At 34.1% G+C, this 72,089-nt stretch overlaps 2 protein-coding genes and 1 pseudogene across 2 annotated transcripts; 2 read left to right on the top strand and 1 right to left on the bottom strand.

Moving 5' to 3' along the window:
• Positions 1–20,436: 20,436 nt before the first annotated feature.
• On the top strand, positions 20,437–23,470 carry LOC141708043 (cytochrome P450 704C1-like). The gene is made up of 6 exons (XM_074511517.1): positions 20,437–20,867; positions 21,443–21,658; positions 21,751–22,035; positions 22,141–22,476; positions 22,853–23,053; positions 23,161–23,470. The coding sequence occupies exons 1-6, from the start codon at positions 20,553–20,555 to the stop codon at positions 23,341–23,343; spliced, it is 1,536 nt and encodes a 511-aa protein (XP_074367618.1). The 5' UTR covers positions 20,437–20,552; the 3' UTR covers positions 23,344–23,470.
• Positions 23,471–23,605: 135 nt separating this feature from the next.
• On the top strand, positions 23,606–26,489 carry LOC141708042 (putative pentatricopeptide repeat-containing protein At5g59200, chloroplastic; annotated as a pseudogene).
• Positions 25,731–36,285, bottom strand: LOC141708041 (pleiotropic drug resistance protein 3-like). Its single transcript, XM_074511515.1, has 24 exons — positions 34,912–36,285; positions 34,652–34,775; positions 34,160–34,245; positions 33,935–34,019; positions 33,566–33,725; positions 33,421–33,497; positions 33,288–33,341; positions 33,108–33,198; positions 32,712–33,013; positions 32,342–32,626; positions 31,924–32,237; positions 31,647–31,807; positions 31,460–31,563; positions 31,220–31,373; positions 30,923–31,063; positions 30,774–30,844; positions 30,370–30,702; positions 29,749–30,039; positions 29,091–29,174; positions 28,014–28,147; positions 27,487–27,714; positions 26,779–26,950; positions 26,395–26,649; positions 25,731–26,101 (listed from the first exon to the last, which is right to left on the bottom strand). The coding sequence occupies exons 1-24, from the start codon at positions 35,220–35,222 to the stop codon at positions 25,838–25,840; spliced, it is 4,281 nt and encodes a 1,426-aa protein (XP_074367616.1). The 5' UTR covers positions 35,223–36,285; the 3' UTR covers positions 25,731–25,837.
• Between the last annotated feature and the right edge of the window lie 35,804 nt (positions 36,286–72,089).

Here is a 72,089-nt window from a genome sequence, read left to right on the forward strand (position 1 = left end):
TTGAAAAATAAATATGCAGAGATTTCTGAAAGTATTTATAATTCATATTTAAGTTAATTTCTAATTTAAATCAAATAAAGATTAATTTATTAGAAATTAATCTGCTGCAAAACATTAGCTGAGTTCTTGCCTTAGGATGAAGAATTAAGCATTCCAATTTCACCTACAAGTCTAGTGAAAGTTGCTTCATCCAAAGGTTTAGTTAAAATGTCAGCTAATTATTTTTCTGTTGGAACAAAAATGAGCTCAATGGTACCATTTATAGCATGTTCTCTAATAAAATGGTACCTTACATCAATGTGCTTTGTTCTAGAATGATTCACTGGATTAGACACTATAGATATGACACTAGTATTGTCACACATGATAGGAATTTTGTGTAACACTAGGCCATAATCTATTAGCTGATTTCTAATCCAAAGCACTTGAGCACAACAACTTCCTACAGTTATGTATTCAGCCTCAGCTATAGAAGTTGATACATATTGTTTTTTCTTGCTATACCGGGATACAAATCTTTGTCCAAGAAATTGACAGCTTCCACTAGTACTTTTCCTTGTCAACCCTGCATCCAGCAAAATCTGCATCTGTGTAACCAACAGCTTCAAAACCAGTTTCCTTAGGATATCATAATTTCAAGTTAGGAGTTCCCTTCAAATATCTGAAAATCCTCTTTACAGCCATCAAATATGATTCTTTTGGATTGGCTTGAAATCTTGCACACAGACATGAAGCAAACATGACGTCTGGTCTACTAGCAGTTAAGTAAAGCAGTGAACCAATCATTCCTCTATAGCTTAAAATATCTACACTCTTGCCCTTTTTATCTTCATCCAACTTTGTTGCTGTAGACATAGGTGTAGATGCAGGTGAACAATCAACCATACCAAACTCTTTCAATAAATCCTTGACATACTCAGTTTGGCTGATGAAGATACTATCACTTTTTTGACTGACTTGAAGTCCAAGAAAGTAACTCAGTTCTCCCATCATACTCATTTCATATTCACTTTGCATAAGCTTAGAGAATCTTTGACAAAACTTCTCATTTATAGAACCAAAGATGATATCATCCACATAGATCTGAACTAGGATCATATCCTCACCATATTTCTTGTAGAAGAGAGTCTTGTCTATGGTACCTCTAGTAAAACCATGCTTCAGTAGGAATTCTGACAGTGTGTCATACCAAGCCTTAGATACCTATTTTAGTCCATATAGAGCCTTGAGTAACTTGTACATAAAATTCAGAAATTTTGGATCTTCAAAGCCAGGTGGCTATTGCACATAAACTTCTTCTTCTAGATCACCATTCAGGAAGGCACTCTTGACATCCATTTAATATACTTTAAAATTTGAGTGTGCAGCAAATGCTAGAAAAATCCTTATTGCTTCAAGTCTTGCAACTGGAGCAAAAGTTTCATCATAATCAATTGCTTCTTATTGTGAGTAGCCTTTTGCAACTAACTTTGCTTTGTTTCTGGTAACTATACCATTTTCATCCATCTTGTTCCTGAACACCCATTTTGTTCCAATAATGCTTCTATTCTTTAGTGCAGGAACCAATTCCCAAACTTTGTTTCTTTCAAACTGATTCAGCTCTTCATGCATGGCAGATTTCCAATCAGGATCCAGTAGAGCTTCATCAATTTTCTTAGTATCTACTTGAGACAGAAAACATGCATGTAGGTACTCATTAGCAGTTGCACTTCTAGTCCTCACACCAGCAGTAGGATCACCAATAATTGCTTCTCTAGTGTGACTTATATCCCACTTCCTTGTATGAGTTTGTTGACTTGTTCCTTCATCATTTTCTTCATTGTTAGTATGACTGCTAGATCTTTCTTCTCTTTCTCCCCCTGAGTTTGTGCTATCAAATTCAGGTGTTTGAGATGAGCTTCCATTTCCATGATTTTCCTGTTGAGTAGTCTCTTCATTTATCATCTGTTGTGCATCAACTTCAATCACTATCAATGTTGAGGTTTTCAAATGCAAGGGCTTCAGCTTCATTATCATCAAGGCATTCAAAGCCTGGACACTTGTCATCATCAAAAGTCACATCTGTGCTTTCCATAATCTTCTTTTGATCAACCACATAAACTTTGTAGGCTGTTTTTTCCAATAAATATCCCATATTTTTTGATCAACCACATAAACTTTTGAGTCAAATTTTCCCACATATTCAGAGTTGTCTTTCAAAATGTAACACTTGCTTCCAAACACATGAAGATGATTTACAGTAGGTTTTCTTTTAGACATGATTGAGTAAGGTGATTTTCCATGTGCCTTGTTAATGAGATATCTGTTCTGAGTGTAACATGCAGTGTTAATAGCCTCTTCCCAGAAACTTGCTGGCAACTTGGCATCTTGCAACATTGTTCTAGCAGATTCAACTAAGGTTATATTCTTTCTTTCAACTACTCCATTTTGTTAAGGTGTTCTAGCAGCTGAGAATTCTTGAACAATGCCTTTATTTTTGCAGAATTCACTCAATATTACATTTCTGAATTCTGTTACATTATCACTTCTCAATCTTTTTACACAATTGTAATCTTCGGCCTGTTTTTCTATCTTCTTGATGTTCTCAATTATGATGTGTGGAGTTTTATCTTTAGAGTGCATGAACTCTACCCAAGTATATCTTGAGAAATCATCCACCATCACAAGTGCATATTTGTTTCTTGAGACTGATAAGACATTTACTGGCCCAAACAAGTCCATGTGAATAAGTTGCAATGGCGTACTTATAGAATTCACAGATTTTGACTTGTGACTTGATCTCTAAATTTTTCCTTCCTGACAAGCTTCACAAACTTCAATTTGAGCAAATTCAAGTTTAGGCATGTCTCTTACTAACTCCTTTTAGACCAAGGTTTTAATTGCCTAGAAATTCAAGTGAGACAGCTTCTTATGCCATATGTTGCTTTGTTCTTCTGATGCCTTGGTGCAGAAGCAACAAATTCCATCCTTATTTTTTGAGTCTAAGTCTACAACAAACAAGTTTTCTTTCCTTGCTCCTTTCAGAGAAACTTCACCAGTTTTCTTGCTGATAAAAGTGAATTCTTCTTTGTTGAATAAAACTTCAAAGCCTTTGTCTGCAAATTGGCTAACACTGAGAAGATTCACTTCAAGACCAACTACAAGTGCTACATCATCAATGACAACATTTTCAGAAATAATCTTTCCATATCCCATTATAAATCATTTGCTGTTATTTCCAAAGGTCACCAAGGGGCCAGCTTTCTCCTCAAACTATGATAACAAGGCTTTACCACCTGTCATGTTCCTGGAACATCCACTATCTATGATCCGAATGACTTTCTTCACTTTGCCATACACACAATGAGTTTTAAGTGTGTTTAGCAACCCAAACAGTGTTGGGTACTTTCTTCTTGTAAACTAATTTAGCAGAAGTAGAATGATTAGTTTTAGATAAAATAGAGTTCATTGACTGTTGAGCATTTTCCCTTTCTGTTGTAGATACAATTCTTGTTTCTTTGAGGTCTACTATCATTTTATGGCAACTTTTCATCACTTTTAAGTTACAAGGAATGCAGTCAAACTTGTCACAGAAGGAGTAGGGATCATTTGTATTTGCTTCATTGTATTTGCAATCTCCTTCAGTTGGCTTGCTAACTGCCTTTTTACAAAGGTGAGTTAGGTGATTCACAGAGCCACATTTTTCATATTTCTATCTTGGAGCATCTGCAACATAAGCAAAATTGTTGCTTTTGTTTATCCCTACTTTCCCATTTCTATTTTTCTTTTTTCTTTCTTGCATCTTCTATTTTGGTTTCTTTAACAGGTGTCTTGGGACTTTGTTTATCCATGAGCTTCTCTTCAGTATTGGAGGTCTGAGTTCATTCTGCAGTCTTCTTTTCTTTGTCCTCATCAGCAATTTCTTGCTTGATAATTAATTCTTCTTCACTGAAGTTGACTTCACATGCCTTGAACATAGGTGATATAACCTTTTTCAGCATAGCTGGAACATTTTCAATAGATGTTGCTTTTCCTTTATCACCTATCTCTTTCTTCTTGTTGTTCAAGGCATCATAGTCAAGACCAATAGCAATATTTGCACATGGTTTGTTTCTCTCATGGTATTGTCCAACCAGCTCAGATGCATTTATGAAAGACTTCAACTTCACTTCATTCTGTTCCAGCTTCTCCCTTAGCACTGCTTCAATTTCATTTGCACATTTGAGATTGTTCTTGAGGTAAGCATTCTCTTGCTTTACAGCTTCAAGCTCCACCAACAACAATTCAGTTTCTTGCTTCTCACTTTCAAGCTTCTCATTTATCTTTGTTAATCTGCTGACTTCTTCATTAGCAGCAACCATGCTTGTGTAAATGTGAAATATTTCTGTGCTCATCTTCTCTACAATTTCCTTATATTGACTCAAATTTAAATCAATGGTGGTAAGAGTTGGTACCTGTGATTTAGATGAGGATGATTCTCCTTTATCCAAGGCCATGAGTGCATAATTTCCAAATTCTTCATCTTCATCATTTTCAGAGTCATCCCAACTTTTACCCTCTGCAATATAAGCTTTGCTTTGCTGTTTCTTCAAAATAGCTTCATACTTTGCTTCCAATTCAAGATAAGCTTTTTCCTTCTTTGCTTTCTTGGGTTTCCTGCATTCTGTAGTAAAATGGCCCAACTCATCACAGTTGTAGCACCTTATCTTGGATCTGTCAACAAATCCAGTTTTGTAACCATTCTTGCTATCATAAGTGTACTTCCCTTTTCTTTTCCAGCTGCTGTCTTTGTTGAAAGAATGTCCTTTACCCTTGAAAAATCTTGGCTTCTTTACTCAAATGTTAGAGAATTTTCTAGCCAAATAAACCATTGACTGATCTAGCTCATCCAGTTCATCAAGAGTGTAGAACTCATCTTCTTCCAATTCCAGAATGACTTGTTCCTGTGAATCATTTGTTCTTTGCTCACTATTTGAGGCCACTGGAGTTTGAGATCTTGGCTCATCAATAGGTGTTTGGCTTTCATTGACAATTAAGGCACTTGAGCCATCTACAACATGTCCTTGACCAGATCTCAATGATTTTCTTTGAATCATTTCTAATTCATATGTTTTGAGAATTCCATATAGAACTTCCGGTGTAATTCTGCTCAGATCTCTACCTTCCCTGATTGCTGAGATTTTCTGTTCCAAATGATCAGGGAGAGTAAGCAAGAACTTCAGGTTCACTTCTTCAACTTCATAGTATTTGCCATGGAGCTGCAAATCATTTATCAGCTTGTTAAACCTTTCAAACACTTCAGTTATACTTTTCTTTGGCTTGGCCATGAAACCCTCATACTGTGAAATCAATATCCTTCTCTGATTTGATCTAACTTCCTCAGTTCCCTCACAGAGTATCTCAATCTTTTCTCATATTTTCTTGGCAGTGTCACAATTGACAATGTTGTTGTACATCACATTGTCAAATGACTCAATCGATATCAATTTCAAGCCACTATCCAGGGAAACTTTCTCTTTTTCAGGCTCAGTATACTCAGAAGGGTCTTTTGGAGCATAATGAGCTGGAATGACCATATCACCATCTGTTGATTCTTCAACTCTAACCATAGGAGTGAAAAGCCCATTTTTGAGTATTTGAATATAGAGTGGATTGGCCATCCTGATAAACAACAACATTTTCTTTTACCAAAGAGTGTAGTTAGCTTTGTCAAAGGTAGGAATTTTGATGCTACTGATTTTTTGTCTATTCATTCTTCCAAGATCTTGAATCTGTTTACTTTCAGATTTTGCTCTGATACCACTTGTTAGGAAATGAATAACACACAGAGGGGGTGAATGTATTTTACTGTTTTTGAGCTTTCTTGAATCTTTTAAGGTTGCACAAAGTAAATTAAATCTTGTAGTAAAAATGTGTTCATGTTGAAATTAATCTTGCAGAAAATAAAGAACACAAATCTTCAAACCTCACTTAATTTTATATTAAAATTAAGAATGTTTTGCTATAAAATTTCTAGGCTCTTTGTTGATAAAGAGCTTAGCTTCTTCTTGAGAGTGTTACAAGATTTTCTATCTAAATTATTACGACTGACTAAAGGACCAGTGTTAACTTTATAATTTAGTTAACTGTTGGTTTACATAGTGTATAATAAGACATGCTATTAGCTTTTGTAAACAATCACTTGTCATTTCCATTTATAGAAAAGTATATCTTCTATTTCTGGCTTAGAATATCTTTAGCATCCTGTGATTATCTTGATCTTTCTTTGACAGTTAATCTTCACCATTGATCTTGCACATCCTTCAAGCTATTTTTTATAGACTTGTCAATCCAGCTGTTTGGATTGTTTGTTGATTGTTAATCTTGGATATTGAACTGGACTGCAATTTTGTACTTTGAGATTTTACCTCGAGATCTCCAGTTTGATCTATAGAGAACTTGACATCTCGATAAGTATATTGGCTTATCGAGATCTCTAGTACTCTATAGTTAATTTGGCTTGTAGAGGTCTCAATTTCTCAATAAGAAAAATTTGGCTTGTCGAGATCTCTAATCTTCATATCTTTACTTTGACTTATCGATAACTCTGAGTTCTCTAGTGACTTCTTGACTTGTCGATGTCTCATAGTTCTCTAATCAAATTTGACTTGTCGATATCTCAGAGTTCTCTAGTGAATTTTGACTTATCGATATCTCTGAGTTCTCTAGTGGAATTTGACTTATCGATAACTCTGAGTTCTCTAATGAATGTTGACTTGTCGATAACTCTGAGTTCTCTAGTGAAGAAATGACTTGTCGATATCTCCAATCTTTATGTCTTCAATTTGGCTTGTCGATATCTCTGAGTTCTCTATAAGCTTTCCTGAGTTCTCTATTAGTCATTCTAGAGTTCTCGAATGACTTCTCTATAACATTAAATCTGTGACTTGTAGAGATCTTGACTTAGAACATTTTTCCTAAAACAGATTTATTCAACTCGAAGCTTCTTCATAATTCCTCTGAGGCATGATCTTCTTGATCTTCTTCTGGATGGAATTCTTAGGCTTGACACTGTTTATAGAAAAAGACTTCAGTCTGCTCCTTTGACATTTTTACAGACTTTAATTGTTACAAGTACAAAATACAGATTAAGATAACAATACAACTTACTTAGGGTTGACAAATTGTCTTAGTCTTATTAAGGTACAGGCATGTCTTGTACAACATGGTTGTAATTTTAGTCGTATTTTATTTTAAGAATTGTAAGTTATGGATTGTTGGGAAGTTGTTGAACTTTTATCAGATTTTAGTGGACTTTTATTAATGAAGTTAAGATTTAATTTATTATTAGAGGCACCCATATTTGCTGGGTTGTTAAAGACAAACCATGGCAAGAGTTGGAATATATCACAACATTACTTAAGGTAATCAACTCTAGTACTGCCAGGTGGTCTGTTTATTTGAAAGACCCTGTATTCGGAAATTAGAGAGTGACTTACAAGTCAAAATACACTCCAAAATACATTGTTGATTCTGGAAACACTGTTGATATGCCTACTGGAGGAGTCAGAGTGACTACATCCCTTGGTATAAAAATTCTTACCTTCAATCCAAATGGAAAGAAGGTTGGTTTCATGAGCTGGATGATCTGTCACTTGGAAGATCAAATCTACATGACCTCAGAGCTGCTATCTATCAAATTGATGAATCTACAGAAGTGCTCAAGGATATCAAGCAGAGAATGGAGATGTAATTGAATGTTCTTGAAGAAAATGTACTCAAGAAGCTCTTTGATGATGCTGCTGGATTTTCCAAGGTTGAAGACTGAAGTTAAAGTCTGAAATATTGGCTGTAAGATTGTATATTTGTTAGTATTTTTTTATTTAGATAGTTTTGACATCATCAATAAGAAACTTGTATATATATATTCATAATGCACAAGTTGTGGGAGATTGTTAGAAGAAATGGATGATATTAGTGTTAGTGTTTGTGTCCTAGAGACAACACTGATGTTTTAGTTTAAGACATTAGGATTATTAATGTTTATGTTCTATCGATTATTCCCTTTATAATTTATTAATCCTTAATTTACTGCGATATAAATGTTAGATTAATAATGTCCTTGGAATATGATATGCAATTCTATATCTCTAAGTACGTGACTTAAAATGAGATTATGAGAATAATATCAATATTCCTAAAGGTCCCTAGTCGAGTATTATTATTAAGGGACAATAATAATACATTAAGACTGGTGTGTTTGTTGACTGATGATCACATCTCATTAATCATAGGTATAGTGATACTAAAGTAAAAAACACAGGCAGGTGTATATGTACATGGTGTTGGACATACCCAATGTGACATTCTACATGTATGTTGTGTCATAAGTAATTCTCACAGTGATAATGATGTAATGGTCCTTAGACCTGAAGTCATTATATTTCTATACGAGAATTAATATATATTGATTCCATTAAAAGTTATCCTTGACCGGGTAAGGATAAAAGTCGACATTAGGTATATTATGAATCATATGAGAAATATGAATGATCTAGATGGGATTTAACCCTCCTATTTTAGGAGTGATATTATTGCCCTCTTGTGTGAGCTAGACTATTAAATGCGTGGCCACGCTCAAATATTGATTTGATATGATAGTCTACTCATTGATCATGGAAACTTGGATTAAACTATGATGAGGATGCCACATTATATGCCTCTAGTTTAATCTACAATATTTGGTTAAAGGAATTATATTACATTGTACATTATTCACGAAAGGTTTAATCGATTACCGATTCAATTATTATTACTTGGGTAGCAAAGATGTATTACTAGATGCCGCTCATTGTTTACGATTTTAAATTAGATTTAAAATTCGTTGCCAACATAATAATAACCTATAGGGTCACACACTAAGAATGCTTGAAGAATTATTTAATTTAAATTGGATTTAGATTATATTAAAGTAATTCAAATTATTTATAATATTAATTAAGTATAACTTAATTAATTAGATAAATATTGAAATTCGAATTTACAAATATTAATTATGAAATTCAGTTGTTAAATAATTAAGTGTGACTTAATTATTATACAAATAGGAATTTCGAATTAATAATAACTCCTAATTAGTTAAGAGTTATAATTCTTTTTATAATCTCTATATAATATCTCTTGTGTGGCTGATTTTGGATGAAAGACTTTTACTAAAATCCTAGCCACCAAGGGAGAAGATGGAGAGAGCAAGAAGAAATGAGTTTGTGCTAGTACACATTCAATCTTTGCGTTCAAGCATTGGTGTGGATACCGATAGAGCGTAGATCGCGAGAGCGGGATGCGTGGTGATTGAACAAGCTTTGGATCTTTATTAGTCAACCAATTTGTAAAGCTTCTTAAGGTAAATAATCTGATCTACAAATTAAATATCTATTTTTCGCATGGATCGTGCGATGGGTTTCGAAAATTCTGATTTTTCACGATTTTAATTACTGTTTTTGTTGCGTTTATGTGCTCGAAACCCAACAATGGCATCAGAGCTACTTGCGAAAAGTGTTTAATTCGTTTATGTGTTTACTGGTTTTATGATGATAACATGTATACAATATTCCACAACTGTTATATATGCGATTTTGTATGTTTTACATGTTATTCTGTTTATATATGCGTATATATATATATTTTGAATATATGATATTCATGAGAGTTGTATAATCATATGATAATTATATAATCTGTATGTATACTGATATATACATGTTTTGTGTTTGTTCTTCTTACAAGAATCGTATTTGATACGATTCTGAATCGGATGCAGCGGATTTGCTGAAATCTGTGTCTGGTGTCCGATTTTGGCAAACGAATACGCTATTTCATATGGAATCGGGCGTCTGAACGTAACAGATAGCTAAAGCTATCATCGACTGATCTGTAAGGCTTTTGACGTCATTTAGGCCTTGTAATCTGCGATTTAATGTTATTAGATTTAATTTCGAATTTTATGATTTTTTCAATATTTGGTTTTAATGATTAGATCATGATGGGTATGATATGTTAAGATTGGATTATGTGTTTTAACATGTTATTTTGTTTTAATTGAGCATGGTGGATGGTTATGGCTTATGACCTTAGGTTAATGGTTTTGGTTTTTCAAATACGGCTTGCATGTCGTTTAATCTTGTAATTATTAAATCTCGAATGTAACTCGAGTTCTTCTTGTAAGTTCATTAGATTAGTTTTCATATTTCATTCTTGCAATGTACATGAAGACATGAAGATTTGAAGATCAAGGTAATCCCACACGGAGGCCATCCAAGGAAGTAATACAAGAAAGAAGATATGTAATAGTTAGCCTGTATTTATTTTTCACCTTAGATTGACCTAGATCTTTGTCATTAGCTTGATAAAGATCACATAGGATGAAGCCATAACCAACCACGTTTATTTATTTCACTTTACATATCTATGCGCATATGATGAATATATGTGTAAAGTAGTTTATAAAGATGCATGCTTAATTAGATTAAGGATGTATGTATTAGATACGACACCCATGACATGCTTGCTAAACAAGATAAAATCTTTAACGATTCAAGATTTTAAAATGAACAAACGATTATGAGATTCTCGTGTTTGTGAAACACGGAATAAATACAAATTTTCTTTGTTTTTAACATGAGGTGATTTTGTCAAAAGCGAGTTCATTGAACTTGTAAGGTTGTGGGTTTTAAGCGAGACCGTTGTGACTCCCTCACTACCTGGAAATCAAACCATTAATGAATATTGATTTGAAGTATTTTATTCAAGGAAAAATTGGGAATCTCTTTATGATGGGATCATGATCGTTTTAAAATTAACAAAACCCTAAAGTTAATATTAAGTTGATCAAATGTCTTCCAATGAGTCCAATGCGTTAACCCCTAGATCGACCAGGAGTGGGTTCGCCAAAGCGAAGTACTCCTATCTATCGTGGAAGATGTGTTGAAGTATATTGATACTTTTGACTATTGGGTTTGACTTAACTAAGTTATCACAATAGGATTGTGAACTTAGAGGCATAGAGTTTGGCGAGATTTATTAGATAAATATGAACAAATGTTGTTCCACCAAGCTATCCAATAGTTATATAGTTGATATAATTGACAAATGTTTTCTACCTAAATAATCATATTTTAGGAGAAAAGCCAAAGCTGACCTAACGCGTGGTGAAATATGGATCTTGGCTCACTAGAAAGGATATAAAAGATATTTTTTCCGAATTAATAGTTAGGGATATTGATTTGATAAAAATAGTGGGAGATATATATTGTGAATATATATATATGAATAATCACTTGAACATAATTTAATGATCATCTGTAGACTAAGTCATTTTATGCACTTTAATATTATAGATATCAAATGACAAATAACACAAATAACTTCTCTATGTAATAGTCCTTGAGAAGGACAAGCTGACATGAAATAATTTCCTTGATTGATTTGGGAACTTGAGGATTGTCCTCGGATTCAAGGATGTCACTCAAACCCCTCCCTTATTTCTTCTAGCTGAGAATGAAATATGTGCAGAACAAAATGCTTACCGGAAGTAAATTAATTATGCAACTGATGTTTCATGTCTCATGCTTGTAATTTTGAGTGATGAGCTTTAGAAGCAACAAGAGCACAATGATGCTTATGATATGATGAGCACCTTCAAAAGATGTTTGAAGGATAGGCTCGTCAGAAAGATTTGATAATAATAAGGCACCATACTTTTGCATTAATGGGAGAATCATATCCAGTTGGACCATATGTTCTAAGGTGATAGGCATATGTACCTTGATATTTTAGGTTTCAAGAATGGTCTAGAGACTCAGCTTGATTTGATCAAATGACCTTTGAACAACTTCTATTCTCAGTTTGTTAAGAACAAAAGGAATGAGATAGATAGAACACTCACTGAGTTGTTAAGCATGTTTAGAACTGTTGAAAATAACACGGTAAAGGCATGAATTACGTCTATATTGATGATGTACATATGGAATGCAAATGGGAAAGGAAAGTGGACAGACAAGGTGAAGATTTGATCTTATTCGGTGTCAAACCAAAGTCCAATCCCAAAGGGCTTTTGAAGCCTAATAGTGGTGTTGCTAAAGGAGATGATTGTCATTTATGTGGAAATAACTGGATGAATAAAAGTTAAATTGTCGAGCTTATTTGGAAGATCTAAAGAAGAAGACTAACAATGGTCAAGCTTCAGGTATATGGTTAGAATTAGAGCAAAAGTTGTTGCTCTAGTTGAAGGAACTCGATACCTAATTTTTCCCATAAGGCGAGATTGAGAACTTGATAAATTATTATTACGTGTCTGCCTTTAGCAGATACATTCAGTCAATTTCTTGTCAGGACAAGAAAGGTTTTCATTTTAATTAAATAAACAATAGTTGTTTATTCTATTTCAATGATAAGACTTATAATTTTGCACAATTAGTTAACAATTTATATGTTCTAAGTTGACTCAAATCAAACATTACCTCTAGCATTGTCGTTAAGCCATATTAATGAGAAATGCATTTCTGAGTTACATATAGATGAATACTTGGATAAGTTTGATTTTGAATCATACGGAAGATGCGAACTTTGTCTCATTGGAAAAATGACTAAAGTTTCTTTTACTTGATCAGGTGAAAGGGACACCGAATGATTATGACTTATACATAATGATGTATGTGGTCGAATGCGTATGATGGCAAGGGGGCTTATACTACTTCATAACATTTAATGATGATTTCATTAGATATGGATATGTGGTTCTTATGAAGAATAAATCTGATTTTTTTGAAATGTTCAAAGAATGTAAGGCCGAAGTAGAAAAGAAAATAAGGGAAAAGTATTAAAAGTTTTACGATCAGATCGTGGAGGAGAATACTTAAACTTCAATTTCAAGAGTTTCTTGAAGGAGTATGATAGTGTATCATAAATTACTCCTTCTGGAACACCTCAATGGAATAGAGATTCTGAGAGGAGAAATCGTACCTTGTTGGACATAGTGCGATCGATGATGAGTCAAGCGGATCTTCCATTCAGTTTCTAGGGTTATGCTCTAGAAACGGCTGCATATACACTTAACCAAGTTCCGACTAAAGCGGTTCAAAATACTCCGTATGAGATATAGAGTGATGAATGTCATAGTATGTCATTTATGAAAATTTGGGGACGTGAAGCATTTGTAAAACGTTTAGCCTCTGACAAGCTTGGACCAAAATTAGATAAATGCTATTTTGTGGGATATCCAAGTGAGACTAGGGTATAGTTTTATAATCCTTTCAAGAACAAAGTGTTTGTTGCTCGGGCCGCTGTATTTTTTGAGGGATAACTACTTTCTAAGAAAATCAGTGGGAGGATAATACATCTCGATGAAGATCGAGAACCACATGATAACATTGAACCAGAGTTGGAATAAGATCAGGATGTACATCAAAATGTTAAAAGTAATCATGTTTAGGAAACACAGGTTATTCGTAGATCTAGTAGGATTCACCATGAGTCCGGGAGAAATTATGGATTTTTTTTGACTCAAGATGGTGATGTGATGCTTATGGATAATGATAAGCCTCTCACCTACCAAGATGCTATGAACAGTCCAGACTCCGAGAGATGGCTGGAGGCCAAGAAATCCGCGATAAAATCCATGTATCAAAATAAAGTATTGACTTTAGTTGATCCACTCGAAGGGGTAAAACCTATAGGGTGCAAGTGGATTTTCAAGAAGAAAACTGACATGGATGGTAAAGTACAGACCTATAAGGTGCGACTAGTGGCAAAAGGTTTCAAAAAAATTCATGGTATAAACTATGATGAGACTTTTTCACCACTTACTATGGTCAAGTCCATCGGGATTTTGTTAGCAATAGTTGCTTACTTTTACTATGAGATTCGGCAAATGGATGTCAAAACCGCTTTCTTATATGGGAGCCTTGAAGAGGATGTATATATGATACAACCTGAGGGTTTTGTCGATTCAAAGTTTGATAAGATGGTTTATAAGTTGCTTCTATCTATTTATAGATTGAAGCAAGCCTCAAGGAGAATGAATATTCATTTTGATAAAACGGTCAAAGTGTTTGGCTTTATTCAAAACGAAGATGAACCATGTGTTTGCAAGAAGGTTAGTGGGAGCCATGTGATATTCCAAATATTATATGTAGATGACATATAATAGATATGAAATGACATACCTTCTCTACAGGCTGTTAAGACTTGGTTGAGAAATAGTTTCTCGATGAAAGACTTAGGCGATGCTACCTATATATTAGGGATCAAGATCTATAGAGATAGATTGAAGAGATTAATCGACCTAGTCGGAGTACATACATTGATAAAATATTGTATAATTTTAGGATGCAGGAGACAAAGAAAGGATATGTTTCGATGTCTCATGGGATAGTGATCTCAAAAGATAATTGCCCCCTAAATCATTAGATGATAAGGGTCGTTTGAGAAAGTTCCAGATGCGTCAGCAATTGGATCTATAATGTGTACAATGATATATATTTATCCTGATGTTTCGTATGCTTTGAGCATGACGATCAGATACCAGTCTAATCTAGGTGAGGGTCACTGGATAGTTTTCAAGAATATTCTTTAGTACTTAAAGAGGACTAAAGATTTATTTTTGGTGTATGGAGAAGATAGGGAACTGGTTGTAAAGGGTTACACTGATACTAGTTTCTGAACCTAATTTTGAGACAAACAAGGATGATTACGAGTTTATGTCTGTTTTGTGTTTTGTCTAAATATAATTGATATTAGCTTGAATAGTTCACAGCAAGAACTTTGATGATTTTATGGAAGCCGAATATATTGATATTTTTTTGAAACAACCATGGAGACTGTTTAGGCATGTCCTTAGGAAATATCGCCTTATTAATGAGATTAATTATTAAGGAGATATAAATGTAAAGTGCATAGTAATGATAGTGTTCCAGACCCACTGACTAAGGTTTTGTCGCAGCAGAAGTACGATGGTCATACTAGTTCCATGAGTATTAGATACATGGGTGATTGGCTCTAGTGCAAGTGGGAGATTGTTAGTGTTTGTGCCCTAGAGACAACACTATGATATTTTAGTTTAAGACATTAGGATTATTAATGTTTATGTTCTATCGATTATTCCCTTTATAATTTATTAATCCTTAATTTACAGTGATATAAATGTTAGATTAATAAATGTCCTTGGAATATGATATACAATTCTATATCTCTAAGTACATGACTTAGAAATGAGATTATGAGAATAGTATCAATATTCCTAAAGGTCCCTAGTCGAGTATTATTATTAAGGGACAATAATAATGTATTAAGACTGGTGTGTTTGTTGACTGATGATCACATCTCATTGATCATAGGTATAGTGATACTAAAGTAAAAAACACAGGCATATGTATATGTACATGGTGCTGGACAGACCTAATGTGAGATTTTACATGTCTGTTGTGTCATAAGTAATTCTCACAGTGATAATGATGTAATGGTCCTTAGACCTGAAGTCATTATATTTCTATACGAGAATTAATATATATTGATTCGATTAAAAGTTATCCTTAACCGGGTAATGATAAAAGTGGACATTGGGTATATAATGAATCATATGAGAAATATGAATGATCTAGATGTGATTTAACCCTCCTATTTTAGGAGTGATATTACTGGCCTCTTGTGTGAGCTAGACTATGAAATGCGTGGCCACGCTCAAATGATGATTTGATATGATAGTCTACTCATTGATCAAGGAAACTTGGATTAAACTATGATGAGGATGGCATATTACATGCCTCTAGTTTAATCTATAATATTTAGTTAAAGAGATTATATTACATTGTACATTATTCACGAAAGGTTTAATCGATCACCGATTCAATTATTATTACTTGGGTAGCAATGATGTATTACTAGATGCCGCTCATTGTTTACGATTTTAAATTAGATTTAAAATTCGTTGCCAACATAATAATAACCTATAGGGTCACACACTAAGAATTCTTGAAGAATTATTTAATTTAAATTGGATTTAAATTATATTAAAGTAATTCGAATTATTTATAATATTAATTAAGTATGACTTAATTAATTAGATAAATATTGATATTCGAATTTACTAATATTAATTATGAAATTCAGTTGTTAAATAATTAAGTGTGACTTAATTATTATAAAAAAAGGAATTTTGAATTAATAATAACTCCTAATTAGTTAAGAGTTATAATACTTATTATACTCTCTTTATAATATCTCTTGTGTGGCTGATTTTGGATGAAAGACTTTTACTAAAACCCTAGCCACCAAGGGAGAAGATGGAGAGAGTAAGAAGAAACGAGTTTGTGCTAGTACACATTCAATCTTTGCGTTCAAGCATTCGTGTGGATACCGATAAAGCGTAGATCGCGAGAGCGGGATGCGTGGTGATTGAACAAGCTTTGGATCTCCATTAGTCAACCAATTTGTAAAACTTCTTAAGGTAGACAATCTGATCTACGAATTAAATATCTATTTTTCGCATGGATCCTGCGGTGGGTTTTGAAAATTCTGATTTTTCACGTTTTTAATTACTATTTCCGTTGCGTTTATGTGCTCGAAACCCAACAATTAGTGTTTAGCTATCATAGTTTGCCGATCAGTATTTGATATCAGATTTTGACAAAGATGAAGTCATCAGCATTTACCATCAATATTTGACGATCTGTATTTTTCAACATCAGTATCTGTCAAGCTGTAAATCAGGAGATATCAAAGGAGGAAAGATTTGCAGAGATATGTCGGTGTAAGACTTTACTTATTTGTAGCAATTAATAGATAGGTATGTATTAGGATTCCTTATTTTATTGGAACACATATTCTAGATTGTTTGTGTAATTGTTCAGTATATAAGCACATGTTAGGTTTACACTTTATGTGTCGTGCATTGATATATCATTCATATAACCTAGCAGCTCTCAAGAATAATCTGTTAATCATGTAAGAGAGTATTGTAATCAGTTTTTATTTATTAATAAAAACTGTTCTTTCAGTTGAGTTTATTATTTCGATTTAATTGTTTAAGCTGTATTCACCCCTCTACAGTTGATTAAAGGCCAAAAAATAACCAACTTTTAATTTTATTTTTGGTGGAGTTGAAATTGATTTGGCGAAATAGATGAATGCATTGCAAGAATTAACTGTAAAACATGTATCTCCCTATAATTGTGATTAAAAATATTTTTCATAAAACATGTCCATGTAAATAAGTAGATTTAAATTGGATTGTTCAAATAATTGTACACCATGTTAAAAGTGGGAGTTATTAAAAGTATTTGACAAGTATGTCAAGTATGTCAAGTGGGAGATGTTGTATTTGACTTATTTGTCAAATATAAAATATTAAAAAATAATTATATTATTATTTGAATGTTACATTTTATATATAAATTACATAATTAATATATATTTATTGGGTCAGTTACTTTTGGAGATGGAGGCGTGTCAAAGAAACCCATATATAATGGATTGAGTCTATAAAAAAACACTTGAAGAGAAATTGTTTTTCCCCAAAAAACATTTTTGTTTTATTATGTATTTAGATTTACTAACTCAATCTTACAATATATATATATACCTCACTATATATTTATCGCACAAAGGCGGGGTCTTCACGAAAATAGACTCCATATTCTTCGGAGTAGGAGCATGAACTACGTATATCTTACCCCCTCAAATCCTGCTCTAAGCGGTATATACTCAGTATGGTTAATTATTGATTGATTGATTGACACAAGGTATTATATAGTAAAATAATTTTTTAAGTATAGAAAATCAAACCAATACATATTATAATAATTAGATATAAAATCTACTAATATAATTTTAGTTATTTTATAAATTATATTTTAAATAATATATATTAAGACTAAATTTTAAAAATTAAAAGAAATTAGTAAAGTAAATAAGATTTTTTTAGAATTTTAAACTTCAATATATAAAAGTATAATACAAATAATATAGATAAATTGATTATAATAAATAAATACTATAAATTTAGCATATTACCCCGTTAGTAGCTAAAAAGTTAAAAACGGCTATTATGGCAGCATAATAAAAATTACTTAATCACAAGGACTTGAGAAGTTAAAAATGGCCATAGTCAGGGCAGGGAGCGTGATTCAGATGGTGTTATAATTTACTTAACGACATTTTGAATCGTTAAGAATTTGAAATACGAGATTTTTAGTTTACGATCTGAACTCGAATAGTTCAAGGATGTATTAATTAATTCTCCCTTATTTTCTTAGGACTGCTTGAACACAATCACGTTTATCTGGGTTTGATTTGATTTGTGTTTGAACTCGTATATGAATCAATTTTAAATAAAAAAAAATTAATTTTGTTAAACAAATCGAGCCCAACTAAGTTTGACGCAAAATTAGAGAACCGACTCCACTCATGCTCGAACTTGATCTTCTTCTTCTTATCATTATTATTATTATTATTATTATTATTATTATTATTATTATTATTATTATTATTATTATTTATAATTTGAAAATTAAATATGTTTTCCATTTTTATTAAATTTTAAAATGACAGTATTGTGTATATATCGGATTCGTTTAAACTATATGACTCAGTTAATTGTGTATATATCGGATTCGTTTAAACTATATGACTCAGTCTTAACTGTTAATAAAAATTTTGAGTTTAAACTCGTCAATTAAACGAATTAAATTCAGTAATTAAATTGAGCTTGTTTAAATCAAATATTTGAACTCAAGCTCTTTCGAACATAATCGAATTCAAACTCGTTTTTAGCTGACAAGCCTATCCAAATGTTAACTCGGGTCAAAACATATATTGTTAGCTCGTGTAATTATATAGAAGTATAAAAACACATGCCGTAATATATAGTGAATGAGGTTTCCCGATAATTGTTTATTAAATTTTTAAATTTAAAAGAATTTTATTAATTTTTAATAATTATTGTTCATAAGTTTCCTAATATCTATATCAAAATCCTTATTCTTAATTATAAAATGAGAAATTTAAAGTTTACTTTGGAAAAATTTATTTATCTTTAATGAAGTTAAATCCTCAAAATAAAATTAAATTTATAATAAAATAAACAAAAAATTAAGTATTACCAAATGCTATTGGTCCAAGAAATGGATGGAGAAATTTTAGATTACGATTCATCTGAAAAATAGTGTGTTATAAAAATCGGTCAACTAGAATTAAGATTCATGTGAGTATTCGAAAATTAAAGGTGAACATATTCAGATTTAATCAGATATATATTCTGTCAAGTAATTGAGTACCCGAAAAATCGGTATCTATTCAAATTTTGAAAATATAACCAATTAGTAACGTGTAGAGAAAGACCACTTTCTTTTGGGACGGGCACGGATGGGGGGCACATCTGCCGTACACGACCAGTTGCAATACTGAATCAATAAAATTCCCAAATGTATAGGTTGTCTCTGGGGCTGTACGTGATTCGAATCAGATCGATTTTGGGATAAAAGTCGAACCAAATCGTAAAGAGCGTTTTTAGAAAATTGTCATCCGCAACCGCAAATATTGCGGTTAACCGCGTCAATTGCGGATCGATTTGCGGTTCAACCACTTATTTTTAAAATAATTAATAACTTGCAAAAAAATATATTCAGAATATTAATAAATTCAAGTTTAAGTTACGTGATAAATTTAGATTCAAAAATAAAATACAAACTAATGCTCCGTGTGGAGTAAGGATATTAAAAACATACAAAAATATGGAGACGAAAGAAAAGAAAAAATAATAGGATAAAAATTATTACATGTTGGTTACATTTTCCATTTGTTTGGTTATATATCTTATAATGATTGTGAATCTTATGAACGAAGTCTTAGCATTAACCTAAAATTTGTTAATAAATGTGTATACTTATTAATTTATATGATATCAACTATATTTTTGAAAATATATTTTATTATAAATATATGTTGTGAGTTGCGGTTGCGGTTGCGATTTTACGAATTTCTAAAATTTAAAACCGCATCCAAAACGTGAATGAGCGGTTTTTAAAATTTAAATCCACAACCAACCCGTGTTTCGCGATTATCCGCAAATGGTTGAGAGCGATTAAGCGGTTGGATGCGGTTGAACGGTTCGTCTGTACACCGCAGTATCGGGAAGTAAAACATTTTATAAAGTGTACAGTACAAAGCAAAGGTACTGTAGTATTATATAGTATTATAAGAGCATCTACAATAGATCGTGAAATTAATTGCCAACTTTGTCAAATCATTATGTATATTAATAATTATTTTCACTCAATTTTATATTAATTTGACAACATTTTACTCTGATAGTTAACAAACTGATCTCTTAAATTAAATTATAAATAAACTAAAAAAATTATTACTAATTTAAACTTTTTGATTTTATATATGTATTTTAACCATTTTAAATCTTGGTAGCCAAACTCTTAGCAACCATACAAAGATATTTGGTGACCCCTTATCAACCTTTATCGGAGATGCTCTGATAAGCGGAACTCTCAATAGTCTGTGGTGTTTGCATATTGTTCAATTTTGTTGGAATGGGGTTTTATGAATCAGCTATATCTTTGATTTTAGCTTCAGTTGGAGCTGTAATCTTGGGTGTTACAGGATTAGTTGGAGTTATATTTGCAAGTTATGTAATACAAGTTTACTCCAAGGATCATAGGCCACCTGTTGCTGGACCAATCTTTTACCAGTTACTCAACTTTAATAAATTGTTTGATTACCTCGCTTATCATGCCAACAACAATATTACTTTTCGTATGATTACTCCTACTCACTCTGAGATTTATACTGCTGATCCTGTCAATGTTGAGTACATTCTCAAGACCAATTTTTCCAACTATGGCAAGGTAATAATCACGCCCTTAATTAATTCTCCTGTGCTTTCTTATATTTATCTATATCTGCTATCATTCTTAAGCTGTTTACTATGTATAATTTTGATTTTTGTATATCATGGTTTGCGTTTATATGCTCGTTCACTCGAAAAAACCCATTTTTTAATTTCAAACTAGATCACTAGGTGTCAGTTCATATAGGTTCATTTAGTGTCCATAGTAGATTAGTTTTTTAAAATTTTGGGGGTACAAGTGTGTATCATGGTTATGTCTAATGTGAATAGCCTCATTCATTACTTCAAAATTATAAACTGGATTGCCAGGGGTTCAGCTTGGATTAATATTCAACCGTATTATCTGAATGAAATTTTGAGAATATTAGGGGTTCTCAGGATTCAATGATCCAGTTCTTCCGAATCGGTTCGCAGGAGTTGATCACTATGAGTTCATTTCCATCTATTATGTTTCAACATTTTTGTTTAATGAAAAAAGTTGGAATATTCGGGTAGAAGCATTGAAATTTAGGAAATTTCCTAAAGTTGTATAAAAACATGAAAACCATCGATGCAATCTGATTGTTGTTTCAGGGGTCGTACAATATCGGGATCTTATATGATCTTCTTGGGGAGGGGATTTTTGCAGTGGATGGAGATAAATGGCGCCACCAACGGAAACTTGCAAGTCATGAGTTTTCGACTAGAGTCTTGAGAGATTTTAGTACGACTGTCTTCCACAAAAATGCTGTGAAACTGGTTTCACACATTTCTAAAGCAGCCACTGCTAAGGAGGTGATAAACTTGCAGGTTTGTGCTCTCATTGTTAGGCACAGCCATATAAATAAACAAAAAATTACTTTTGTTATCTACTTATTATTGTATTTTTATGTTGTTTACAGGACTTGTTCATGAAGTCAACTTTAGATTCAATATTTAAGGTGGGGTTTGGGGTTGACCTGGATACGTTGTCTGGCTCAGATGAATCAAGTAATCGATTTATGAAAGCCTTTGATGATTCCAATAGCCTTGTGTTCTGGAGATATGCTGATTTATCATGGAGGATCAAAAGATATTTTAATATCGGTTTTGAAGCTTCTTTAAGGAAAAATATCATAGTCATTGACAACTTTGTTTATGACCTGATCCAGCGCAAGAGAGAGCAGATGAAAATTGGAAAGCTTGATGTGAGTATAATTAACAAACTAGAATCCGGGATTTAGATGGATAATTTATTTAATCTATTGTCCTAACTTTAAATATATATGACATATTTCTTTGTCCGCAAACAGGGCGGGAAAGAAGATATACTTTCGAGGTTTCTTATTGAGAGTAACACAGATCCAGAAAACATGACTGATAAATATTTGCGGGACATAACACTCAGTTTCGTCATTGCGGGAAAGGACACTTCTGCGGGCACACTTACTTGGTTCTTTTACATGTTGTGCAAACACCCACTGATTCAAGAAAAAGTGGCACAAGAAGTGAGGGCTGCAATTAAAACTGAGAGTAATTTGTGTACAGATGAATTTCATGACAGATTAACTGAAGCTGCACTTGATAAAATGCAATACCTTCATGCAGCTCTAACGGAGACACTCAGACTCTATCCTGCAGTTCCAGTGGTTAAGTTCTATACACCTTCATTCTTTCATCTGTGTTTATTTCAGTACAACATGGAAGTGATAGCATTATAGTTTCTAACTTGGTCTATTAAAAAGTAAAAATAAAAAATAAACTTGCTTGTTGGTCATTGCAAACCCAGATGTTTTTTTCTTCTTTTGATGAATCGTAAGTTTTTAACATGGATAGCCTCTGGCTGTAGCCATGGGTACAACATTTATATCAAGATAATTCCACAACTAAAACAAAACTAAAATATTAAATTTATGTCTGGATTAAGTGCAGAGTTTAATCCCTAATTTAAGTTGCAAAATATTTCTTTTTATGTAATTAAGATAGTTGAAAGAGTAATAAAAATGATTGTAACTGTGCTTGCAGGATGGAAAGTCTGCAGCTGAAGATGATATTTTACCAGATGGATTCGAGATAAAGAAAGGAGACGGTGTGAACTACATGGCTTATGCTATGGGAAGAATGGCGTCAATTTGGGGAGAGGATGCTGAGGAATTTCGACCAGAAAGATGGCTTGAAAATGGTGTATTTAAACCAGAAAGTCCATATATATTTACTGCTTTTCAGGTGGGAATTCTTTTTACCTATCATCCCATCAACTTCTCTTGTAAACGTAATCAAATGTTTTTTTTTCACTTTCATTTGTTGATGATATGTATACTTTGACTGTGCAGGCTGGGCCTCGGATATGTCTAGGCAAGGAATTTGCTTATAGACAAATGAAAATTTTAGCTGCTGCTATTCTCTACTTTTTCAAATTTAGACTGACAAATGAGGAGGAGGAGGCAACATATCGGGTCATGCTTACTCTTCACATGAGTAAAGGGCTACATCTATATGCAATACCCCGGCAATGATCGTCTACCTCTGAATGTGAAAGGGCTTGTAAGATTATACTGCAAATATTGCTTGTAGTGAAAATCGTTAATTTGTATTACAAATATTGGTATTCTGCAATGTTATAAATTTATGTGGCTTGTTGTATTCCATAATTTTCAACATCTTTCGGAACTTCTATAGTTCAATGTTTACGCAAAAAACAGATTAGGCCTACCTACATGGTTACATCTCAGTCTCTATGTACTCCCAATTTTGTCTAGTTCTAAAGAAAACAATCATAAACTTGTTACAACAATGCAAGAGCATGGAAGAGCTAAAAAAATTCATACTTTAATTGTAACATCACATCTCTTCTCAAAAACTGACCATTATTTTCTAATCTCTTGTTCACTTTTTTTCTGTGCAATATCTGAGTCAGGTTCTGTCAGTTATGCAGCCAGTGTGTTTCAAACCATTCAAAATCCTAATCTCCTTGTATACAACGCTATGATTAGAGCTTACGTTTCGAAAACGATGAATGATGCTGATGGCACCAATAGATACAGGTTTTTTTTTCTGTATAAACAAATGTTATGTAATGGCATTTCAGCTGATTGTATCACTTTCCCATTTTTCTTGAAAGAATATGCCAGAAGACAAGATTATGGCACTGGTCGAATCATTCATAGCCATATTGTACGATATGGAGTTCATAATGATGTTTTTGTTGGAAATTCAGTTATAAATTTGTATTCGGCTTGTGGGGATCTGGAATGTGGAAGGAAGTTGTTTGAAGAAATGTCAGTTAGAGATATTTTTTTTGGAATTTTATGGTTATTGGGTGTTGGGTGCGGAGAGCTTGATATGGGGTTGGTTTTGTTTAGGGGAATGAGTGAGAAAAATGTTATTACTTGGAATTCGATAATTACAGGTTTTATTCAAGGGGGTCGGGCTAAAGAGGCTCTAGAATTTTTCCAAGAAATTCAGATTTCAAATGATGATCCGGTGAGTCCGGATAAGTTTACTGTTGCTAGTACGCTTTCAGCTTGTGCTTCACTTAGTGCGCTAGATCATGGTAAATGGGTGCACAATCATTTGGTGAGAAGTGGATTAGAATGTGATATGGTTGTTAGTACTGCACTGATTGACATGTATGGCAAGTGTGGGAGTGTGAGAAGAGCATTTGAGGTTTTTAAAATAATGCCGAACAAGGATGTTTTGGCATGGGCAGCTATGATTTCAGTGTTTGCATATCACGGGTATAGTGTAGAGGCATTTCACCTCTTCAAAAGAATGGTTGCAGTTGGTGTGACTGCTAATTCTGTGACATTTGTAGGATTGCTGTCAGCTTGTGCTCATACTGGATTAGTAGAGAGACCCCGCTGGTTGTTCAACATGATGAGGAGTGTTTACTTAATTAAGCCACAACTCCAACATTATGCTTGCATGGTTGATGTACTTGGAAGAGCTGGGCTGTTTAATAAGGCTGAAGAGCTTATTAGAGGCATGCCCATGGAGCCCGATATGTTTGTTTGGGGTGCCCTGCTTGGAGGTGTCTAATGCATGGAAATACTGCGCTATGATAAAAAGTTGCTAATTGCGAATTTAATATGCAACCGCAAAATCATGGTTTTTATGTTACCCTTTGTGATTTTTATGCCTAAGATGACAGATTTGATGATGTTCAAAATTCTAGAAAAGTTATGATAGAGAGAGGGATTGAAAAGGAAGTACCAGGAAGCAGCATGATTAAAGTTAATGGAGTTGTTCATGAATTTTCAGTCAGAGGATTTTCTGAGGTTTTGGTTCAGCAACTGAAGTGTATCGTGTATAGTTTAAATGATGAGATAAAGTTGAAAATGAATGCAATCAATTTTATTGAAACTGAATGATGTGTACATATGCAAACTGATGCTGTGGAGACCCAGAGAATGTCAAGCGAGAAATGCATATTATTTCCGAAGGACGAACAAAAGATTAATGGACTAAAAATCTATGGAGCCTTCAGATGTTGCAAGTGCTTGTACCAAATGTAAATGGACTTTTCAGGATTTACCAGTGCTTGTACAACCATGGTCAGATCTTTTCCTTTGCTCTATCATATTTTGATGCTCAACAATGTAGATGCTATTGTCTATGAAATGCTAGCATTATTCTAGGTATGTAATATGTTCATAGATTTAATTTGTTAGGAGAGGCTCTGCTGTCATATTTATCGACACATTTCCACTAAAAGTGCTCAATTAATTTGCTGTTAATCTAGGGCAAGTACTTTACTGGAAAATAATATTCACTCAATTTTGTAAAACTTAAAATGAGAAGCATGGATTAGTTAAAGTACCTTCATATAGCAATGATGATCAACAATGATACATGGGAGAACTTAGTTCTGAATGTGAAGTATGAGGGCCTAAAGTCTAATTAATAATTATACAAGTTCAAGCGGATTTATTTCATTACTAAGCTGGTAGATGCCAATTTAGAATTTTGTATTACAACTCCAACAGTTCAATCATAAATATTTCCTTCCAGTTACCTCTGGAAGTTGAGTTTCGCAGAGAAGTATATAAAGAGTACTGCAAATGTAATTGGAAATGCAGCAAGGACTATTGCGACAAGCCATGTCTCATCATTATGATAACCAAAATAACTTTCTAAAAAGGCAGTAGTTGATTTTCTTTCCCCCAGTACTACTATTTCTTGGTCTATGTCTCCATATTGCGTTGTCATAAGGCTTCTCAAAGACCATGATGATGGGCAAATCCAGTAACACCAAACCCACCACTTCGGTATTTGCTATAAAAACACAAAAAGGAATAAACGAATCAGCTGAGATGTAATACTTAGACAGAATTATTTAGACAAGAGGTTTTTTTTTCTGCATAGTCAAATGCAAAGCAGCGTTGTACATCTTGGTTACCTATCAACTGAAAAGAATAATGGTTTATTGCTGTATCTCAAGCTTTAAGTTTGAGTTGTGTATTATTGCAATATGTTGAAGTGTGGAAGTGCTGAATGGTGTTATGTATTCATTACAGCTAGTATTTTTTTTTAATTGCCAAGGTTGAGAGAATTGAGAAGTGGCTTACTGGTTCCGGAATCAGAAATCCTGAGAAGAGGGATGTCACGGTGTTAAAGAAGCTAGCTGATACAGATGCTACTTGGAATGATCGGGTCATAGAAACAAACAGCATCCCAATGTAAGTGTAGTAGAGCATCGTACAGAACATAGTGTAGAAATACCAAAATACTTTATCTACAGACCAGTAGAATCCAATTGCTGGATATGTGATTATAATGAAAATAAATGATTGAAGGAATATGTATGGAATTTCAACAATAACCTGCAACGGAGTAAATATGAGAAGATAAGTTTTATGTTTATTGTGACATTTTCTCTTTGCTAATTATCATTTTGACTTCTCTTAAGCTGTTTAAGTACAAGAATTTATTGCTTCTGTATATCTTCATACCTGTGCTAATGAGTAAGTCCATGAATAGTACATTCCTGCAAACTGTTCTCTGTATACAACGCTGCGCTCAGTAGCTATGGTTGATAGAATAGATACACAGTTACCTACTCCCAAAAATTGTAGGAAAATGAACATTGATCCTAGTATATTGTACAAGTCCTGTTCGTCATTTCTTCGAACCCAAATATACAAGCAGAATTATTATCAGATATCTAGATGATACAAACAAATAATTTTTAGTGTCTAATGTCTATCAGAGCTTTTGTATAACTAGCTTTTTATAATTGACTTTGCGATTCAATTCAACCAACTGGTTCATTTTTTGGAAGGGGATCTGGTTCTCGGGTTGTTAAAGAGGGACAAAATACTTGTGAGGATTCAAACTCATGACACTGTCACGTGGGTAATGGGAATGGATTTTAGAGGCTATCCCCAAATCTTCAACCAGATTCTTTTTGTTACCTTTTCTAGTTCACATAGAAGGATGTGGTTTATATCTGATCTGCCATTTATTGCTGCATAATGTATTTACTGAGTGAAACTTGAGTATATAGTCTCCTCGAGTCCTAGAAAGAGTTCTTTTCACATTATTGTGTTATGTATTACTCTTGGTGGATGAATGGAGCATAATAATTTGGAGACTCATTAGCTGGTTGATGCTGCCCACTGTCCATCCGTAGGCTAGAAAGATAAAAAAAATGCACTTACATTTTCTTTCCTTTTTTCCATAGAATAGCTCCTAGTAAAACTGATGCCACAGTGACAAATGTTAGACGTGCCAAATTATATTTAGGACACCTCCAATAGGACAAGTTCAGCTTCCACGAGCATGCTTTGAACTGTTCCCATTCGTTTTGCATTAGACGAGTTGAAAACTGTAGTTTCTCTGAACCTTGTTCTGGAGACTGCAATTCTTTGGCTCGTACCTTTGTTTTCCTACATAGGGAAGTTTCTAGTAAGCTCCTTTTAGCTATATGTAAGGTTATGGCTATTGTTTGGAAGTTATATAATTTGAAAAGTACATCCAACTGGTTTAGTTATCAGTGTCAAAAAATATTATATATATAATATTATGTTTGCAGGTTCTTATATTGATGGAATGTATATAATCTATGGTGGAGTTCTTCTGTACATAGACTTCATCAGTGATGTGAAAGCAATCTGACTTCGTCAATCTAATGACTAATGCATAAGAAATAACATAAAAAGAGCTTCAGTAAAAAACTAATTCTCACCAACATAGGGACGATTCTTTATAGAGTTGGCCAAAGTCTATTCCATGTTGTGCTTCTGCAGTTGAACTTGAAACCTCAAGCATCCAGGTTGCAGGATTGTAGTTCTCCTTAATTTTTGGTAGTCCAGGAATACTCTGCCAAAACAAAGGAGAGAAAATTATTGGAAAGCTTACTCGATGCAGTTGAGATTTTGGTCTCCCTTGTCTTTATTAGTACTTACTAGTAAAGTTCAATAAGAAAAAATTGGATTGGAAGATTAAGACCTGTATGCTTTGTATTATGTGGTCCAGAAATAGGCATGATTCTAGACTTTTTATTGGTGTTAACTGCTTCCTCTTAGTTGTAGACTTGTGGGAAAGTTACTTGAATAGGTTTACATGAGCCTATCTGCCAGTTCCAAACTTTTATAAGATTGCAGATTTGCATTGTTGCTGTTTTTATTTTTTAATTCTTCTCTTAATTTACTTTCCACTTTTGTCAGACCGCAAGGAATATATACAGTATGCACTTTCCATTCTTATAGTTTATTGTATATGAGAGTACCCTCACTTTTCTATTTGGAAGATGATCATGTGCAATGCTCTGAACCTTTCTTGGTCATGAGCTTTCAGGACACATTATAGATGAAAACAAAAATGTAAATGCCAAAACAAAATATTAATTAGAATAGCAAACACCAAATTCCAAATATTACTATGAAGAATCAAACGGTTAAAAGAGTAATATCTGCTCTATTTATGATGAAGTTTTTTGAAAGTAGCTTGAGAATTCAAAATAATATAAATGACTAAAATGAACGAATCAAATGATTAGTTTTAGTTTTTAAACTGAGCGACTTTAGTAACTTCACTCTAAAAGTTTTAGATGCTCTGATCAACCACTTTATTATTCTCCTTCACAGTGTTGTAGTAAAGTTTATGTCCTGAGAGTTAGTGGCTAGCAAATGGGGTCATATATCCTGATTACAGCTTCAAATTTTGTATTCATCAGTCTGTAGTTTCAGGGGCAACTCTTCTTGATACTTGTAAATAACAACTCAAAAGCTAAGTGTTAATTATCAAATAACTAAATTCTTACCTCAAAATATTCAATCAGTTTACTCGAATGCTGACCCAGTTCTCCAGAATATATTATTTGTCCTCCTCTCTTCATTAGAATTAGCTGCAGGAAACATGAAACCCTTCAACTTATAAGTGGTCTAAAAAAGAAACCCGAAGCTTCTCATAGTTTCTAATTGTAGAGGTAAATCTTCAAGTCTGATGTGGTCTCTTCGGGTCGATAAACTACCTTTATGCTACTTAAGTCGCATTCTTGAAAAATTAAGAGTAGAAACGAACTGAGTTTGAGTGTTTCCGTACTCAAGATAGGGAGAATGTGTACTGAGTTAAAGTTTTATTATTATTTCACTTTTAGGAAATGTTAGGTATCCTTTGGATTTAGCCTAGCAGATCATCACTTGGTAACAAGAGGAGGGTTCAATCGTTCAGTAACTGACAATTTCCCCCAAAAACGATAGTAGCAACAAACCCTAGCTTTTTACTACATGCAGCTCCTTACTCAAGGTAGGGAGAATGTATACTGAATTCTTACTTTTTGATAGGTTGTACAACCATTTAGTTCCAATAATGTGTATACTGTATAGCACTTTCTGAGATGTGGGCAGAATGAATACTGAGCTAAAGGATTCTTGGCATTTAATTTTTGACACGAATTTAAATTTTTGTCAACTCAATACCTCATCAAATGCCTCAAATATGTCTATGCTTGGTTGATGAATGGTACACACCACCGTCCTCCTTGTATTAACTATGTTTTTTACTGCTCGCATGACAATTGCTGCTGATCTGGCATCTAGTCCCGAAGTTGGTTCATCCATGAATAATATGGATGGATTTGAAACAAGCTCCACTGCTATGGTCAGTCGTTTCCGCTGTTCATACGATATCCCACTTACACCAGGAATCCCGACTATTGAATCTTGAATATCGTTGAGTTCAACCAATTGAAGAACCTCGGCGACGAACTCCTGTAAGTAAAGAAGTCATAATAGTACATACAATAGAATGATGCATTATGTAGACTTCACAAACAATATAAAACATTTTATGTATTTGCTAAGAGTATTCTTCCATCAATGTTGATAAAATCTAGAAAACAGTAAATAAATAAACTGAAGTTACATTTAAATTTACGGTCTATACATCTTTTTCTTGTATGTCGATTGCAAAAATTTAAATAGTCACACCAGTGGCTCCATGAAGGCTAGAATCTTCGACCCCTTGTTACCAAGAGTAGAGTAAACACTATTTAGATTATTTAGCAGTTTTTTAGTATTTAAACTTTGAAATTGTCTTACAGCTTTAATGCTTTGATGGATGTCAGGTGCCAAACGTAACCAAGCAGAGAATGCGAGTGATTCTTGTACTGTAATTTGTGGAGAATGAATATCGGTTTGCTCACAGTAACCAGATATTCTTGCGTATGTACTCTGAACTTTTGGGTAACCTCCTATCCTTATGTCTCCTTCAGTGATGCCAGAACTTTTACGTCCAGAAAGAACATCCAGAAGAGTTGTTTTTCCAGCTCCAGTAACACCCATTAATGCTGTCAGAATTCCAGGCCTGAATGATCCAGTGATATCTTGAAGAAGCTGCAGCTTTTTTTTTGCAAAACCTTGCGCTCTCATTTTCTGGAATACATGTTTATGCAACTTGATTAGTATTAGTCATAACCAGTTGACTTGTATTTTTAGATGGATACCTTGGGAGTGTCAACAAAATATTGCACATTCTCAAATGTTACTGCCATGGGCTTGAAAGGTAAAGCCATCACTGGTATCAAACCATAAGAATTAGAACTGTAATATTTGTGGATCATCCTCTCGTTTCTTATTAAATGTAGCTTCTTACCCATTTGTTTCTCTTCTTCAGGAGCTTTAAACGAATCAGCGGAAGACCCTTTATCTTCTGCAGGTACTTTGTCTAGTTTGGTTTCCAATTTTATTCCAGAAAACCTTTTATGCTGAACAACACTCCTTGATCTTCTAGGAGCTGGTTATGATATATGATCCACCAGAGTGTGGTTGTAGAAATATTAGTTTAATTGTAATTTTAGATTAGAATAACAAGTTCTTTACACATTAAAGATTATACAAATAACAATCATCCATATATCCACTCATTATATAATGTGTCATAGTAACTTACCTTTTGAAAAGCTTAATACACAGGTGAATCCAGATATAAGAAAAATCCCAATTGCTACAAGTGCAATACTTGACTTCCAGTATATGCTTCCACTGTAGTTCAGTCCATGGTTTCTTAAGAGTTGCTTCCCTATAGTAGTATTTGAATATGACGCCTATATGTAGAACACATAGGGAAGATTCTTGAATGTGTCAAAAAATCTTTAAAACATGACGTATGTTGTGTCTGTTCTGATCTCACCTTTTTCCACCTTGGAGCTAGGAATTCGTTTACTGAAATAGCAAGTTCTGCATAAGTTAATGGAGAAAACCAAAAGCCCCACTCCAACCAGTTCGGTAAAGAGGCTGCATTGGAATTTTACCTGTTATTGCTCTGTTAAGATAATTTTAGTTTGATATGTAGTAGTTACTGTCATTGATGGCCTTACATCGTGGCATTATGAATCCACAAAATAAAAACGTTGCTAACATATAGAACAGACCACAGAAGATAGCAAGAGATTGATCGGGATATATGGAAGCTATTAGACGGAATGCTGCTACCGATACTTGATTTAGTAAAAATAGCAATAGTAACTGCCGGAAAAACCTGCATGGTGTTTCAACATTAGTATTAAGTATACGATCCTAAGTTTATATATATAAATAAATAGTTAATGCACATAGAAAAGAACTTGAGATATACATTTAGGCACTATACCATACCTTTCTGGTTCAGGACTGTAACCTATGACATAGTAGGTAAGTGCACACCAAATAAAAGCATCTAGAGCTGAAAATGGAATCTTTAGAATGGCTGCTGGAATGGAATAAGCCCATGCAGGGTAAAAGTAGGAATCCCTTTGCTTGTAGAAGATAGCAAGTCTAGAAACAGTCATGGGAAGCTCTGGTATTGCATGGGTTGTTATTCTGATTAGGGAATAAAATAGAGAAGCCAGGAAGTAATTAGCACCGGCATCGTCAATCTTTGTCTGCGTGCGCAGAAATACTGTCATTGTTATAAATGCCGCAACCACAAGCTGCATCAACAAATCATTAGGATGAACAAGTTATTTTCAGTTTCTTTAGACTAACAGGCACATGTAAACAGTAAAGATTTAATTTTGTCACAAGTATCACAAACCTGTGCAGCTTTGAATGCATAAAGAAAAGAGTTACGCTTCATAAGAAGCCATTCTCTAGCTATACATGCCTTAAATATCTGCCAATTCCTTGGGGAGGTAAATTTGGTAAATGATAAAGCACTATCACTAGGCACAGCTTTATGGATAGGCTGAGAGAGGTCATCATCCAACTTCTTACCTATTTGAAATCTCTTAAATCGACTACCAAACTCTTCTGGAGAAATGTAAGTTGCAGGTATGTCCTCATAGAGCCAGTACTGTGCTTGATCTTTCTCAGAAACTACCTGCAGAGACAGAATTTGAGGTGAAATCTATGTTAAGAAGTCATTTCAAGTTATTTTAGTAGTTGAAAATATTCAAAGATCATACTTCTTGAAGGAAGTCAGCAATGCCTTTCCTTGGAGGGCACCTGAACCCACACTCCTCAAAGAACTCTAAGACACTACTTCGAGGGCCATGGTATACAGTGTTTCCTTCAGCTATCAGGATGATGTCGTCAAAGAGACTAAATGTTTCTGGGGCAGGCTGAAGTAGTGACACCATAATAGTGTATCCTGCAAAGTATGCCAATTGCTGAAGACAAGTAACAATTTGAAAGGTGGTTGAACTATCTAAGCCATTTGATATTTCATCCATAAGCAGAACTCTTGATGGACCACTTATCATCTCCCCTACAAGATTGAATATACATTAATTGTTATGAGAACACACTGACATTATATCAAGTTTTTATAAAGTATTGTTAGTTCTCGTATGCATCATGACCTGTTGTCAGCCTTTTCTTTTGACCTCCAGATATTCCTCTTCGCATTGCATCTCCAACAATTGTATCAGCGCACATATCCAGTCCAAGTATCTAACCCAAACATTTACATCTCATGGAATCGTTTTGTAGCAAGGACATTGGAAAGCAAATATTGGTTGATAGTTGTATTAAAGAATCACCTTCAATATGTAGTCAGTCTGAAGGTTCCTTTTTAAGTCATCGATGGAAGTTTCCTGTGAGCATTGAATGGATAATGATACAGTAGATTTGGAACATGATTGAAGATTGCTCTTTTCATGCAAAAGGTTTCACCTTCATATAGGTGTCGATGTCAGGTTCTGGGACAATTCCAGCTCGTCTCTCCCTTCTAGTTACTTCCAGCATGCGATCTAAAAAAATGAATGCAGCCAGAATATTGACAGTGCTTGGGGATTAAAACTTCTAATAAAAAAATTACCTGCTCTATCTCCAACGCCCTGACATCTTGCTGCAAAATCAAGAGTTTCCCTTACTGTCAGTTCAGAAATGTGCCGGTCATATTGGCTTATATAAGCTGACGTTTTATGAGGATTGAATTCATTTAAATTGTATCCGTTGTAAGATATGTCTGCAGTGACCTAAAATATTAAGATTGGGCAAGGAAAGTAATCAGTGATGACATTTTTGTAATATACCAGAAAGTATGTCTATAGCTCAGCTTTCAACATTATTAGTATAACCTTCATGTTGTATAAATTTAGTCAATGTTTTTTAACATTTGTGTTTTCTATAATGTGTGTTCTATCATGCATTTGCAGGTGCATGCTATATTAGCAGTGCCCAAAACCTTGAGACTTTTGTCGAGTTTTCCTGCAAGTGCCAGCAGCAAAGTGGTTTTTCCACATCCAGGAGGCCCAAGTAAAAGTGTCATCCTGCATGAAGAATAAGCTTCTGTTAGCTATAAGCATTTATGTGAAATCAGCGAAGTGGTTTTAATGTTTATTAAGACTTGTGGCTTATTTATGTGAAAGCATCTACGCACCAGTATAGAAGATAACACTTGAAGACTAACCTTGAAGGCCTGATGATTCCACTCAAATCTTGTAGAATTTTCATCTTCACTGATTGAGATTTGATGCCAAAATTCTTAGTAATACCCTGTTCAACATTAACATTTCATCTGTTAATGTTGTATTTCGAACAAGATATGCCAGATGGGGAGCTCAAAATGATATCCTTTCACAATTACATTAAACTTGAGGCGGAGATTTGGGAGTTGCAACTTGTAATGATTGTGAATTAGTATGAGGCCTAAACTCTCAAACAGAAGCAACAAACTATATTTAAACTCAAAAAGATTGAGCGGGGATAGCCTCCCATTGTCGATATAGCAAATATAAAACATATGGATTGTTCAAATGCCTACAAGAAGTAGCCATTTAAAGAAACCAGTTTCCTGTTAATGGGACTCCAGATATTGGGAAAGATCTACCTTGTGGAAACAAAGAGTCTACCTTGTGGAAAGATCTGAAAGTGTTGGAGTGAGAAAAGAGAGAGGACTTACAGTGAAAACAGTTTTGAGGGTGTTCCATAGACTAGGCAGAGGATTCTGCTGATTAGCTTCAATTTCTGCTTCTACACATAAGTTGTTATACCTTATTTCTACTCTAGGTAACTCTAGACCCACTCTACAGACAAAACAATCATGAAATCAGTTAGTATTGCATAATTATAATTACTCATATTGCCAACACTAATGTAAATGCTGCCATCTTTTGTCTGCTTCTCACAGAACTAATATATATATATATATATATAGATTACCTGTCAATTCTTTCCCTCTGTTTGAGTAACAACTTGTGATTATCTTCCTCGATTTTCTGTAGAAGTTTGTCGATAAATGCACGCCTTTCCTGAGCGGATTTAAGTGTGGCAGGATGTTGAATCTCGACTTCCTTCCCTTGTGCTGATTCCTTACTTCCATCAACAGAGTTTTGGGTACGATCATGTACTAAATCCAATGTTGTATACTGTGATTCTTTCTGTTCCCTCTCCACAGCAGCCCATTGCAACTCATCTTCTTCACCCTGCTCTTTAAATCTTGTAATCTCATCAAGCTCTACTACGGGTGTCATTGCTAGCTTATGTTGTACACAGGACTACCTGTGCTTTGTGCAGACTACAGATCACAATTGACTCTTCTTTAGTGTTATTTCCACTAAGAGTGAAGAATTGTATTAATAGTTTCACTTTGAGGGTAACTTGACATGTACTAAATGAGTAGTAAATTTGACTTGTAATATTCGTAGCAATGGATGGAGAAAAGATTAGTTATTATATTGCCCCCATCATAAAAACTGTCACGCCTACCATATCATGCACGTATGGCTATCAATGTTTGTAAGCTGTCAAATAGGGGCTCCCTCTCCCTATGCCAATTTTATCAAAAGTCTACGTCTCCAAAGGGAAAAGCAGCCTGCAACTGTATAACGTTGACGCCGGGAATCAATTAATTAAAGGGAATTTGACAAATATACCAATTTTTGGATATTAATTTGCAACTCTACTATCTTACTTAAAATCTTGCAAATTTAGTATCTTTTTAAACATATAAACAATTAAATTACAAAAATACCATCTTCATCTTCCCATTCCTTTTTTTAATTTCTCTTCCCTCTCTCTTACTCTCCTCTCACTGCCTCTCTCTCCCTCTCTCTTACTCTCCTCTCACCGCCTCTCTCTCCTTCCCCAATCCACACACAAATCATATATGTCTCCATCTTCTAACAAAGCAACCGAATCCACACACTCGAAGATGACCATATCAAAACAACAATTTTTGATTCTTGGACTACTGTAATAGTCTCAGGAACGATTTTGTGGCCGAACTCAACAAGATGAGAGATACTTATAGTGACAATTTCTTTGTCGAGCTCTTAGGCAAAACAGTTGATCAAGGCCATGTATCAAACTTCTATATCTTTGATACTTAATAGTGGCTGCATTGAATAACTGTAAGGGAATGTTAGATTTACACGCGAACATTCGATCCTCGGTAAATATATAAGCCGGAATAAATTGTTCTATTGTGAAAATAAATTACCATTGTTTGTTGAAACCCTAGGTGGAGAGAAAGAGGGGAGATCGGAGACTGTGAAGAAAAAAGAGTTTAGCTGCGAATACGAAGTGAATTAGGTCTAATTTGATGAATGTGGATGGTCTACTTCGAAAAAGAGTTTAGTTATAAACCATATATGATTTGTTCATTTTGGGGGTTGTTTTTAGTTGATTTCATGGTTGCTTTTGTGATATTAGTATTGACCCCGCATGGACATTCATTTTTCGCCATATGCAACCACCTGGACAACTTATTTTGCAACTAAATATATTTTTTTAACAGATTTTTTAAAATTTGCATTTTTGGTTGCATATATGGTTACTAGCAGTTGCAGATATGGTTGCAAATGCAACCTCCGTATTTTTGCAAATATTTTTTGTAAGATAGTATTTTTGCAATTTGTTTTAAAAAATGACAGTATATTTACAAAAAATTTGTAAAATTTGGGTATTTATGAGAAAAGCCCTTAACTAAATTAAATGGATCCATTCCATCCAATAGTAAACACTTCAATATAGCACCAAAATTAATAAAGGTCAAAATTAGAAGATTAGTAGATTGTTTTAAAAAAATAATTTCGTTTCAATTACGAAATAATTTAAAAAATTGTTAACAAATCGCTTAGCAAAAACAAATTGTACATAAATTCGCCCAAAAATCCAAACTTTGAACCAATCCAACAAAAACAAGAGTTCAATCATGTAATACATTAAAATCAAAGTAATTTTGAACCATGAGAGACAGGAATGGAGAATGGATGAGTTTGAAGTAGAGCAGCCTAAAGCTAACTCCTCTCTAAACTAAAAATTGGTGCAAGTTTAAGGGTAAAATTATTATTAAAAAATATGATTAAAAGTGACTGTCACACTAAATAATTGTTAGTGTTTAAATATCAAATCAACTCGCCAAATCCTTTTGACTAAAAATTATATGTCACTGAACAGATTCGACCACAATTCTAACTCGCTGCTATGATCGAAATATGAAAATTAAAATGACCGTATTTTGTCACTTATGCAAATTGATCGTCAACGGTCACAAAATTCTCCTTGCCTATGAGTTTAAAATATTGAGGAAAAAAATCACCAAAATCGGTCACTTCGGTAAAAGTGACCAAATTCAATTATTTATATTTTTTCGTCTCCTGAGCGGGAAATTTGCCACCCATTGAGTTTTAAAATTTAAAATAACGTAGTGACCACGTGAGGTAACATTGTTGAAGCCACCATTTTTTGGTCATATATAGATTTAACTAAAACCTATGATGAATGAAAATGCAAATGAACCAAATAGTGACATATTTTTGTGGATTCATAGTAATCATAATGGACTTTCCTGGAGAATGTTTCCCCTATCTAATTTATGTACTTTTGTAGTACTTTCATGAATGATTTATGTGAGTTTTGTTTGTTTCTTGATTTTTTAAATGGAATTTGTAAATTATTTTCAAGAAAATCAAGTTTAGAGTTTTAGCTTTAGAACTCAATAGGCACTATAAAATTTGTAGTGATAACTAATCAACTATAGAAAACACAAATAAACAATTATTATAACTTACTTTGATCTTTATATTAAAAATCAAATCACCTGTGCTATAAATTCGTGTTCTTGAATACTTTATAATATAATGACTTCTTGAGAGAATACAAGAAATTATAGATCTGTTTTGTTACCTCTGAACTAAGTACCTGGACATATTCTATCGATTAACATTTACGTTTACAGAAATTGTACTTAAATAGACTAACACATTTTCTAAAGTCCTTTTGTCTATTTTCTTTTTAAGTGCAGCAAATCTGCATGTAATCTTCTAGGTCTGTGATCCTCTTTTGTCCATTTCATCTTATCCCTTGATCTTGCACTGCTCAAGCTGCATTTTCCATTATGATGATAGAACGGTTTATTAACAGATAATATTGAATCTTCAGGGTTGAATCCTTCTGGTAATTCTTAAAGATGTTATTCAGATCTTCATATTGTATAGAGGTGTCCATATAGAGATTGTAATATCCCGGATATATCGTGTAATTTTTTTTATCAATAAATGAATATTCTGTGATTATTATATGAATTTTGGTGAATTATTCTAGTTAAGTAATATTTGTGTTTGGATGTGTAAATATGATAAAATTTGAGTATTTTAATTTTTATATGTCTAAAATAAAGTATAGGTAATTTTGATATTTTTTTATTAATTTATATGTTGTTATATGATTTTATAAAGGATTTATGAATTTAATAAATTATTTTTCCGAGTATTTATAAACTACTTTGTATAATCGGGAACCAACCGACTTCAACCGTTTTTACGTTTTTACAACCCGGAAGTCTCGGAAAAATTCCTTCCTAACCTAATTGTAATATTCTGAGCATTTTTCATGTTTTAACTTTTTCGATCCGGAGTACGGTTTTTCCCGTGCGGGTCTCGACGCAAAATTTTCGATACAATATTCATTTCGGTATATCGATAAAACCCGTACTTTCGAGAAACGGGATCTTTTGATTAAACTATTATATTATCTTCTCATAATACGTGTAACCAAAGCGTTGAGACCAAGTCTGTATTTACAAAATGTATAGATTTGGATAATTATCCTAAAACCGGTACCGATTTGGATATGTTTTATCAAATAAACGTAATATTTTATATCCGATATGATCCAGCGGGGTACCAATATTCCGTAAATATAAATAGCCAACACAATATTATATTTTGTACAGATAAACATTATTATACAGTAAAAATAGATAATTATCCAGAGAAACGAACCGTGTTCTTCGTGTTCTTCGCAATCAAACGAGAATTTGAAGACGTTATTGGAATCCGATGGAGGCATATGATTAGTCAAAACGCAGCTCTCGACGAGACGATCATATCCGTATAAAAATCTTCGAATAAGGTTAACTCATTTTCAATTTCTTAATTTTAATTTTTATTGATTTTAACTTAAATTCGGTTCTTGATTTAGAGGGGTTGTTTGAATGTTTTGATGCTTGTTTATCTTTCCTGAGATCACAAGGAGTGATTTGGTATATAAATTTGTTGGTTTTGATCAAGATTTGGTGAAGTTCGAGTTTAAAGGTCTTGTTAAAATTTTAATTTGAATTTTTGTTCTTGATTAGGATTTTTGGCTGTTAAGATTACATGGGTTTGATTGTATGATTGTACAGCTTTATTTTCGTGTAAAGAACAGTGGATTTGGTTAAGGAAGTCGTGTTTTTGCACCATCGCCGGAAAAACTTCGAGCTTAGCCAGTTTTTAGGGTGATTTCACCGGAGGAATCGAGTCTGTTGTGGATTGTGGTTGTGATGTTGATATCTGAGTTGCTAGGACAGTTCCAAACCGATTTCGCTGAGAAACGAGGCCAAACGGAGTCGATTTAGACTCCAATTGGGGCTGCCGGTCACCGTCCCCCTCCCGACCGCCCTTTGATCTGTTTTTGCAGAGATAACAATATAGAAACATGTTTTTGTGAAATTCTTTTAATATTAATATAAAAATTGTATTTTTAATTACTAAAATTCATTTTTAATTTTAAAAATCCATTTTAATTATTTATAAATCAAGAAATAAATCTGAATTAGTTGATTAATTAATTTTAGTTACTAATTTATTATTTAATTAGTCAATTAATTTAAATATTAATTGATTAATTAATTTAATTAGTTATTAATTAATTTTCATTAATTTTTTAATTAGATTTAAATATTTCCTTTGATTTAAAAATCCTGAAAAATAGTTTCGAGTTTTAAAATATTATTTTAAATTGTTTTCAAGACTCGATAATTATTATAAAATAATTTTAAAGTCAGATTCGGGTATTCGAACCCCGATTAATTGTTTATAAATGATTCAACGACCCATTTTAATTTTGAATTTTTTTCAAAAATTCATATTAAATACGAGAAAAATCATTTTAACCCCGAACCTTCTTTGAAAAATTATTTATATCGAATACCTTGCATGCTATGTGCTATGTGCTATTTGATTAATGTGTTATATGGCTATGTGTTTATTATTTGACTGTTTTAGTCATAACTTTCAATCCGTAAATCGGATTTGGGTGAAACGAATGGTAGATAAAATCTTATGACGTCTATGTGACGATTAGAATAATGTAAGATGAATATTGATAGATACTTATGATGCCTAGCAGAGTAAGCGAGGCATAGAAAAAGGAAGCAGGTGATTAGAAAATAGAATCGATGCGTAGAAAATAAAGCAAGTGAACAGTGAATAGAAGCGAGGCATAGAAAAAGTAGAAAAATGGATGTTGAATAGTATCATTAGACAAGTACAAGTGAAGTTGGAATCATTTGAGATAAGGCAAGTACTTCTGAACCTTTCTGGAAATATATTGCAAATATTTCTAAACTCTCTCGTGACATTTTGTTAGTTTTCAAAATAGTTCTGCTTTATATTGCAAGTGCTTTGAATCATTCAGCCTTGAACCCTGATCACATCATTTGATCTTTGAGTTGTAAGCCTTATTCCTTGTAAAACATCCATTTTTGATTTACCAGATACTAAACCACACAAATACGATACTACTCCACAAATACATATCCACCATACACCAAACACTGCAACAGAATTGCTTGAACATACAGAAACTTTTATACTCAATCATACCTTATAACATCAAAGAACTAAACCTTGTGAAATTATTGTTCATCTAATACCTGATTCTCCTACAGAATGGAAGCCATTCCTCATACATACCTTGATATACCCTTGTGATACTCATGAATTGCATTACGCTTTTATACAAATGTTTTATCACTGTTGATTATGATCGTGTTTTATTGAATTATATTATTTATCATATTGAACTATTTTAGAATTGGATAGTTTTCTTTATGTGGACCAGATTCATGGTCGAATTAGGCCAATGTGTGCCTTTGGATCCTGTTTATAGAGCAGAGCCGTGTTCCTTGCTCGGGGTTAGTGCATGACTGATTAGCAGCCTAACCTTGGTTTTAAAATTTAAAATGAATAACCAATTCTAATGATTGTTTAACAAGAAACTTGATTCTTCTGAATCATCTTATTTGTTCATTGTTTAACCTCAGTTATTGTATTATGACTTGTTGAGATAGTTAGCTCACTCTTGCGAATCTTTTTATGTATTCTATAGTTGAAAAAGATATGATTGATAGCGAGGTTCCCCAGTCCAATCCGCGAGCTAGGATTCCAGGTCGAGTTGGATCAAGCTAGCAGAAGCTTTATATTGCAGTTGAGATATGCAATCTTGTAAGAATAATTTCGTTATCAGTTATAAGTTAAACTAGTTGGGATTTTGTACGTTGTAGTAAAAATTAAGTTTGTGGCTTGTTTTCATACTTTAACCTGTTGCGATCCATGGTTATGGTAAGTAGGGTCTTACATATATTAATTTCATAACAAATTTATATATTGGGTGTGTGTGTTGTGAACCCCAAACTTCTGACCCAGGTTTGGAGGGCGTCACAAGTTTGGTATCAGAATTACTGGTTATAAGTCATTGAAACAAGCCTAGATTGTCGGGATTGGGTAGAAGGTTAGGACTAAGAATAAGAAATAGAAAGATAGGACGTCGTGAGGTTTAGTGCGACTGTATAGTAGGTTTTCGGTGCAATTCGTGTTGCGATTCAAGATTTTTTCTTGCAATGCGATTTCTAGTTAACGACAATGGCAGCTCCTATTTTCCCTGTATCATCTAATCATTCAGAGTCTTCTGTTCGAGGACCGTCATCTTCACCCAGATTTGATTCACACCTTGTTGTTTCACCAGTATTAACTGTATTACCTCCTGTTGTAATAGATGCACCTCTTCAAGCTATTCCACGCTATTCTGTCACCCCCTGATGTGAGACCATCTATTCAAGAACCCCCATCTGCTAATTCTTGTTCTACCGGAAATTCAGCTGTGAGTGTATCTTCTCAGTTTACCCCACACCTTATTCAATACCATCAGTTTAAGACCTGTCTTATGGAGCAACAACACCTACAATGATGGATACGAGAGCTAGAACATATTGTTAGTACACAAGATATTGAGAAAAGTGAGAAGAAACCTAGAGAGATAATTCATGTGATCTGGAAGATAGCTGTTATTAGGTTATATGGAGCCGCTATTGAGTATGCCACCCATGATTATTTGGTGGAGTGGGCTAGATGGGTTTTAAAGGAGTTTGAGAAGATTGGGGATCCAGAGTTTTCTTGGAATTAGATGTTGGTGTTATGACGAATGTGATATGTATAATAGCAATTTGATGTGATATCAGAAGACTTTGTTCTATAGAATAGACTTGTTGATTATTGGATAGACCTGCTGTATTTAACGATAGCAAAAAAAATGATGATAAGAGTATTACCAGTATGGAAGCTTTGAAGTGAAGTTACGAATAAGATAGTCTACAACGGTAACTGAAATTTTCATTGAATAATAAAGGCAGAATGGACCCAATAAAGGGGTAAAAGATAGATTGAAGTGGATGGACCCTTATGTGATTGCTTCTTTGTTATGGTTAAGGAGGATAACCAACTTATATATGACAACCGAATGTGCGATTTTCAAAATTTTAAACAAGTTTTCGATAAAGATTTCCTTAACAAAATTTCCAAAAGCCTTTTTAATAAAATAAGTTGTTTTTTAAAAAAATATTTGTCAAATTACTACTTGAGTTTCTTGTTGGTTATAAGATGCAGATTACCTAGAAGAACACTTGTCACAGACTTAGTTTTGTTAATTCAGAGGGCCAAGAGGACCCGCTATTACGAAGAGGTTTCAATTATTCCCGATGGAAGAATATAGATCTTGTTTGATATTGTTAGCAACATAATTAGCATGGGGAGAAACTATTCATCCAATTTCTGAGACAATTAGAGTTTAAAAAATTCGTTGATTTAAAATAAGTGTGAGCATGATCGAAGAAGGTTGAACAAATTTCCAGTCTTTTCTAAAGAAAGAACATTATTAGCAAAATAATCGATATGATGAATGATCAGTGGCTATTTCAAGTCGTATAGAAGAAATTTGAAATTATGAATGTAAATTCCGCGAGAACGCAAATATGGTCGAGTTATTAAACCCTTAACGTGGAGGCACGACGCTAAAGGTACAAGACTTAATAAAGGAATTTATTACAGAGATTAAATTATGAAGGCATTCCAGCGGTTTTTCTAAAGTTATTATATGACTCAAATGGGATCTATTGATCAAACGAGCTATGAAGGTATACACAAGTGAAATGAGAATGGTGATCAATGGCATCATTCTTTTCTATAATACTCTTGTATATAATTTTCCTAATTCTTGAATAATCATTATAAGTTCTATAAAGCGATAAGAAGAAGAAGATTGATTTATTCCTTTCAAAAATCCTTTTTCCCTCAAGTTTTACTTTCTGATTGAGGCAAGCAGTGTTATGGTGAGACGCTTTGTCGGAATGACGAAGAGTCGGGTGGGATGTCACCTAATCATGTGTTGCATGCCATATGGCATGAAAGACTGGCCGTCTTAAGTACCAATGTTGTTGTCTCAATTATATTCAAATCATTACCCATTTCTTCTTTCTCAACTATATATCTATTGAATTATGAATCCTTCTAATTATTTTGTTGCACTGTTGTTCCTTACAAAAGTTCTCCAAATAAGAAGAATCAGGAGGGCAAAGTTCCAGCTATAAGATTTATATGTTTCAAGTATGAAAAACCAAGGAATATGACGAGGATTGTGAAGCACCAGCCCCAGTCAGTGATGCGCTAAGAATCAAGGGATCTAATCCGATAATGAATAAGTCTCCAAGAGAGAGAGTTTAAGATATGACTGTGAAATATGTTATTTAGAATACGAATGTGATGGCAGAAATGATTATGGTGAATACCTTATGTGTTAAAGTATTGGTAGATGTGGGAGCAACTTGATCGCTTATTTTTCAGGGTTTTGTTGATAAAAATGAATTACCCTGTTGAATTGTTAAATGAGATCATGACCATAAAACTAGCAAATCAAGAACATGTAATTGTTAAATAAGTGTGTACCAATTGTGAAATTAAGATTTCTGGAAATAAGTTTGTATTGATGTGATACTGTTTAAGATAGGAGAACTCGACATTATTCTAGGCAATGGACTGACTATTGAAGCGTGATGCTCAGATAGACCGTCGTGATAAGAGGATAATTCTGGAGACGCCGAATAAGAAGGTGGTGACGTTTAGAGGTCAAAGGCAAGCAATAAGTTTTTAACGATGATTCAAACTAAAAGGTTACAGTGGTAAAAGATGCGAGCACTATATTGATTATGTGATAAATAGAAATCAGGAGCCAACAAAACTTGAATATTCCTAATAATCAATGAGTTCTTAGACGTATTTCCAGGCGAGTTACCAGGACCTCCTCCAAATAGAGAAATTGAGTATATGATTGACTTAACACCTAGAATGAAACCAGTATCCAAGGCCCCGTATAGAATGACACCAGTAAAAGAAAGGAGTTGACCAAGAAATTACAAGAATTGTTATAAAAAGAAGCGATTAGACTTAGTGTGTCCCATTAGGGTGCACCGGTATTATTTGTTAAGAATAAAGATGAAAACATGAGATTATGTGTCAACTAGCGGAAACTCAACAAGTTTGCTATCAAGGACGAGTATCTGTTATCTCGAATTAAGGATTTGTTTGATCTACTGAAAGAAGCAAAGTATTTTCCAAGGTTGATTTATGATTTGGGTATTATCAATTGAAGATTAAACATGTGGACGTATCGAAGACATCTTTCAGAACTAAGTACGACCATTATGAAATTCTAGCAATGTCTTTTGGATTGACCAATACACCAGCAACATTTAAACTTGATGGACAGAATCTTTAAGGAGTATCTGGATAAGTTGTATTTGTGACATAAATGATATTTTGATTTATCCAAAGTCAACGGAGGACCATACAAAGTATTTACTGATAATTTTTGGAATTTTGAGAAGGAAAAAGTTGTATGCTAAGTTTTCAAAGTGTGAGTTTTGGTTGCATGAAGTTTAATTCGAAGTGATGAAGAAACCAAAGTGGATCCAGCAAGGACTAAAGTCAATATGAATGAGGAAAGACCAAAAGTACTGAAAAAAGTGAGAAGTTTTAGTATTGGCAGGATATTATCGAAAATTTATTTAAGATTTCTCGAAGATTGCGACACCTTTGGGGAAGCTTATTAGAAAAAGCGAGAAGTTTTTTATGGAATGGGGAATTGTGAAGAAAGTTTTGCGAAGCTAAAGAAGAGATTGATTACGTCACCTATTTTATCACTTCTAGATGATCAAGAAAAGTTGTAACCTATAGTGATGCTTCTCATAAGGGATTAGGTTGTGTGTTGATGCAGAATAATAAAATTATTGCATATGCGTCTAGACAACTGAGACCTCATGAGCAGAAGTATCCTACTCATGATTTGGAACTAATAGAAATGGTATTTGCTTTGAAGATTTGGAAACATTATCTATACAGAGAAAAATATGACATTTTATATGGATCAAAGACTACGATTATACGATTAACTATCACCCAAGAAAAGCAAATGTAGTGGGAGGCGCATTAAGCAAAAATGAGAAAGTGAATGTGTTGAATGCACCAAAAGAGTTATTTACGGGATTTCAGAAGTTGGAATTGGAAGTCAGAATTTATAATCCAAAAGAAGCAAGAATGTATAGTATGACCATTCAGCCAGAGTTGTTAGGAAAAGATAAAGAGATGTCAATAGGAGATAATGGATCAAGATGTTAACAGTTTAGTAAGAGGAAATTTATGCACTCAGAAGAATAATCACGATATTCTCAAATTTTCATACAGAATTTGGATACAGGAAGTGACAGACTTAAAGAATGAGATCCTACATGAAACTTACAATTCCAAGTATACAATCTATCTGGGAAATGTCAAGATATACAGAAACTTAAAGATGAATATTGGTGACCAGATATAAAAAGGAAAATTTCAGAATAGATGAGTAAGTGTTAGGCGTGTCAAAGAATTAAGACGGAGTATCAGACACCTAGTGGATTATTGCAACCGTTAGGAATGCAAAATGAAAATGGGAGCATATTACTCTGGATTTCATAATCGTATTTCCAGGAACGAAAGTGAACCATGACACCATTTGGGTTAAAGTTGACAAACCAATTAAGTCAGCTCATTTTCTACCTATTAATGAAAGATTTTCATTGGACAAGTTGGTTCACACGAAAGCGAAAGAGATAGTAGTTTGTCATGGAGCCCTGTCTCTATTTGACCAAGTTTCAATATTTAATTCAAGTTTTGGAAAAATTTTCAAGAATGTTTAAGGAGCTAAGTTGAATGAGTATAGCTTGTCATCCATAGACCGATGGCCAAAACGAGAGAACAATTCAGACAATGGAGGACATGTTACGTATTTGTGTTATTGATTTCAAAGGAAGTTGGGATGAGCATTTCCCCTTAGTAGAATTTGCTTACAACAGCAGTTACCATGCCAACATTGGGATGCCACCCTATGAAGCTCTTTATGGACGTAAATGTCGATCACCAGTATATTGGAATGAAGTAAGAAAATGCAAAATACTTGGACCCGAATTGGTACAAAAAATGAAAGAAGTTGTTAAAGCTATTAAGAAAAGGTTAATTGTAGCACAAGATCGTCAAAGGAAATATGCGGAACATTCCAAGAAAGATATGGAATTCAAAGAAGGAGATTTGGTGTTACTGAAAGTGTCACCATGAAAAGGATTGTCTAGGTTCGGAAAGAAAGGAAAACTGAGTCTTAAATACATTGGAATTTTTTTAAATTTTTTTTGAAACGTGTCGGTAAGGTAGCTTACGAATTGACATTGCCCCCGCCTATGGAACATATTATTATGCTTTTCATATGGAAATGTTTAAAAAAAAATCTAGAATTCTAGTCATGCGATAGAATATGAGCCAATAGAACTTTAGGCAGAGTTGTCCTATGTTGAGAATCCAATCGGGATCATAGAAAAGAGAGAGAAAGTGTTAAGAAAGAAAGTTATAAAGTTGATAAGAGTATTGTGGAGAAACCCAGGGGTTGAAAAGTCAACTTGGGGTTTAGAAAGTGATATGCATGAAATAGTACCCTTAGTTATTGCTTAAGTAATTCTTGGGACATAATCCTTTTAAGGGGGGAAGGATGTAATATCCGGGATATATCGTGTAATTTTTCTTATTATCAATAAATGAATATTCTGTAATTATTATATGAATTTTGGTGAATTATCTATTAAGTGGTATCTGTGTTTGGATGTGTAAATATGATAATATTTGAGTATTTTAATTTTTATATATCTAAAATAAAGTATAGGTAATTTTGATATTTTTCTATTAATTTATATGTTGTTATATGATTTTATAAAGGATTTATGGATTTACTAAATTATTTTTCCGAGTATTTATAAATTATTTTGTATAATCGGGAACCAACCGACTTCAACCGTTTTTACATTTTTACAACCCGGAAGTCTCGGGAAAACTCCTTTCTAACCTAATTTCAATATTTTGAGCATTTAACATGTTTTGACTTTTTCGATCCGGAGTACGGTTTTCCCTGTGCGGGTCCCGGCGCAAAATTTTCGATACAATATTCATTTCGTTAAATCGATAAAACCCGTACTTTCGAGAAACGAGATCTTTTGATTAAACTATTATATTATCTTCTCGTAATACGTGTAACCAAAGCGCTGAGACCAAGTCTGTATTTACAAAATGTATAGATTTGGATAATTATCCTAAAACCGGTACCGATTTGGATCTTTTTTATCAAATAAACGTAATATTTTATATCCGATATGATCCAATGGGGTACCAATATTCCGTAAATATAAATAGCCAACACAGTATTGTATTTTATACAAATAAACATTATTATACAGTAAAAATAGATAATTATCCATAGAAACGAACCGTGTTCTTCGTGTTCTTCGCAATCAAACGAGAATTTGAAGACGTTATTGGAATCCGATGGAGGTATATGATTAGTTAAAACGAAGCTCTCGACGAGACGATCGTATTCGTATAAAAATCTTCGAATAAGGCATTTTCAATTTCGTAATTTTAATTTTTATTGATTTTAACTTAAATTCGGTTCTTGATTTAGAGGGGTTTTTTGAATGTTTTGATTCTTGTTTATCTTTCCTGAGATCATGAGGAGTGATTTGGTATATAAATTTGTTGGTTTGGATCAAGATTTGGTGAAGTTCGAGTTTAAAGGTCTTGTTAAAATTTTAATTTGAATTTTTGTTCTTGATTAGGATTTTTGGTTGTTAAGATTACATGGGTCTGATTGTATGATGGTGCAACTTTATTTCGTGTAAAGAACAGTGGATTTGGTTGAGGAAGTCATGTTTTGCACCATCGCCGGAAAAGCTTCGAGCTTATCCGGTTTTTATGGTGATTTCACCGGAGGTATCGAGTCTATTGTTGATTGTGGTTGTGATGTTGATATCTGAGTTGCTAGGATAGTTCCAATCCGATTTCGCTGAGAAAACAGGCCAAACGGAGTCGATTTGGACTCCAATTGGGGCTGCCGGAAAAGGTTCTGGTGTCCAGAAACTGGTACCGTTTTCTGGGTTTTCCAGAATCCGCTGACCGTGTTGTTGGACCTCCGGTCACCGTCCCCCTCCCCTGCCACCCTTTAATCTGTTTTTGCAAAGATAAAAACATAGAAACATGTTTCTGTGAAATTCTTTTAAAATAAATTCAAAAATTGTATTTTTAATTACCAAAATTCATTTTTAATTTCAAAAATCCATTTTAATTATTTATAAATCTTGAAATAAATCTGAATAAATGGATTAATTAATTTTAATTAATAATTAATTATTTAGTTAGTCAATTAATTTAAATATTAATTGATTAATTGATTTAATTAGTTATTAATTAATTTTAATTGATTATTTAATTAGATTTATTTATTTCCTTTGATTTAAAAATCCTGAAAAATAGTTTCGAGCTTTAAAATATTATTTTAAATTGTATTCAAGGTTCGATAATTATTATAAAATGATTTTAAAGTCAGATTCGGGTATTAGAACCCCGATTAATTGTTTATAAATGATTCAACGACCCATTTTAATTTCGAAAAATGTTCAAAAATTCATATTAAATACGAGATAAATCATTTTAACCCCGAACCTTCTTTGAAAAATTATTTATATCGAATACCTTGCATGCTATGTGCTATGTGCTATTTGATTAATGTGTTATATGGCTATGTGTTTATTATTTGACTGTTTTAGTCATAACTTTCAATCCGTAAATCGGATTTGGGTGAAACGAATGGTAGATAAAATCTTATGACGTCTATGTGACGATTAGAATAATGTAAGATGAATATTGATAGATACTTATGATGCCTAGAAGAGTAAGCGAGGCATAGAAAAAGGAAGCAGGTGATGAGAAAATAGAATCGATGCGTAGAAAATAAAGCAAGTTATAAGTGAATAGAAGTGAGGCATAGAAAAAGTAGACAAGTGGATGTTGAATAGAATCATTAGACAAATACAAGTGAAGTTGGAATCATTTGAGATAAGGTAAGTACTTCTAAAACTTTCTCGAAATATATTACAAATATTTCTAAACTCTCTCGTGACATATTGTTAGTATTCAAAATAATTCTGCTTTATATTGTAAGTGGTTTGAATCATTCAGCCTTGAACCCTGATCACATCATTTGATCTTTGAGTTGTAAGCCTTATTCCTTGTAAACCGGCCATTATTGATTTACCAGATACTAAACCACACAAATACGATACTACTCCACAAATACATATCCACCATACACCAAACACTTTAACATAATTGGTTGAACATACAGAAACTTTTATACTCAATCATACCTTATAACATCAAAGAACTAAACCTTGTGAAATTATTGTTCATCTAATACCTGATTCTCTTACAGAATGGAAACCATTCCTCATACATACCTTGATATACCCTTGTGATACTAATGAATTGCATTATCCTTTTATACAAATGTTTTATCACTGTTGGTTATGATCATGTTTTATTGAATTATATTATTTATCATATTGAACTGTTTTAGAATTGGATAGTTTTCTTTATGTGGACTAGATTCGTGGTCAGGGTTAGTGCGTGACTGATCAGTAGCCTAACCTTGGTTTTAAAATTTAAAATGAATATCCAATTCTAATGATTGTTAAACAAGAAAATTGATTCTTCTGAATAATCTCATTTGATCATTGTTCAACCTCAGTTATTATATTATGACTTGCTGAGCTAGTTAGCTCACTCTTGTGAATGTGTTTATGTATTCTACAGTTGAAAAGGAAATGATTGATAGCGAGGTTTCCCAGTCCAATGTGCGAGCTAGGATTCTAGGTCGAGTTGGATCAAGCTAGCAGAAGCTTTATATTGTAGTTTAGATATGCAAGCTTGTAAGAATAATTTCGTTATTAGTTATAAGTTAAACTTGTTGGGATTTGGTACATTGTTATAAAAGTTAAGTTTGTGGCTTGTTTTCATACTTTAACCTGTTGCGATCCATGGTTATGGTAAGTAGGGTCTTACATATATTACTTTCATGAACAGGTTTATATATTGGGTGTGTGTGTTTTGTGAACCCCAAACTTCTGACTCGGGTTTGGAGGGCGTAACATAGATGTATAATGGCTTGTCGAAATCTCCACTTCTCTACATGCAGTTTGACTTGTCGAACTCTCCACTTTTCTCCATGCAGTTTTATTTGTCGATATCTCCACTTCTCTATATGCAGTTTGACTCGTCGATATCTCCACTTCTCTACATGGAGTTTGACTTGTCGATATCTCCACTTCTCTAGATTCCGTTTGACTTGTCGATATCTCTACTTCTCTATATACCAAATTGACTTCTCTACAAGTAAAGTGACTTCTCTACAAGTGAGGAGACTTCTCTACAAACTAAAGTTTATTGTAATATCCTATATTTCAGAATTATTATTACTATTATTTGAATATTTTATGTGAGTTTTATGAAATTGAAGGAATAAAATTATGGATATTTTATTCCTGTTTGATGAGTTAATAAGTCTGTATATAGATCGATTTATTAATTGTTAGTTCATATTGATCTCAGTCATTATTGTGAAAGTATTTATTTACTTTTACTCTTTTCAAAATTTATTTCAAAGTCGATCGTTATATCAATGTAGGTAAATTGAGTTTGTTTTGCTATCTTGGGGATCGAGCGGATATTTTACTCGCCTCTAAATTTTATCCGTGTTCACACGGGTGTAGGGTGAGTTTTGAAAATATTTAAACATTGTAATTATCAGCTATTTTGCTACGTGATAAATGAATTATTATATATTTATTATTATTAAAATGTTGTTGGCCATGATTTAACATGCGGTAGATTTGTGTGTGGTCCCTCAAGGACCAGAGTATTTTTCAGATAATTGTTATGTGTTTAAAATGCATTTATATGAAATTATTGTTGGGTAATGAATACAACACATGGGGAGTGAATATGTTTTGGATAATTTTAATTTTTTTAAACTGTTTTTGGATGGGGAACAAAGTAATCTAACTTGTAGAGATAATATGTTTCAACAGAACTAATAAAACATGCACAGGAACACACTATCTTTCAAAACTCACTTAATTTTATTTTAAAATTAAGTATGTGTTTTTATACATATTTACGGGTTCTTGTTATGTTAAGAACTCAGCTTATCTCTTAAGAGTTACAAGATTTTTAGATCTATTTGTTACACTTTTATACAAAGCATCCGGTGTTTACTTTATAGAACAGTAAACACTGATTTTACACAGCATGCAATAACATGTACTAAACCCTACTTTAAGTTAATTGAAACTTTCTATTTCTGGCTTAGTGTATCTTTGCAAATCGTGCATGTCTATGACTTTACTTTGTCAGTTAATCTTGGCCTTTGATCTTGTACTCTTCAAGTTGCTTTTGTAGACTTTTCAAATTATTGATTGATTTGTTTGTTGATTGATAATCTTGGATATTTAACTGGTCTGCACTTTGTACTTTGAGTTTTACCTCGAGATCTCCAGTTTGGTATATAGAGAACTAGACATCTCGATAAGTATAATGGCTTATCGAGATCTCTTATTACTCTATAGTTGATATGACTTATCAAAGCCTCTGAGTTCTCGAATGTGAAATTGACTTGTTGAGATCTCTGAGTTCTCGAGTATAATCTTGACTTATCGAGATCTCTCAGTTCTCGAGTGTAACTTTAACTTATCGAGATCTCTGAGTTCTCGAGTGTAACTTTGACTTATCGAGATCTCTGAGTCCTCGAGTAAACTTGACTTATCGAGGTCTCTATTTCTTTGCATGTAGAATCAACTTATCGATATCTCTGAGTTCTCTAGTGATATTCTGACTTGTCGATATCTCAGAGTTCTCTAGTGAAGAAATGACTTGTAGATATCTCCAATCTTTATGTCTTCAATTTGGCTTGTTGATATCTTTGAGACTTCTCTATAAGCTTTTCTTGACTTCTCGATAAGTTATTCTGGAGTTCTCGAATGACTTCTCTATAACACTTAATCTGTGACTTGTAGATTATCATACAACTTACTTAGGGCTATCAATTTGACTTAGTCTTGTTATAGCACATGCATGTTTTGCACAACAATCTTCCCCAATTTGTGAGAAGATTGCTTATCACAAATTCATGCCTGTTAACAAGACTAACCCAAAGCTACAATGAAAAATTAGACTATATATACAAGTCGACACAAACATAACATTTATACATTTGAATTCATCAGATACATATGTCAGACAAATGTCCCATCTCCTGTTTCTTCTCTAATGAGGTCCTTTAGGTGTACAAGAATTTAAAGTTCCTGTATGATTGGTGTTCCTCTTAAAGCTTCCACAAGTTTGAGTTTGTCATGTATTGAATAACTATTCAGTAACTCAATCCTAAATCTTGAGACTGTGCCAGCTTTTACATTTAGAAATTTTCCATCCTTCGTAACTCTGCTAATCCCTTTTGTCTTGAGATCTTCAGATTTTTGAATGTACATTTCTATCTCCTCATCATACTTTCTCTTCTTTTCCTCACTTTCAGCCTTGTTTCTTGCTCTTATTTCTTCCCTTTCTACCAACCATTCAGCCAAGACAGATTTCCATGCCTTAGTTGCAGTATCCTTATCCTTCAGTAAGCTTATCACTCTCTTGATTTCTGTGGGTAAAAAAGTGTCCATTAAGGTGCTGCCAAGAAATGTGAAAGATCCATCCTGATAGTAGATACTTGCTTCCCTTAGTGTTACAACCCAAACTCTGACCATTTCTTCAGCTAATTTTTGAATGTAGTCTTCATCTGAGATGCACCATGTTAGGACGAAAACACGCGCTCATATTCACGCAAGTATACACGATCGCAAGTAATATAGAATTATTTCTAGTTCATTCCCACAGAGACTAGTTTAGGTTAATTTCAATCAATGTACTTATGCAATAATGGTATGGTTATTATCCAATGCTAAGACGATTAACAATTCGATATTGTTATAACTAAGATTAACTAAGAGATTATACTAAAGAACATTAACTAAGGGATTAAACAAGATTGTTTTACTATATGACACAAACATGGGATTCTAGTTTCATTACTACTTGATTTAATAGCCTCTTTATTCTTAACCTCATCATGCAATAGTGATGACACTAATCAGATAACACGAAACTGATAAACGCCAACTTTCATTGTACGAATACCATACTACCAGACATCCATAAAAGAGATAGAAGCTGAATAGACACCAATTATATTGAGACCCTATATGTCTATAGAATTTGACAATATAACGGTTTAATGCACAAGTTATCTATCATGATTACATAGGGTAAGTAAGATGGTTAAAATTACCTACGAATCATGCATATCAAATACATGAACCTATGCTAGCATGGGAAGTTGTAAACCCCTAAATTCACTTTCGCTTCATTAGAGATTAACATGCTATCTTACAAGTTCACGATGCTCATAAGACGAATAAGCACAACCAATACTAGGCTATCATACAATTACAACACACTAAGGCATCGAAATAAATTAACTAAAGAAATCCATAAGTAAATCCGCTAGAACCCCACGATAACAATTAGCCCATAATCGGACTCATCATCAATATGGGTTCCAATGAAAGCATGGTATAATAAATGTAGTCTTTATACTGAATAAATAATAAAACCAAGTATGAAACAAGAGTATAGGTTCACAAATAAGAAAACTAGCATCCAAAGTTATAACTTAAAATAAAAATTCACAAGAATAAACTAGATCCTCTTCGCCTTGGTTAAATTCTGCTATACGGTCTTCTTACGCCTTCTCCTTAAGCTCTGGTACGTCTTGTTATGAAAAATGATCATAAGTTATGTTTATATAGCAGCCCATGCAGATTAGAAGTCCATCTGATCAAAATTAGAGTAGAATCAGGATTCTGTGATCCCGACCTGGCGTGACCGCGCCATTCACAAGCACGGGTGCGCTGCAAATCTGCATACCGGAGTAGCGCACGACCGCGCTGACCTTCTGGAATAAACTTCTTTTTCTTATTTTCTTGGCTGGTTTGAGTTGGCGATCCACGAGATTTTATTCAAGACACCATCCTAACACCAATTTAGCATCAAAATAATGCCAAATCACCTGAATCCCTGATATAAGCCTGAAATGCAAAAACACTACAAAATACATCAAAACACAAATAACTTGAGTACAAAACGTCAATTCAAGCCTTTATAGAGCATTCCAAGTGAACATAAATGCCACTTAACACACCCCGAAACTTGAACCGATGCTTGTCTTCAAGCATAAACAGACTCAAAGAACAAGAAATAAAAATGCATGAATGCAACGATCCCCATAGAATAACTTAACCAACCGACAAGAAACATCTCAACAAATGCAATTATTCGCACAAAGATCAATCAAATCCCAGAAATCAACTTACAAGTCAGAAACATGCATGTGTGCAAATGCTTATAGATATACTATCACAACTAGATCAATAATCATGACTTACTACTCATCATGGCAATCACAAGGTTATAAATAGAATAAAAGCAAAACTCAAAATGACTTATAACACTTCAATTCTTATATTGGAGTTATACATGGATTCATGCTTTTATTGCTAACACATAAACAACACAAATATGCTTATTTGACCGTGCAATAAGTGAGGTCCACAAAAGACTTATACAATAATACCCATGTAGCGAGCGCTAGGTTAGCGAATCCCAGACTATAAAAGCCTTAGGTCACTAGGCACAAAGTCCCCTAAGAACTTAACAACTCAAGTATTAAAGAGCCCACTCGTGATCAATTATGCATAACATAATTTTTTTTCTTTTTTTCCTATTTTTTTTCACATAATTTCTCAACGAGTGTGTTTCGCTCCATCTCGTTCAACCCTAGACTACTCATATAAAATGAGCCGGCTACTAGCCATTTGACACCTAACCACAACAACTAGCAATGAAATCCAAAATTTTACTCCAATTTTTAAATATCCATGTCATTTTATCATTAAGAGAATATCCTAAATTCTAAATATAAACATGTGATTAAACCTCGATAAACAAATAAACCATAATCATGATCTAGCACTCAAGCAACCTATAAGACTTAGCGATATTACAATTGCCTCTAGCATGCAAATCAACTCGATAGTACTTAACATCACTAAACACGACATCATTACACTAGCATCAATATCACAAATCAATCAAAAAAATCATCTAAGGATCATGATATAATGCACATGCATGAAACTATATGCAACAATTATAATTTAAAAAATATACTACATGGCAAATATGCAACTATATAAATTAAACTATCATGAATATGCAACTATATGAGACTCACACATAACATATAATCCTTAACTACTACCCCCAAACTTAAAATATTCATTGTCCTCAGTGAAGGTAATAGTAAGGAATCAGGCATACCTACTCAGAATCAGGGTCATCACCCTCTACGGGTGGTGTGTCAGGAGTATCTGGAGGCGGGTATACAGAGTTCTCACCGAATACTGGCCACTGGATGTCAACTCCTGTGGCTCTGAATGCAGTCCCCAACGCCTGGGTAAGGTCCTGTGTAAACCGACTATGGATGTCATGCATCACATTTATCCTCCTCATCAAGCACCTATACTGCGCTGAACTCATACTAGCCCTGCCATTTGCTTCCTCCTGCTGCTGCTGCGAACCCGAAGGACCGGCCTCCTCACCCAACTAAGCTCTCCAAGCTGCTCTACGGGCCTGTGAAGAACCACCAACATACGTCTGATCAGCTGGCCTTCCACCTGGCAGATGGTCATAAGAATAACCAAGCCCCTTAGGATCGGGCTTCCCACCATACCATTCCTGCATACTCAACAACGTTGAACTATCGATCGGGGCACTCGGGAGCTGCAGCTGCTCGTGTGCGGGCCAATAAACTCTAACCGCACACAACTTCATCACAATGGACGCATAGGGTATAGAACCCGTAGTACTCCCTTACAAGAACCTCAGAATACCCTGATGAATCACCATCCCAAGATCCACATAATCTCCCTGAAGAATCCCCCATAACAAATGTGCACGCTCCATAGTAATATCATGCACGTGAGAAGATGGAATGATGTTGAAAAAAATAAAAGAATTCCATGCACGTGCAAACCTGTTCATGCACGAGGCAGGGAAAGTGGCATACTCATTCGTGCCCTTCTTGAACTTCCAGTGAGTCACAGGAACACACATGGTCGCAACGATCAAATCCAAATTAAAATCATCCCCCGTCTTCTCGTTCTAGTTCTCCTGCTCTGGCCTCCTCTCGGGCTGCTCAATCGCCCTCTGAATCGCCTCAACACTATAGTCCACCGTCAATCCCCTCACCACAGTGAAACCATTCTTCTCCGCCTTTGCATTCAAGTAGAACTCGCGAACCACACTCATGGGCACAACAACGGGTGTCTCATTAAAAGCAACCCAACCCATCTCCAAGATCATCTCCAATAACTTATCATTCCTCCCGATGGCAGAAAACCTCGCTCCTTGGCTATAGGCTTTGAAAGCAGCCTCGTATACTCTGCATCAGCCTCGGGAGTTGAAAACCTGAGCCTCACACCACCCACACTCAAAGAATCAGTGGTGCTGCTGCTAACTTGAGTTCGTTGTCTTTTTGGTGCCATTATGATTGAATAAGTTACGAGAAAAGATAAGTGTATAAGAGAGATTTGTGTTTGAGAATTTGAGAAAAGAAGGTTATGTATAACTGTGTGTATATATAGGAATTTGTAGAGAATTAGTTATGGAAAAAAAGTGGGAACTGATTATGGGAATAATCGAAATAATGGGGTGATGGAAATTGATTTGGAGAGGGAAATATGGAATGTGGGAGAGTAAAATTTAGGTTTGAATTGATTTTATGTTGCACCCCCTGATTTTCTCTTTATTTGCTGTCTTTTTTTCGACTACAGTGACTCAGCGCGGCCACCTCGCCTGGCAGCACGGGCGCGCCGTGCTTCTGGAGTTCCTGCGCGGTCGCCCCGCATGTTAGTGCGCGCGCGTGTAGATACTGACTTTTCAGCGCGGCCTCCCCGCTTCTCAGCGCAGGCATGCCGTGCTTCTGTAGTTGAGCTTGAACTTTTTTCTTTTTCTAATTTCTTTTATATTTTTCTCCTTATTTTCTTCTTCCTCTACCTATTAATGTACAACAAACTTGGGTTGCCTCCCAAGAAGCGCTTGGTGTATGTCGTTAGCTTGACGTAAAATCGCGAGATCAAGTGGACAATAAAACAACACTAAACACCTCACGATTTGCCGTATCCCCATAGTAATGCTTAGGGTAGAGCGCAGTTCGGTTCGGGCGGTTTTTGGCTAAAACCGAAACCGCATGCCCTCGGTTTTTGAAATTGAAAATCGAAACCGCAACCGAAACCATTTGTTCGGTTTCAAAAACCCCGGTTCGGTTTTAATCGGATCGGTTTCGGTTTTAAAACCGTATCACTCAAAATTAACAACACAAATATGACTATTAGAATTTATAATATGACTACTAGAATTTATAAGTAAAAAATTAAAAGTTACAATATCCTCTCTATAAAGTGAAGGGAACTTTGGAGAATTATAGTCTACCAATGTGATTTCTAGAAGATAAGAACCAATCCCTTGTTATTTTAGTTAGCTTCCAATATATTAAAAGATAATTTGTCCTCCATTTTAATATTCATACTCTATACTCCATTTTTTCTAATTATTCATACTTTAGTTTTATCCATTATTATAGGAAAAAATTTATTTGTATGAAGACCATTGGTATACCTTATGCATCCAGACTCTGTAAAAGAGGTTCTAAATAAGATTAATCACTTTTTAATTAGTTAAGTTTATAATATATGTATATATACGTATATATTAATTTTAGAATTTTATATTATATAAATATATTATTTATTTATCAATTTTAATAATTCGGATCGGTTTCGGGTTTTTCGGTTCGGTTGCAATGGATAACCGAAACCGCAAACCGGTTTTGGTTTTGGTTTTTAATTTTTCGGTTTCGGTTTAGATATAAGTGATTCGGTTTTTATCGGTTTTTAACGGTTTCAGTTTTTTTTGGTTTTTTGCTCAGCCCTAGTAATGCTTCAACCTCTGTCCATTCACCTTGAACACTTGTCCTGGATCATTCTAAAAAATCTCCACCGCTCTATATGAAAACACAATTTTGATAATAAACGGCCCTGACCACCACGACTTCAACTTTCCAGGAAATAGACGGAGACGAGAGTTGAACAAAAGAACTTGTTGCCCTGGCACAAATGATTTGAGCACTATACCCCTATCGTGCCACCTCTTAACTTTCTTCTTATACAATTTGTTATTCTCATACGCTTGAAGTCGAAACTCGTCGAGTTCATTCAATTGAAGCATTCTTTTCTTACCAGATGCATCCAAATCAAGGTTCAACTTTTTTAAATCCCAATACGCTTTATGCTCGAGCTCCACAGGCAAATGACAACCTTTACAATGAACCAACTGAAAAGGCGACATGCCAAGTGGAGTCTTGTATGCTGTTCTATACGCCCAAACAGCTTCATCAAGCTTTAAAGACCAATCCTTCCTTGATGGACATTCAAATTTCTCTAGAATACAGTTTATCTCTCTGTTAGATACCTCAGCTTGACCATTTGTCTGAGGATGATAGGCTGTAGCGATGCGATGATTCACATTATACCTTTGCATCTTAGCAGTGAACTTACGATTGCAAAAATGCGAACCCTCGACACTGAGTCTGACTCTTGGAGTCCCAAACCTCGTGAATATTTGCTTATGAAGAAAATTAAGCAGTACCTTCACATCATTTATCGGCAAAGCCTTGACTTCAACCCATTTCGAGACATAATCAACTACCAACAAGATATACTGATTATTGCAAGACGAGACAAATGGCCCCATGAAGTCGATTCCCCAAACATCGAAGACTTCAACCTCGAGAAGCATATTAAGAGGCATCTCATCCCTATTAGACATATTACCCACATGCTTCCATCGATCACACTTCAAAACAAATTGATGCGCATCCTTAAATAATGTAGGCCATAAAAATCCTGCTTGAAGGATACGAGCTGCTGTCTTTTCTCCACCATAGTGGCCTCCATACGGAGTCGAATGACAATCTCGCAAAATTCCCCCCGTTTCACTGTACGGAATACATCCCCTGATGATATGGTCAGCTCCTTTCCTAAACAAATATGGCTCATTGACAATCTCGCAAAATTCCCCCCATTTCACTGTACGGAATACATCCCCTGATGATATGGTCAGATCCTTTCCTAAATAAATATGGCTCATCCCACATGTACCACTTCACCTCATGAAGAAACTTCTTCCTTTGAGCATAAGATAAATCTGGAGGCATGATATTAATCACTAGGTAGTTCACAATATCTTCGAACCACGGTTCTTCTTCTTGCACCCCAAATAGCTGCTCATCAGGAAAAGACTCATTTATCAATGTCTTATCCTGTGAAGTTGCTCTTGGATCTTCCAAACGAGAGAGATGATCAGCGACTTGATTCTCAGTACCTTTTATGTCCTTGATCTCTAATTCAAATTCCTGAAGCAAAAGAACCCGTCTAATCAATCTAGGCTTCGAGTCCTTTTTCGAGTCGAGATATCGAATCGCAGCGTGATCAATGAAAAATGTCACCTTCATCCCAAACAAATAAGATCAAAACTTCTCAAAATCGTAGACGATGGCTAAGAGTTCTTTCTCAGTAGTAGTATAATTCAATTGAGCACCATTGAAGGTCTTACTAGCATAGTATACCACATGAAATATGTGTTGGATTTTAAACGCAGCGGGGGCATGGTAAAACACTTTTACACATACAAAATCCAAATAAAAGCATATAAATCATGGTAAAAACATATGGATCGATTACTAACCTTTAATATGCGATCCAAGAGCAACGATTGGAGATCCTTAGCAGCTGCTCCTCAAACGTGAAGCACTCTACCGGTATCCACCAAGAAAACGACGTTAAGGAGGAGGAGGATGTGGAGAGAATTAGGTTTTATAAAATTTTTGGGGTTAGAATAAAAATAGGGTTTATAATAGTATATTTATAGGCAAAATTTTCAGCTAAAATTTTCCATAAATATTATTATTATTATCCCATTTATTATTCTCATTAATAATTAAAACACCTTTTAATTATTAATCCTTTTTCTAAACACTTTAGAAATAATTCTCTCTCTTGATTTAATTTCCAAAAAATTAAATCCTTAATTAATAATATTAAGAACTTTTCTTAATTAATTTATAATCAATTAAATCTCATTTAATCAATTATTAAATTTGCCAATTATTTATTTCACAAATAAATAATTATTAGCCATTATTAATTAATTCCTCCGCCTTTAAATCATTCTCTTTTTATGGTGTGACCCTGTAGGTTCAATATTAAGCCGGTAGTAGAAATAAATAATAATAAAACTATTTTATCATTATTTATATAAATTCTCTAATTTATTAAATATGATTAATTAATTAATCACATTTATTCTACATCGTGAGGGATACTTCTCAGCATATCGCGACTATCCGGATAATATGAATTCACTGCTTAGAATACCAAGAACCTATTCAGTGAATAGTTACCGTACAATAAACTCCTTCTACCCTACAATGTCCTGATTAAATACAAGGCATGGATCTCGTGTCAAGCCTATCTAATTTAATCACTTGCTTTCCATTTACTATGCTTAGTTCTATGCAAATTAGAAACTCCTTTCTAATTTCATTCACTCTGGCCAGAGATTCCTGAACTAGCATAAGTGGATCAGCCTTGAACATTCGCTTCCTTCACTGGAAGGGGTAGATCCTTTATTGATCATACACTATCTTCGTGTACAAATTCCTATACCCAGTAGAGCCCTAATAATTATCCCTGGAGACTAAGAACTAAACCAAAGCATAGTTCAGTGTACACAAGATGACTATGATGACCTCAAGTCTAAGGATACTTGTACAACTATCACTATGTGAACAACTGCTGATACGTGAGTGAACTCCATCAGTTGTTCAGCTGTGCGAGTCATGTTCAGTGAACTTATTCTATAATAAGCACCTACATACTAGCTATAGTGTCACCACACAAATGTCTATGAGAACAGACATCCTTCATAATGAAGCAAGCATAGTATGTACCGATCTTTGCGGATTATTAATTACCAGTTAGTAATCCTATGACCAGGAACTATTTAAGTTTAGAGTTATCATCTTTTAGGTCTCACTATTATGATCTCATCATAATCCATAAAAAGCTTTACTCTAAACTATGGTATATCTTATTTAAATATTTAAATAGATAAAGCCCGTAATAAAAACAAAACAAGTCTTTTATTAATATCAATGAAATCAAAACAGATTACACAGGAAGTTATTCCTAAATCCTAATACATGATTGGACTTAGGACATATTCCTTTCAATCTCCTACTTGTACTAAAGCCAATCACTTTGGTATCTAATACCCATCTTGTCTGTATGACGATCAAAGTGACTTTCATAAAGTAGCTTTGTGAGTGGGTCTGCTATGTTGTTATGTGTGTCAACTCTAATTCAATACAATATAAGAAATGTTACCGCGCTCCCACTAACCCTTTTGTAGACGCATGGTTCATCTACGTTTTTTTGATAAAATCAAACTCTTTGATTGTCTCATCAAAACGAATGTTTCATCTTTCGAGAAGCTTGCTTTAAACCACATATGGTTCGTAGCAGCTTACACACTAGGTTTTCTTTTCTCTTGGAAAGAAAACCATCTGGCTATTTGCCAGATCTCATAGTCGTAGTAAGCGGCAATCGCAAGCAAAATCCGAACTGATTTTAACAGGGCTACAGGTAAAAGGTTTCATCAAAGTCAATCCATTGCCTTTGTTTGAATCCTTTTGCCACAAGCCTGGCCTTATAGGTCTCCACCTGGCCATCTGCTATAATCTATCTTTTGTATACCGTATACATAGATTCCATTCTGGATTTCATGGCACTATACCATTTCTCTGAGTCAACACTACTCATAGCCTCATTATAGGTCACAGGGTCGTCATCATCAATGATCGACAACTCATTGTCATTCTCAATGACAAGGACATATTACCTCTCAGGTTGGCGAGACACTCTCCCTGACCTATGAATGGGCTGTTCCACAAAAGGTTGTTCAGTCAGAACAGGTGTTTCCACTTGATCCGTAGTAGTTTGTGCTTCTTGAACTTCATCAAGTTCAATTTCGCTCGCACTGTTTCCTTCAAGGATAAACTCCTTTTCCAAGAAGGTAGCATGTCTGGAGACAAACACCCGATGATCGGTATAAAAGTAATACCCTAAAGTCTCTTTAGGATATCCCACAAAACTACATTTTGCGGATCGATATTCCAGCTTATCTGGGTCAACTTTCTTGACATAAGCTGGACATCCCCAAATCTTAACGTGTTTAAGACTCGGTTTCCTTTCTTTCCATATCTCATACGGAGTTTGAGGAACAGATTTGGAAGGCACCGTATTCAGTAAATATGCTGAGGTTTCCAATGCATAACCCATAGGAATACTGGAAGATTTACATAGCTCATCATGGACCGAACTATGTCTAACAAAGTTCGATTTCTCCTTTCAGATACCAATCTGGAGGCGTCCACTGGGAGACTATACCATTAACTTTGAGATAATCCAGAAACTCTCCATTCAAGTATTCACCACCTCGATCTAATCGAAGAATTATAATACTATGTTTGGTTTGTTTCTCCACTTCATACTTATACTCTTTGAACTTTTCAAAGGCTTCAGACTTGTGTTTCATCAAACACATATCCGAATCTAGATCTATTATCCATGAAAGTAATGAAGTATGAAAATCCACCCATGGCTTGCGTAGACATTGGTCCACATACATCTGTGTGTACCATTCCTAGCAAATTTGCAGCCCTCTCTCCATGTCTACTAAATGGAGACTGCAGTGCCACTATAAAGTGAGATTTTCATCATCCCTTTTCTTTTATTAGTTTGTTCAATCTGAAGTAAATTATGTCACATATATACAGACCATTATTTAAAGCACCACGTCCATAAAGAATATTATCTCTAAGAATAGAACATTCATTATTCTCAATAATAAATGAAAATCTAGCCAAGTCTAACATGGGAATAATATTCCTCACAATCGAGGGAACAAAATAACAATTATTTAAAACAATAGTCTTGCCCGTAGGCATATGTAAATGAAATGATTCTACATCTTCGGAAGCAACTTTTGCTCCATTTCCCATCAGTAGAATCACCTCTTCTTTTTTAAGAGTCCTACTTCTCCTTAGTCCCTGCAACAAATTACAGATTTGAGAACCACAGGAGGTATCTAATACCCAAGTAGAAATTTGATTTAATGACATATTCACTTCTATCATGAACATACCTGAATCAGAAGTGGTAGTCTCACTACCCTTCTTCTTCTTCAATTCTGCAAGGTAAACCTTGCAGTTCCTCTTCCAGTGCCCCACCTTGTTACAGTGAAAGCAAACAACTTTGCTCTTGGGGTCTTCAGCTTTTGGTGGAACCGGCTTTTCTTCACCTACTTTCTTCTTCTTGGAAGAGTTCCTCTTCCTTTTCTTAGGATTGGAACCTTCACCAATTAGAAGAACAGAACTCTTCTTAGGGGGAAATTTCGATTCCGCAGTCTTCAACATGTTGTGGAGTTCAGGCAGGCTGACATCCAACTTATTCATGTGAAAGTTCACAACAAACTGCGAGAACGAACTCGGAAGCGATTGCAAGACCAAGTCTTGGCTCAGCTCCCCATCCATGGCAAAACCAAGTTGTCCAAGATGTTCAATCAAATTGATCATCTTAAGTACATGGTCATTCACAGATGATCCCTCAGACATCCTACAACCGAACAGCTCCTTCGATATCTCATATCGAGCTGTCCTCCCTGCCACATCATACAACTCTTGTAGATGCATGAGGATAGTGTGAGCATCCATATGCTCATGTTATTTCTGTAGCTCAATGTTCATGGAAGCTAGCATGATGCATTGAGCAACATTTGCATCATCTATCCACTTACGATACACAACATGTTCATCATTATGTGCATCACTAGCAGGTTCAGTAGGCTTAGGTGAGTCAATCACGTATTCCAGCTTCTCAATCCTGAGAACAATTCTCAAGTTTCGAAGCCAGTCAGCATAATTAGGACCAGTCAATTTGTGAGCATCTAGTATGCTCCTGAGTGATAGTGCAGAAGATATAATATAGTAAATCTGTAAATGATAAACACATAACAACACTCAGCAAATATTCGATTTCATTTTAAAACACTATATAAATCAGGTCTTTATTCATAAGTGGTTCCCACCAGTTTATCTAATTTATTTAACCCCCTATGTGAAAAAATTAAGCATTTATAATGCTAGTGGGAATAGGGATCCTACATTCCATTACACAACCCCGGCTGTGGCATGAAACGCCATGTAATGTTCAATAGGCAGACAACTCTTGTCAATTACATCTTATGTTATTCCCTAATCAAACTTTAGCCTCTTGAATACTTGAGTCACGGCTGTGGCACGACAAACTCAATATTCTAAGTCAAGTCTAACCCAACATTCCGTACAATTGAATCAGTCCCCAAAGGCCCACGGCTGTGGCACGTAACGACCTTTAGATTCTTATTCAATGTACACATCTCTATGTAATAGACAAGTATTTCTTATTTCGAAATCAAAGCCCTCGGCTGTGGCACGAAACGATAATGATTTAAAAATAAGAACTACTTTCTATCATGTTGGAAGGCTATGACAGACACAAGCCCGTTGTATCATTGGCCAATTACTACTTGATATTATTTAATTTTAGAGGGATTATATTACGTTACAATCATAATCATATTATAAAGAGATTCTTCCTTTTAAATTAAATATTTCAAATCAATAATCAATAATCAGATGATTCCCAGATCGGGTGGAGCATTGTCAAGAGGCGTCACTTAATAACCCTTTCTTACAGATAGAAATCTGTTGTTGACAGAATCATCCTTTCTCTCATATCGAAAATTTATATTCAATTACGTGTTTCATAAATACAAGAATCTCATGATTGTATTCATAATATTATTATTAAGGTTATGAAACAATTTCACTATACTAGGTTGTCTAACAAACGCCTTATGTTCATTTAAGTTCACCTAAATCTATCATCGCATGATAAACTAAGCATATATCACATATATAAACATGAATAAACATCAAGGTAGGCATGTTACATCATCTAGCATATAGGTCTAAGCATTATACATCTCTATGTATCACATGAAGCATTTAAAAGCAGTTAAAACAGTTAAAAACAACTTTAAAACACTTTCGGAAATATAAAAAGTTCAAAATTTTTATATGAACTAAAATTGATCACTCCATTAGATCCGTCTCGGAAAAACGAATCCAACGGTATATTGCACGCCTAAAACGGAGTTACGAAACTCCCAGAAAATCAATTTTAATCTGGAGAGTCGGGCTGTAACGCATTACAGGAACGCGTTACGAGCCCTGTAACGCATTCCGATAATGCGTTACAACCCTTTTAAGCCATTAAAAGGTGTAACGCATTCCGTGAATGCGCCAGAGGGTGTAATGGATTCCCGGAATGCGCGACACCCCTTTTTTCTGCCTGCGCTGCACGCGCCGTTTTCTCTTTTCTTGGTCACCGTGCCGCCGTACTGTTCATCACTGTTCCTTGTCTCTTTCTCCGTGCAGCAGCAGTCAGACATCCACAGCAGATGCAGAGCAGCACTTATGATTTCCAGCATCAAACAAATATATATATACAAACTTACAATTGATATATATATACTTATTTAATTACGAATTTTAATTGCAACAACTTCAAAAATTCATAATAAATAATCTATACATTCTAAAATTATGAAAAAAATACCCAGACGATCTACAACACTTGTAGAACCCAGATCAACATTCAAAATTATTCTGAGAAACGATTTCTCATCAGACAAAATTAATCCATGATATAACTTGTAAAAATCATAATTAATTCATACAAGCACATAAAATTCTGAAATTTTTACCACAGATCTATATGCATACAACCTAAGCTCTGATACCAATGTAAAACACTTTTACACATACAAAATCCAAATAAAAGCATATAAATCGTGGTAAAAACATATGGATCGATTACTAACTTTTAATATACGATCCAAGAGCAACGATCGGAGATTCTTAGCAGCTGCTCCTCAAACGTGAAGCACTCCACCGGTATCCACCAAGAAAACGACGTTAAGGAGGAGGAGGTGGAGAGAATTAGGTTTTATAAAATTTTTGGGGTTAGAATAAAAATAGGGTTTATAATCGTATATTTATAGGCAAAATTTTCAGCTGAAATTTTCCATAAATATTATTATTATTATTATCCCATTTATTATTCTCATTAATAATTAAAACACCTTTTAATTATTAATCCTTTTCTAAATACTTTAGAAATAATTCTCTCTCTTGATTTAATTTCCAAAAAATTAAATCCTTAATTAATAATATTAAGAACTTTTCTTAATTAATTTATAATCAATTAAATCTCATTTAATCAATTATTAAATTTGCCAATTATTTATTTCACAAATAAATAATTATTAGCCATTATTAATTAATTCCTCCGCCTTTAAATCATTCTCTTTTTATGGTGTGACCCTGTAGGTTCAATATTAAGCCGGTAGTAGAAATAAATAATAATAAAACTATTTTATCATTATTTATATAAATTCTCTAATTTATTAAATATGATTAATTAATTAATCACATTTACTCTACATCGTGAGGGATACTTCTCAGCATATCGCGACTATCCGGATAATATGAATTCACTGCTTAGAATACCAAGAACCTATTCAGTGAATAGTTACCGTACAATAAACTCCTTCTACCCTACAATGTCCTGATTAAATACAAGGCATGGATCTCGTGTCAAGCCTATCTAATTTAATCACTTGCTTTCCATTTACTATGCTTAGTTTTATGCAAATTAGAAACTCCTTTCTAATTTCATTCACTCTGGCCAGAGATTCCTGAACTAGCATAAGTGGATCAGCCTTGAACATTCGCTTCCTTCACTGGAAGGGGTAGATTTTTTATTGATCATACACTATCTTCGTGTACAAATTCCTATACCCAGTAGAGCCCTAATAATTGTCCCTGGAGACTAAGAACTAAACCAAAGCATAGTTCAGTGTACACAAGATGACTATGATGACCTCAAGTCTAAGGATACTTGTACAACTATCACTATGTGAACAACTGCTGACACGTAAGTGAACTCCATCAGTTGTTCAGCTGTGCGAGTCATGTTCAGTGAACTTATTCTATAATAAGCACCTACATACTAGCTATAGTGTCACCACACAAATGTCTATGAGAACAGACATCCTTCATAATGAATCAAGCATAGTATGTACCGATCTTTGCGGATTATTAATTACCAGTTAGTAATCCTATGACCAGGAACTATTTAAGTTTAGAGTTATCATCTTTTAGGTCTCACTATTATGATCTCATCATAATCCATAAAAAGCTTTACTCTAAACTATGGTATATCTTATTTAAACACTTAAATAGATAAAGCCCGTAATAAAAACAAAACAAGTCTTTTATTAATATCAATGAAATCAAAACAGATTACACAGGAAGTTATTCCTAAATCCTAATACATGATTGGACTTAGGACATATTCCTTTCAATATGTTGTTCTTTCTCTGCCCAAGAACTGCTCCAACTGCATAGTCACTTGCATCGCACATCATCTCAAAAGGTTCATCCCAATTAGGTGCAGTTATGACAGGTGCCGTGATTAAACTCTTCTTCAAGAACTCAAAAGCAGCTAGCCACTCGTCAAGAAACTTAAACGAGACATCTTTCTCTAGAAGATTGCACAAGGGTTTGGAGATTTTAGAGAAGTCCTTGATAAACCGCCGATAGAAACCCGCATGACCAAGAAAGCTGCGAACTCCCTTAACAAAAATTGGTGGAGGAAGGTTTCCGATAACCCCCACCTTGGATTTGTCCACCTTAAGTCCTTTACTAGAGACCTTGTGCCCAAGAATAATTCCCTGTCGCACCATAAAATGACATTTCTCCCAGTTGAGAACCAGATTGGTCTCAACATACCTTTTAAGAACGTCAACAAGATTCTGCAAGCATTCGTCAAAAGAATCATCAAACACAGAGAAATCATCACCTCCTCATTCTGACCAATCATGTCAGAGAATATAGCCATCATGCATCTCTAGAATATGGCAGGCGCTCCACATAACCCAAAAGAAACTCTTCTAAAGGAAAAAGTTCCAAATAGACAAGTGAAAGTAGTCTTTTCCTGATCTTCCGGAGTGATACAAATCTGATTATAACCCGAATAGCCATACAGAAGACAGTAGTTGTAACGACCGAGAATTTTGCGTCGTAATTAAGAAAGTAAAGTATGTGTTATGTGATGAGATTATGTGATTAAGTGGTGATTATTTGTCTTATCTGTATACTAGAGTTAAAGAGCGTGGATAAAAACGTTCCAATTTAAAGAGTCAGCTTAAAAGTCAAGCTGTGGTTTCGGGCCGTCAGGTAGAACGGAACCCGTCCTAGTATGGAAATTAAATAATATAAAATGTGAATTATAGGTGAAGAAAATGAATGAAGTATTTCGTCTTAAGAGACGTGTTGATTGGCAAACGTAATGAGAAGCGTATTCGAAACGCTGAGCGTCGGGCCGTCAGGCTGAACGTGACCCGATACGCGTAAAAAGAGAATAAAGATTAAAGAGGGATAGATTCTATGATCAGACCTGAGTCGTTATGTGACTATATGTGTGTGATTGCTTGACTGTGTGCATGATTATATGTTCTGTGTTAATTTCTGTGAATTTTAAAGGAATTATGTGATTTATATAAGGGTTTATTTAACCTTCATGCATTTTTATAAAATCATCTGAGATGGATAAAAACATGGGATTCATTCTGTTATCTTCGTAGAGGTCTTAGAGACTTTTTAAAAATGATAAGTGAATTTAATTGTGGGTCTTTGCATTTTTAAATTGATTTTATGTGGAAAAGGTATTTATTAAAGCGAGTTTGCGAAATTCATATAAAATCAACCGCTCGCTCAAATTCTTATTATGAGTAATGGATGAAAAGCTAATTTCGAGACCTACGTGTTAAAATTGTCATTTTCAATAATTCTCGACTTTCCGAGAGAGAAATATTTTTATTTTGAATTTTGTTACATTTGAGTAAAAAGAGAAACAAAATGCAAATTAAAAAGGGAGTTATTAGATTACCATTTTGCCCTTGTGTTGATGCATTTCTTTTGAGAAATCGGGGGTTTCATGGTTGGACACCCTCGAATGAGGGCACCACCGTGAAGCCACCGCCACCGGTGATGAACTCCGGTGAACCGGTGGTGAGCTATGATGTTAAAAACTGAGCTCTAGAACCTTAAGATCACTTATTTATGTTTGCATGTGGTGTTTTGATTAAAAGGCCGAATGGCCCTTACTATTTTAAGGAAATCAAGTTGATTATATTGAAATGCATGAGTCATTGATTTGATGTTGAAATATAGGTGGATTTGTGATTCAAGAATTAAGAATATCAAGTTGCATGATTGTTTTTGAAAAAGGCCGAATGGTTTTAATCTTTAAGGTTGTTTGATTTGAATTAACTTGTTTAAAATGATGAGGGATTGTTATTAGATAAAAAAGGAATGAAAATATTGTTGCATGCTAAGTTTAGGTTCGAATTTTTGTGTTAATAAGAAAGGAAATTGATTTTTGTTGGATAATCTTGGTAAACACTAAGTATAAATGGACTAAAAGTGATTGCATGTTAGTTTTAAAAAGGATCAAGATGTGCATGTCAATGATTTGTCCTTGGGATGTGAATTTGAGTTATTGCCGAATGAAATTGAGTTAAAATAGATTAATTTGATGAATGAATGGATGTATGTTGTAATTTAGATAAAAATCAATTGTGTTAAGGAACTTAGTTGGCTTACGTGATAAAGATAAAGTGTTTGATATTGTGCTAAGTTAACATTGAATTGCATGTGAGCATGTATGTATGTTTTGGTTCGAATGGTTGTTGATCAAGAAAATGGTGCTAGTTTAAATGTGGAATCATGTTAGAACTAAAGTTGTATGGTGTAATTTTGGGAAATTTGATTGTATATGTATAATTATGGTTCGGATTTCTATGATTAAAAGAAAGGAGAGTGGTTCTTTAAAGGTTGTTAATTGAGATACGTGTTTATGTGAATTAAAGTGAGTATTTGATTGATTTTATGGTGGGTATTTGCAATAAGGCCGAATAGGCCATAAGAAATAAAGGTCAAAACTTGATTTTGGTAATTGAAAGAATGATTGAGTGTTATAGGTGAAAATCTTTGATTTTGCTTGATGTTTTGATTCGAATTAAGGAATAAAAGAAAAGGGAATTAAGTCGATTGATAAAAGTGATAGTATGCACGTAAATGTTTGGTTGAAAATGTGTCTAGTACTCGTAAAAGAGTAGTGTTAGTGTGATTTGAGAAATAGCCTAGGTCAAGCGAGTACGCTTTGATTGCTAGGTATATAAGGATATAAAAACTACGAGAAAGAATTGTGCTATGTGCTATGTGCTGTGTGCTTATTTGTATAAGCTATACTCGTATAGTTCGAGTCAAAAATATAATCGAGTTATCGTATAGAGTGATCGTTCCGGGAACGAGAGTTGGAAATCTAATTAAGATTTCTGGTTTTATTGTAGATTCGGAGCGTGAGGGCATTCGGGCTAGGAAAGGGAAAAGTATATTAGGTGGCAGTAGTTCAACCCTCAGGAAAGCAATTTCATGCAAGTAACTCTGATTACTTGTGTAAATGATTATAAAGGAAATGTTGTTCATACCATGTAGAGTATTGAACTGTTAAAGTATGAAACCCTTGCTTTATGAAACCCTGATATTGATTTGAAGTACCCTTTATTCTTGATAACCTGTTATTGATAATCCTATTGATTTCACCCGTTGATAATCTGCCTTTCTGTTCAAGTTTCCTATAATGCCATGATCATATTGAACCTTTAATTATCTTGGTTAACTCTGTTTAATGATACCCTGTTTCTCTTGATCGTCCTAATGATCCTTAAGTTATTTCTGATCCTTCAAATTTAGTACCTTATTAACCTTGATACAGAATTCTTGAGAATTGTTCCTTGCGTATCTTTGATTCACTCCCTGAACTTTGTTTTTTTAAAAATCTGGATTAAGAATGAGTTTCGACTTGAAAGAGTCCGAATGATTTCAAAGGT

This window comes from Apium graveolens, chromosome 2, assembly GCF_009905375.1.
Source record: "Apium graveolens cultivar Ventura chromosome 2, ASM990537v1, whole genome shotgun sequence".
Taxonomy (NCBI): Eukaryota; Viridiplantae; Streptophyta; class Magnoliopsida; order Apiales; family Apiaceae; genus Apium; species Apium graveolens.

Bases quoted from the DNA above. Each gene is read 5' to 3' on its own strand.
- LOC141708043 (XM_074511517.1), top strand. From the start codon at position 20,553: ATGGGGTTTTATGAATCAGCTATATCTTTGATTTTAGCTTCAGTTGGA. The intron at 21,659-21,750 runs GTTTGTGCTCTC...TGTTGTTTACAG, and splicing joins AGGAGGTGATAAACTTGCAG to GACTTGTTCATGAAGTCAAC. The intron at 23,054-23,160 runs GTGGGAATTCTT...TTGACTGTGCAG, and splicing joins ATATATTTACTGCTTTTCAG to GCTGGGCCTCGGATATGTCT.
- LOC141708041 (XM_074511515.1), bottom strand. From the start codon at position 35,222: ATGACACCCGTAGTAGAGCTTGATGAGATTACAAGATTTAAAGAGCAG. The intron at 33,726-33,934 runs GTTTTGGGCACT...TTAATATTTTAG, and splicing joins AACTCGACAAAAGTCTCAAG to GTCACTGCAGACATATCTTA. The intron at 26,951-27,486 runs GTAAGTGCATTT...TTGGGTTCGAAG, and splicing joins TGGAAAAAAGGAAAGAAAAT to AAATGACGAACAGGACTTGT.